Here is a 72,089-nt window from a genome sequence, read left to right as displayed (position 1 = left end):
TTTCAATAAGCTTATATCTTCCAACACAATCAAACTAAATAAATTTGTATATACTAAACCATTGAATTATGGGCTTGAGCACAACAGAAATTAGAAATCATGTGTATTGATAATACACTTACAACGCAGGTTAGTTGCAGGGTCTCAAAAGGGCTTTAAACTATTAGCTTTTCTTCAACACTGAACTTTTAATAGATGAATAAATATTTAAACTTGTACTGTTAAAACTGACTTTAAAAACTAAGATAATAAAAACTAAATGATTTAAATCGCCAAGGACAAGATTAAGAGCTACAGTTATATTGAAAAATGAAATATGATATGATCAGATGTCATTTCATTTTAATATTATAGTATCAAAGCATTATTGCCACACTGTTTTTTCTTGTCCTTTTAAGTATATTGAGTTACAGCAATATGGCCTTGAATCATTCAAGTTTATAGCTTTCTATAACCAGTATGTCTATAATGAATGTAAGAGTTGTCTGGTATCTTTTAAAGCAATTTATAGGGAAATATAATGGTTAAGAAAAAGAAATACATTAGACATGATGTTTACATATATATAATTATATAAAATAGATATGCGAGAGTTTAAGAAAAAAAAAATGCATTAGACATTATGTTTATATGTAAAATAGATATTTGAGAGTTTTGTTTTATAAAGCTTAACTGAAACTAATATTGTGAAAGTTTTGAAATTTTCATAACATACTTTCACCTGTTGAAGCATTTTGTCTTCATCATTTTACTCTTTTCTTTATCAAACTATAACCTGCTGAATTTCTTAAATGGACTTGTCCAGCCTTCATTTTTTGGAACAGTTCATTATTAATAAAGGGAATGTCAAGATGAAAATGCGAAGTTGGTGAACCGACATATTATAGAGACTGGTCAGACTACCAAATTTTCAAGCTCTAAAATGTTGCCTGAGTGATTTCACAATTTTCATCTTAATCTTTCCCTAAATTTATAGTGGACAGTTCCAGAAATAAATTCTTTTAATCATAATCATTCCCTAAATTAATAATTGACAGTTCCAAAAAATTTTTGGTTTGTTTGCTCTGTATCAAGTTTCTGATTTGAAAATATTGAATCGACTACCAGCTTTGGATAAGTACCTTTAACAAAGATATCAATACTCTTCTATTAACAAAATGATTATGAAATGAAAAATATGGATATACCATTTACATTACAATAGAGGAAAAATTGATTTTATTCAAATCCTTCATTCATTCACACAACATTATAATGATCATTGCATTAATCGTACAAGAGAATGGTTTATAAAAAACAGCCTAGTTTTATTTAACATTTCCATGATTAAAATTATTGCATGAATTGTTTGAGGAAGGGTTTTGAATAAATATAAAATAATAATAAAGAGAAGTGGTTGAAAAATGGAGAATAGTGATAAAGCAGGGAGTAAGGTGGATATAAGAGATAATGAAAAAGATCATAATGAACGTAAAGAAGATCAAGGAAGTAAAAGATTAGAAAATGATGGAGATAGGAAACACTTAGATAGGTAAATTGAGAGTTTTGTGAACTTAGTTTGGACTCTGAAAAAATTTCGTACACTTGGACAATTTTTCCTGAATACTAGTTTTAGGGAATGAACATTCTTTATATCTGACTTAAGAAGCTTTGGGCCATATTTTTGCTTAACATGTCCACTATTTTCTATTTAGATCTTTGAAGACTCTTGATATGAATTTAAATTTTTTATTTCAGACGTAAATTATTACAATCCTTACATCCAAACAAACGCCAACTAAGAATGTGGGATCCAGAGCTTATTGCCATGAAACAGAGGGCCCTTGTTTCACAAATCTATGGTAAGGACGTTTACGACTGTTTGCCCAATTCATATTTACGTAATTTATTTAATGTCTGAAGCAAAACTTACATACGACGTTTTTAACAATTTACATCATTTGTTTTTAAAGGTATTGATTTATTATTATAATCTTTTCATATTTCTTTAACTACACAATTTTAATATAAAGATTCATGGCATCCTAAGGGCCTGTGCAGAATCATTTGGCGATATCAATTAAAAATAAAAATGGTGCAACGAATACAATGTAGTGAATTTTGACTGAAAGAAATTTCATAAAGCTTAAAGAGAATTGGTCTAAATGTTATGGAAGGTCTGTAATACAATAAATCATTATCTTAAAAGTATTTAGTATCAGACATAACAACAAACCTTGAAAGAATTATATATATATATATATATATATGGATGTTTTTGGCAAGTGTGAGATAGTAATCAGATATGACATATTTATATAGCAGATAATAAAATGTTCCAGGACAAAATGTTATTATTCATCATCACATAAATATTAATATTCATACTTAATCTTTTATCAACATTTTATCAAGTTATATTTTATAAGAATATCAAAATGGTAACTTTTCTATTGTTTTAATCAATATTTAAAATACTTATGGAAAACATATGCCCATTGTACTGATCAATCCACTTTAAAACTGATGCAAATGAAGGATGCTGCCAAAATTCTTATATGTGCCTAAAATAACAACAAGGAGGTCAACGTTGTGTTACACATGTAAATCTGTTAAGCATCATTTTCTTTTCACATAAAACCCAAACTTAAATGAACTGAAAATGCAATTTAAGGCAGTAAATTGTTATCTAACATTCAATGTTTATTATTCATCAAAAGTTCAATATTTTATTATTATTATTATCATTATTATTATTATTATTACAGGGGAACATATAGAAGCCCCATTTTGGCATCCAAATATGCTGAGACCACAGCGGCCATATTGGGCAAAACTAGCACCATCTTCAGCAGGTAAGCCTAGGTATTATTTACCTATAAGGAAAGACAATATTCTTTGCTTCTCATAAAGAAAGCATAATATTATTGTCGAGAATGAGTTTTATGGTCAGAGTCCACTATATATAATTAGTTATAACCCACTTTTAACAATAGGCAAGTGCTGTGAAGCAAACATTTTTTTTTATATATACATAGAGGATATTCAAGTTTTTTCTATAAATACATGATTTATTTTCATCGAGTGGTATGAAAATAAATATTTCATGAGTGGCGGTAGCCACGAGTGAAATATGGTAATTTTCATGCCACAAGATGAAAATAAATCATGTATTTATATATAAAACTTGAATTTTCTGTTTATTATATGTATCTTTTTTGACATTAAAATTTGAAAGACTTTCCCTTAAATTTTGTGTACTGGCAGAATTTAAAAGAAAGTAGTCCGGCAAGACACCAGTGAAAATACGGAAAATATGTTTCACTGCAGTGAAAAATAAATTTTTACAGTGAAAATACGGAAAATGAAAATACACATTTTATTTCATCAATATTTCTCAATATTTCATTTATAAGTATATAATAAATGACCATATAACCTGTCAATGGTCTTCAGATTTATGATCAAACAAATAAGCTTTCCATTGTTGAAATAAAGATTAATTTAAATATTTGTGACAGCAGTGCATATATAGATGATAATAAAATGTCAGAATTTTTCAATGAAAGTCATCATGACAAACAATAGCAATATTTTTAATGATGAGTTAATGATACATAAGTGACGGTTATCTCTATGATAGTGTAAGTCTCTCTTGTAAAATTATAATGATGTTATTCTATTTTTATGTGTTTAAAAGAATTGAACACTAGGATGTTCAAACTTGCCATTGTTTATAATGAAGGGTGGGAGAGGGCCTCTGTGGCTGAAGAATGTAGGTCACTGACTTAGTATCACTTGCTTCCTACCATTGTGGGTTTGAATCCTTAAAGAGAATTAGGATTCTTACATTTGAAGGACCTTAGTCCAGCTAGGTAACAGGTCAGTGGTTCTGCTTTCGTGTCAACCTTTACCTGAAATAATGCACAGAGGGGCGCCTGCAGTCTTTCTCCAGGAGTTAGGATTGATAGTTGTTCAAATATGACCTAAACAACTGGGTGTGACCTAAAACTCAACTGAAAAAAAAACTACAAAAAAAAAACAATAAACAAATTGAAATTTTTAATTTTGTTAAGCACTATACTAGTCACTGATGTTAATTTTTGACATTATAACAGATTCAGGCCCTGGAAGTAGAGGTGATTATATGACTTGTTTGCATGCAATTTACTTGCTTTTCTTGTTATTTGTATAACATAATTGATGCCTGTATATAAAATTGTATAGAGTGTAAACATTTTTTATTTGTAGAATAGTAATGATATATTTCTAGACGTTTATTATTGAATGACTGACCTCCATGCTTTTTATATGGTGCTCATAGCAATGCTAAACTATTTAACACTTTATTTGCTGGGACTGAAATGATCAGCTTCTCAAACCAGTAAAGAGCCAAAACTTGCATGTCTGTCAGGGGTTTACTTCACTATCAATTTTCAGGGCAAGAGCTTGAGAATTGTGCATCCAAGTAGGTTTTTTAGGGGTATATTGATGCAGGATACTGCATCTGGTTAAACCCTGGTATGTTCAGTCTCACCAGGCTGTAACTGTGACATGTATACTGTTGATATCCCCAAAATCTTGATGTCCCCAAAATTGATAATGAAATGTTCCAAATATAAAAGCTGATCAAGTTAATTTGTAAAATTGAGGTGGTTAACTGGTTTAATATGAGGAAACTATTCAATATCGATAGTTTACCTGGGTATTAAATATTTGATTGTGCGGTAGGAAACTGTGGGTACGGTGGGAGAAGCTGTCCCTGCAGGGGAATAAACTAGCAATGTTGTGCAAATTTTACATCTGTTTATAAAGTCAAAAACCAAACTTTTAGAATATTTAATTCTTTTCCTTTGAAGAATCTGTTCAGATAAGATCCTACGGTTTGAAATATTTCAGATGAGGGGATTGAGGAAGTTGGTTCTTCATAATATTAATTTTAAGCAACAGTTAAATACTTCTCAAGCATCCTGATCAGATTCATTTGAACATTATATAAAAAATCTACAGACAATAATGGCAGGAGAATAAGCAAATTAAGATAGCATAAAAACTGATTTTTGTGTGATAAAAAACTTCAACTTCAATCAATTTCTGTTCTATTTTAACAGTTTTGACGAAGATGGTCTCAACTAATATTTGTATTTTGTATATGTAACATTAACCATGTTTTGTCCTTGTTTATGTTACTATAGCTTATGTACAAGAATTTAACCAGCTCAGGTTGTTAAACTGAATTGATTGCCGTCTGTTAGGCTATGCTTGTAGGTTATTTTAATAGTTGCAAAACTGTTGTGGTTTTATTTGGTAACTTCTTTTCAACGCTTTAAATTCTAGCTGAACTTTCATTATGTCCACCAATGTTTCAAATGATTTAAGTTGCCAATGATTCGGGGTTGGGGTGGGTCACTACTGGTTAAATTTGCTGGCACATGATAATATCAGTAATTTATAATGCCGGCCTTGTATGATTAAGGGTCTCTTCTGTCCTAAATGTTTGAAATTATGTATAAAACTGCAAAGATATTATAAAATCACCACAGTTTTGCTAGTAAGATTTGATATTTGTATAATAAGTGTGGCTATAATATTATGCTATAAACTGCTCAAAATTTGATAAGGAGTCAATCTCAATTTTAGTCAGAAACTTTGTTATGATTATACATACAGTTAACACATGATAAAAGATATATCATTTATCAGTTCACACCAGAGGTGTCCTGACTGGAGAAGGATTTAAAAATGACTAGAAAGATAAGTGGGAAATTAAGATTTCTTTTGAACCAATATAGGTAACAAAATGTCACCAGCTAGTCAAAGGTATCAAAACAGTAAGGGGCTTTTATTCAAGTTGGTTGCTTACTTGCAAGCAAACAAAATTTATTATGAAAGAACAGTGAGTCTTATCAAAGTTTGAGTGGTATAATTATATGTAATCAACATACTGTAAAATCAGGAATTTTTTAAAGGAATTAGCATTTGCAAATTGATGATTTTTCACAAAATTGAATTTTTCTTAACAGTTATTAAATAATGTTAACAGAACTGGAAGTAGAAATTTGTGAAAATTCAACCTTGCCAGTTATTCCTAATTGTTAATATTTGCAAAATTTTGGTTTCACAGAAATATCTGATTTTACAGTATCTATTTTGTTTTGAAGTGGGTTTTTTTATATAACTTACGCATGTATGCTTGCATTTATATTCCGCAGCTCTGTCGTATAACTTTGCTATAGACCAATACCATCCGCTTGTGGCTAAAAAAGGTTGTATGCCGTCCCCGTTCCTCGATGATAAAGGTCACCCGAAGGAATTTATTTGGCAAATGATTGACGAGGATGAATTACAAGGTTTCATATTTGAATATATCAAAAATGCACTTTTTCTTCCCCACTATTTTTGCACATATCCTTTTTTTGTTCCCAATATATTCTCCCTTTAATTTCTTTTCGCAAGTTACCGTTTCTTTTCCATTTTAATTATATGATTTACCTGCAGAAATACCTGTTGTGTACATCCCTGTTATGGGTAAGTTATTAATGAATGATATATAGATGAATTTACTACAATGTGGCAAAAGTCCGTTTTTAAGAACTGGATTTGAACATTTCCACCTATTAATAGTATTAATATGCTTTGTTTGCTGTATTAACTGAGTTTTAATTAAAGTAACATGTATATGATAGTACTTTGAAGTTAAAAGTTATTAGAAGTTTTATAGTGGTTGAAATCTTCAAGTGAATTTGGTCTATAATGGAAAGTCATACAATGAATATTTATGTTTACTTAACAGTATTTAGTATTAGACATAACATACAAAAACAATGAAATAATCATTGGCAAATGTGAGATACATGATCTGATATGACATATATATAGTTGATTATATATAGTAGATAATAAATTGTTCTAGAACAAATTATTGTTGATCACATAAATGTTCATTCTAAAACACTTAAAACTTTATCAATTTTTTTGCCCAAGCAATATTTTATAAAAAATACCAAATACTATATTTCTATATTGTTTTTATGAATATTAGATTTTGAAAAATTAATAGAAAATGTGCTCATCCACTTTAAGTTATGGATGTATTTTATTGATGATGAATTTTATTTAACCTGTTTTTATTTTACCTGTTTAATGTATTTAATTTATTCTTTGCTTTTATTTCATAGATTCTGAAGGTAAAAACCCACAAAAACATCATTATGTTTTGTGTTCTCATTCAATAGTATTTAATGGTTGTGGTAAAATATAAAGTTATTTTAAAAAGTAAAAAAGCTCATAATGTTAACTGCACAACATGTTAACATGGTTTTTATTTTGCACATTTAGTAAGGAAAAAGTATAGTGGTAATATTTTATTAATTATTTGCAAACATATGGTTAAAAACTTCACATTTATATTGCATTACAGTTTCCATGGGTTTTTATGGTTTTGGTAAATTTGTTTGAATCATCAATATAATATGATATATAAATCACCAATATTATATGATATATAAAATATCAATGTTGATCAGCACTTATTATATGATATAAAGTTCATCATTATTATATGGTATATAGTTCATCAATATTATATGATATATAAATCATCTATATTATATGATATATAGTTCATCAATATTATATGATATATAAATCATCAATATTATGGGGCATCCGTGGCCGAGTGGTTAAGGTCGTTGACTTCAAACCACTTGCCCCTCACCGCTGTGGGTTCGAATCCCGACGGGGAGTTTGGATTCTTTCATGTGAGGAAGCTATCCAGCTAGCTTACGGAACGTCGGTGGTTCTACTCGGGTGCCCTTTCGTGCCTGAAATAATGCACGGAAGGGCACCTGAGGTCTTCCTCCACCAGTAAAGCTGGAACGTCGCGATATGACCTATACTGTGTAGATGTGACTTAAAACCAAAACCAAACAAACATCAATATTATATGATATATGAATCATCAATATTATATGATATATAAATCATCAATGTTGTTTGATATATAAATCAGCACTATTATAATTATGATATATAATTCATCAATATTATATGATATATGAATCATCAATATTATATGATATATAAAATACCAATGTTGTTTGATATATAATTCATCAATATTATATGATATGTAAATCCTCAATATCATGTGATATATGAATCATCAATTATATGATATATAAGAGATCAATGTTGTTTGATAATTGAATTATCAATTATATGATGTATAAAACAACGATATCATATGACAAATAAATCATCAATATTATGTTATATATAAATCATTAATATTATATGATATATGAATCATCAATGTTATTTGATATATTATAGAATGCAGTAAATGAATATTTTAGTTTGTATCAGTTTTGAAATGATATATAAAATGTTACATATAAGACAGCTAATTGCAAAATCATTATGATAATTTGTATGGCACTAATTTTCACTACACAGATTTAAAATTCCTACACATTTTCATATTGTCTGCTGTAAGATTATTTTGCATCGCATTATTTTCATTTTACCTTTTGGAAAAATAAACAGTCCATGAATTTAAGAACTCATGAAATTGTTGTTTTTTATGCCGCGGTGGCATATAGCGATTCACCTGTGTGTGTGTTTGTTTGTGTGTGTGTTATAAAGATTATATAGTGAACTTAAAAAATCTTCTTGTGAAAAACCACTAGTCCAATTGCAACCAAACTTGGCAGGATTGATCCTTGGGTAAAGGGCTTCTAAAGATGTTCAAAGAATTTCATTCCATGCAGAAATCTGGTTGCCATGGCAACCAAAAGGAATTATAAGAATAAATTTAAAAATCTTCTTGTAAAGACCAAAAAGGCCTAGAGCTTAGTAATTTTGCATAAGGCATTGTCTGGTAGACCTCTACCAATGTTGTTCAAATTATAGCCCTGGGGTCCAAATCGGCCCCGCCCCGGGGGTCATTGATTTTCACTATATGTACATATAGTAAAAACTTAAAATACCTTCTTGTCTGAAGGTACCAGGCTTAGAGGTTTGATATTTGGTATGTGTTATTATATATAGGTACTCTACCAAAGTTGTTCAAATTTTGCCTCTAGTGTCAAAATCAGCCCCACCCGGGGGTCCTAGGTTTTTCTTATATGTATATAGTAAAAACTTAAAAACTCATCTTCTCTAAATTCACAAAGGCTAGAGGTTAGATATTTTGCATGAAACATTGTGAAGTGAACCTCTAGCAAGATTGTTCAAATTATAACACTTGGGTTAAATTGGCCCCGCCCCGGGGGTCATTGATTTTCACTTAATACATATAGTAGAAACTAAAAATACTTCTTGACTGAAGGTACCAGGCTTAGAGCTTTGACATTTGTTATATGATATCATCTATAGGTACTCTACCAAAATTGTTCAGATTGTCAAAATTGGCCCCGCCCCGGGGGTCATTGATTATCACTATATGTACATATAGTAAAAACTTAATTACTTTCTTGTCTGGAGGTACAAGGCTTAGAGGTTTGATATTTGGTATATGATATCATATATAGGTACGATACCAAAGTTGATCAAATTTTGCCTCTAGTATTAAAATAAGCCCCGCCCCTTGGGTCATAGGTTTTCCTTATATGTATATATAGTAAAAACTTCAAAATTGGCCCCGCCCCGGGGTCATTGATTTTCACTATATGTACGTATAGTAAATTTTTTTAAAAACTTCTTGTCTGAAGGAACAAGGCATAGAGCTTTGATGTTTGCTATATAATATCATCTATAGGTCCTCTACCAAAGTTTTTCAAACTTTTTCCCTGGTGTCAAAATTTGCCCTGCCCGGGGGCATTGATTTTCATTATGTACACAACTAAAACAAATGTTTTCTGAATTGGAGAAAGCTACAGCTTAGATATTTGACAAGAAACGTTGTTTGGTGGACCTGTATCTAGATAGTTTTGAATTATACCCTTGGGTCAAAATTTTGCCTTTCCCAAGGGGACAGTGACCTACTTTCTTGTTCTTTGATGTACAGCAATGAAATTTTGACCATGTGCACAGTTTTAGTTGTAAAATTGAACTTTGATATCAGGTGACCTAGATTTTGATGATGTGACCTACTTTCTTGTCCTTTGATGTGCAGCTATGAAATTTGAACCATGTGCACAGATTAAAATGTAAAGTGAACCTTGATATCAGCCGGCATAGATTTTGACGAAGTGTCTTACTGTGTTGTCCTTTGATGTACAGTCATGGAATTTGGGCCATGTGAAATATGACCTTCACCACCAAATTCAATAGACACAACTGCATTGATAGATTCCTACTCTGATCTTTTATTTGAATAACAATAGATTTAACCACTTATCTGATAATAAGAATTAGATAGGTCAGGGATCTATGCATTATGGCAATTTTTACTTGTATAGAAACAAAAAAAGCCTGTTCCTACACTATTATTTAGTGTTGTATTAATGCGGTGGCATAGCATTTTTCACAAATGCAATCTTGTTTTGTGACAAAACCACGAAATTTCATGCCCAATAGATTAAGGGCGTGAATTCGCAGTATCAGTAGTTTTTAGTTGCTAGTCCTGTTATTATTATGTCCCAACTTAAAAAAATTTTTTTTTTCAAGTATTAAAGGGTAAAATGATATTTCTTCATTTTAGTCCAATCTGCATTTGGTACTCGAAAAAGGGTAAGAAATGGCTAAATTTTATATGTATTGTTTTAATATTAAAGTGTTTGCTGAACTATATATCTGTATCAACCATGATTTTATAATGCTAGCTTATTTATATACTGCTGTATGTAAGAAATAAAAAAATATATATGACATTAACAGTGTTTAAAATGCAAGCTTAATTTTATATTTTGCGTTAACTATGTAAAAACATAACTTGTAAATTTGCTTTAACTATGTAAAACTAAAATTATGTATTTTTAATTTCCATTAACTATGAAAAATCAAAATTGTAAATTTTTTGCACTGATGTAAAAACATTAATTGTATATTTGATTCAATTATGTGAAAAATATAAATATGATATTTTGCATTAAGTATGTAAAGACATAAACTGTATATGTGCATTAGCTATAACAAAATATAAATTGTATATTTGCATTAACTATGTAAAAACATAACTTGTATATTTTGCATTAACTATGTAAAAACATAACTTGTATATTTTGCATTATCTATGTAAAAAAATAAAAAATATATATTTGCATTAACTGTAAAAAATGTAAGCTGAATTGTATATAATGACAGCTTTAAAACAAATTGCTTTAATGAAATTGTAAGCTAATTTGTATTACCAACATGAACAATGTTTTTAATATTCATCAGGTTTAAAACAGGCATTCATTTAAACATGAAAAAATACCTCACAAAACAGTCCTCATAGGTTAAGCTATATATATATAAAAAATTAATATCAGTGCTTTAATAATATTTTGCTTCAGACTGATATGTAAAAGACATTGACAATTAACCTAAATCATCATTATGTTTTCTTTGTTTAATTTTGTATTTTGTCAGTTACATATATTGAATAATGACACCCAAAATAGCTAGCACTTTTGTCAAGGGAGGTAAATCTTGTTGAAATCAGGAATTATTTATTGCAACTTAGTTGCAACTTATTTAGGTGACGACTAATGTGTTATTGTGAATTTTTTTCAGGTCAGTTAAGTTTGATCAAGCTGCAGGAAAGTCAGTCACAGTCTCGTAATTATTCCTACAACATGAGGAGATAACTCTATTATACTGTTTTGATATTACCATCATCATGAGAAGATAACTCTTTCTACCAACATGAGGAGATAACTCTCACATACAGCTTCAATTTTACCTTCATCATGAGAAGATAACTCTGCTGCAACAAAACACACTGCTGCTTATTTTACTCCATTTACAAGCAGTGATTTATTAAAATTCACACCAATGATATGATAACTCTAGCTACAATTAATTACTGCATGGATTGCTCTTTAAACGTGAAGATATAATTATTTTAGCTACCATAAATAACTACATGACCTGCTCTTTTAATTTTATATAGCGAGATAACTCTACTAGCTACAACAAATTACTGAAAAACGCTTTCAGTTTTAGAAGATAACTCTGTTAACTTTGATAAAAGAGTGGATTTGTATTTGTTATGTGAGGAGATATCTCCAGCTACAAGTTTTACTGCATGATTTGCTATGTCCTTTGGGGAGATAACTCTAGCTGAAATAAAATACTGCATAATTTGTTCTCATAATTATAGGAGTTAAGTCTAGCTACAATAAAATACTGCATAATTTGTTCTTGCAATGTAAGAGGATAACTCAACCTACAATTAATAATTGCATTATTTGCTATTTTGAAGTTTTAGCACAATTGATATTGCCATACTTTAAGTGGTGTTATTCTATCTTACAACAAATGTCCGCTTTATTTTTTTTGATTAAATACATGTATTACTGTGATAATCCATGAGGTGATGCTTCCATGAGTTAATGAGATTTAAGTTAACCATGGGGAGATATTTCCGTCCCTAACAAATGTGTTAATTAGTTTTAAATTAACCATGGGCTGGTACTTTCGTCCATATCAGATTTGTAAATTAGTTTTAAGTTAACCATGAGGTGATACTTTCATCCATAACAAATGTGTTAATGAGTTCAAGGTTAACCATGAGGTGATACTTCCGTCCATAACTAATGTGCAAATGAGTTCAAGGTTAACCATGAGGTGATACTTCTGTCCATTGAGTTTTATGTTAACCATGAGGTAATCTCAATCCATAACAAATGTGTCAATGAGTTTAACCATTGGGGAGATATTTCTGTCCTTAATTGTTCAATGTATTTTTACACCATGAGGAGATGTGTCTATCTCATCGACAGTGTCATGTTAAACCATGAGAAGACACACCATTTTATTTTGAATGTTTTAGTATGTTTAACCATGAGGACATACTAATGTCATTCGTTGCAATGGTTTAAAGCTTAATACAATGAGAACATATTTCCTTCATAAATAAGTATTTTAATGTCATAAAACATAATACATATCCGTCCATAACAAATTCTTATAAAACTGTGACCGTCCATGAAAAATATGTTGATGTGTTAGACCATGAGATATTTCAACCCATAACAAATGTCTTGTTCAACCTTTTGAAGACATTACCAGGGATAATAAAGTTTCATGTGTTTAACACTATAGAAATATTTCCATCCTTGGTGTATGTCTTAACTTTGTGCTTAACCATGAGAGAATATTTCTTTTCTTAAGCTGTATCTTTTCTTAAACCATGAGAAAATAATTTTTGTAATTGAAATAAAGTTTAAAGTACTTGTATATCTAGTTAGGACAAAATGTCAACTGGTATCTATATAACAAAAGTATAGTTGTATTAAGATGTCTTACAGCTTTTAACCATGAGATACTTACATTGTTCTATGTATTAAATGGTATATTTACACAATGACTTGATGTGTTTAAAAGCATGAACCGATATATCTGTCTAAGGATATTTACTGTAACAGCAGAATTTTATTCTCTATCAAAACATAAGTAAAACTTAGATTTAGAAAATTATCATGCATGCTTTTGATGGAATAAGAAGATACTGGATAACTACAGTCTCTTTTGTTATGTTTCATGAGGAGATAATTTCTGTCTATTTTATCAGTTATAGATATCTATTTATTTCTTGTATTTCATTTTAGTGTTATGAAGCAATGATATTGTCAAAAAAAAACAACCCAAAAAATACCAGTAAGTTTCAGAATTTTGTATAGGGTCTTGTTGCTTTATTTATGAGGCGAAGATTTTATTCATAAATTACCCTTTACACAGATAATTTCTCCACATTTTTGATACAATGCTATCTGTTGTAATAAAAGAAGAACTGTCAAGAAAAATAACTGTTTATATGCAAAAATAATGTGTACATTATTGTGTCTGATAAGTGTACATTATTTATTTCTTTGCTCAGTGAACACTCCCAGTTTTATGTGTACATTGTTGTTTCTGAACTAAGTGTACATTGTTGGCTCAGATTATAGTGTACATTTATTCTCTGATGGAAGTGTACATTGTTGGCTCAGATTATAGTGTACATTGTTGGCTCAGATTATAGTGTACATTTATTCTGTGATGGAAGTGTACATTGTTGTCTCAGATTAAAGTGTACATTGTTGGCTCAGATCAAAATGTACATTGTTAGCTCAGATCAAAATGTACATTGTTGTCTCAGATCAAAAATCATAGTGTACATTTATTTAACAGATCATAGTGTATATGTTTTTGTTAGAGCACAATGTACATAATTTGTCTCAGTGCTTTGTGTACACTTTTTGTCCCAGTTTTCTGTATACATTATTGACTCATAGCAATGTTCATTACATGTCTGATTGATGATGTGTACACTTTTGTCTGTGTACATTATTGTCTCAGGTCATAGTGTACATTATTGTCTGGATGCACATTGTGCATTATTTGTATCAGTACTCTATGTACACTTTTCTGTGAGTAATCTGTGGATATATTTGTTTCCAGTGCTGCATGTGTAACCTTGAAAATATCTCTGTCGGTGTTCCGTGTCAGGTTCGAGTAGTCATTGTTTATGTCTAGAAATGATAGAATTTATGCAAAGTCTGTGAATTTAGATACTTATTATTTATCTGTTACAGAAAAAATGATGATCTGTTGAAATTCCTGTGATAGTTGTTTATTTTATATATATATAATAGATTCATTGTTTCTTATATATGTAATAAATCATTCAATAAAATATGATTAATATTTGTTTTATTATCAATTCCAACAAAGTTTTGTCTATATTGGTGCAATACATGACCTTCGTATGGAAGGAAATCGTCGCCGGATTTTGCATGTGTGTAAGCTATCCAGCTAGCTTACTGAACGTCGGTGGTTCTACTTGGGTGCCCGTTTGTGCCTGAAATTAAGTACAGAAGGGCACCTGAGGTCTACCTCCACCATGAAAGCTGGAAAGTCGACATATGACCTATACTGTTTTTGTGCGACGTAACCCCACCACCACACACACAAAACTCTTTCTAACCATAACAAATGTCTTGATGTGCTTAGAATGTATTTGAAGCACTCCAAAACTGCAGCTAAAGCCGTGCTGGACCTAATCGGGCATTGTGCTACAGAAATATAGATGTGGCTCCTGTTGGGCTCAAACCCACAGTAAGAGGCAGAACTGTTAACCACTAAACTCATTAAGCAGTCGTTCTCATCGAAGTAAATATAATAACTTAAGAGAAAATGATATAAACCCCTTTAAATGCTATATTGATTCATAGCCTTGAATCTGCACAGACTGCCGCTAATGTTGAGATAAAGAATTCAAAGGAGGCTGCATATTTTACCATATTCTTCCAAGTTCAGGTTTGCAAAATGGTTCTTCTGCCAGTTGTTCATGCAAAAGAAAAAATCCTGGTATAACTTTAAGGCTCGAGTTGGGCTCGGAAGTCTTAGCTGTCTTGCACAACTAGTTAAGTTCGTAAGAGAGATAGCTTAGGAATATAGCTATACATTTAATTCAAGGTGAAGAATTGCATTTATACCGATATACTCGTATAGTGGCACTGCTGTTTTATTAAGTCTAAAACAATTAATGACTAGCAGAAATAATTATTACTATTATTAATATTGAGGTATAACATATTTGATTTTACTTGATTATCATGAAACCTTGAATCATAATTACGTACTCCCGAATGTGCCCTTTCTGGAACCAGGCTTTCATTGCAATTCTAAGCTGTGCTGCAAGTTACCATTGTTAATTTTACTCGAGGAAATATGACAGTGGCTTCAGTGAGGCTCAAACTCGTAAAATCTTTACCACTGAAATCACTAGGCAGCCTTTTCTCAACAAAGTGAAATGACATGGACGTGTCAGTACATGTATATGATTTAATAGTTTGGATGAAGGTACAAACAACTTCTCGACCGTATGTTTTGATAGCACTGTCCTACCAAACAAACGAAATATGAGCAAGGATATTGATAGTCAGTGCCGACCATGCCTAGTTCAGACAATGGAATGTTATATCCTCAATTCCTTATCACCTCTTTATTGCCCAATTGTAATTTTTCATTGCCCCAATGCAATTTCTTCTATAGCCCCATTGCATTCTCTTTATAACCTCTTTACAATCTGTTCAAATAACCAACTACATCAATTGCAATCTCTATAACCCCCTGGGCAATCTGTTCAATAAACAAATTGCAATCTGTTCATTATCCCCGTCGCAATATTCTAATTTTCCCCATTGCAAGCTCTTTATTTCCACCAATATCTTTATTGCCCCATTGCAAAGTCTTTAATATCCCAATACAATCTCTTCAACACCTCCAATGCATTTTTACTGTACTTCAAGCTCTTCGTTGTCCCCATTGCAATCTTAACATTGCTTGCCTCAACTGTAATTCCTTTACTTCTGTTCATTTCCACAATTGTAATTTATTTATTGCCCCAGTTCAATATTCTCATTGTCTTCACTGCAATCTCGTCATTGCCCCCATGCAAGTCCTTTTTTTGTCCCCTTCACAATCCCTTTATTATATACTCCAAAATAATTTCTTTCGTGCCCCTATTGCATTTTTTTTTGTAGTACTCTAGACCTAATCTGGTTCCCAGCGTACTCTGCATAATGAAATGGTAAGGGCAGGTAACCCAGGCTACTCTAGACCATGCCGGTGACAAGGGCTATGTTCAATGTCTTACATAAGGGAGATAACTAATTCTCACTAAATAAAATAAGATTAATTTCCCTTGATTTTAAAAAGATTTTTTTTCTCACTAGGCCGGATTAATAAAACGCATTTGTTTCCTGTCTCCTAATCAATGTGCAAACACTTGTGGGCCCGGGAAAATTCTAAATGACATTTTTCACGTATATATTTTTAATGTCTGTATTAATTTACTAAAGTCTGACCTCTGAAGCAATAAAATAAGCTGTATATGCTTAATTTCGTTACAAAATCTATTATTGGCCAATTTGCTTTCATGACTTGATCAAGGACTGAATACTGATCTATTTGTCCAGGAAATACTTTGTGTTATATAATCCTAATCACAATATACTTGCAGAGAGTCAAAAACATGTTTCATGTTCAGAAAACTGTATCAATGTTGATAGGCGCACAATAAGCAAACCGACTTTTTTATCGGGCCTTATAAGAAACAGAAATTCATTTCAAAAAGAGGGAGAGTAATCTTACTACATAGTTTGATAGTCAGTTAATTCCCTTTAATAATGGAAACATTCGATTTGCTTCTGACTTTTCTGATAACTGGCTCGTGGTATGCTACCTTAGGATGTAAGAGGTCCCGAGTTCGTATCCCGGTCCTGGTTTGAAAATCTGTTAGTTCTTTTTTTCATTAGAAGATCAATTTTACTGATGTGCAAAGAAAAGGTATTCGATATTGTTAAACTTTAAAAAAGATGAAAATGAAAACTTATCAAATTCTACTAAGTTCAGGTTTGCAAAATCGTTGTTCTTATTTAAAACAGGAAACCTATTGTTCATGCAAGAGAAAAAGAAAGTATTACTTTTAAGCTCGAATCGCGCTTTGAATTTTAACTGTCTTTCACAACTAATACTTTTATAAGGAAGATAGCTAGCTAAATACAGAGCTTCACATTTAAAGCAACTCACGGAATTGCATTCAAACTGATTTACAATTATACTAACGTGCCACTCGTGAAATATTTATTTTCATACCACTCGATGAAATGATAGTTGATAGAAAAAACCTGAATATCCTCTATGTATCAAACAGTTATAACACAAAAGTTAGTCGGCTTGAATCCCTCCCGAATAACTACGCCTTTCATTGCAGGTGAAAGCTGTGCTTGAACTAATCAGTGCTGATTTTACTCGAGGAAATATGACAGTGGCTGCAGTGGGGCTCAAACTCGTAACATCTTTATAAAAATGCAGTCATCTTTACCACTGAAATCATTACGCAGCCTTTTTTTATCGAAATGAAATCACATGGACATTTAAGTTAACACATGTGTAAACAACTTTACTGTATGTTTCGATAGCACTGTCCTGCCAACAAAATGAAATATTTCCCCTATTGAAATCTGATACAAGTAATAATAATTTCTTTTACAGCCACTATGAAATGATAGAATATGGTAACATTTTATAACCACTATCTGCAAATGACACAGTGTTACTCCCGGAGACATCATTTTGATAAATCCAATGCAAAGTAATATATAAAGATCTCAGAGAGTAAAAAGAAACTCAATGTTCACGTGCTAAATTTGTGTAATGGATTTTGCCCTCTCTTTACTTTGGAACTATTCTCATTAAAACATATGGATATCAAATATAAAGTACCAATAATATAGCGGCTGTTCAGATTACACGGATGCACTGGCTGCAATACGTCTACAAAGGCCACGTTCAATGTCGATATATAAGGGAGATAACTGATTCTTCACTTAATAAAATAAGATTAATTTCCCTTGATTTTAAAAAAGATTTTTTTCTCACTAGGCCGGTTTAATAAAACGCATTTGTTTCCTGTCCCCTAATCAATGTGCAAACACTTTTGAGCTCAGGAAATTTATAAATGACATATTTTCACGCATATATTTTTACTGTCGGTATTAATTTACTTAAAACTGACCTCTGAAGCAATAAAATAAGCTGTATATTTTTAACTTCGTTACAAAATCAATTATTGGCCAATTTGCTTTCATGACCTGATCAAGGAATGAATACTCATCTATATGTCCAAGAAATACTTTGTGTGACATAATCCTAATTATAATATACTTGCAAAGAGTCAAAAACTAGTTTCATTTTCAGAAAACTATATCAATGTTGATAGGCGCACAATAAGCAAACCGACTTTTTTATCGGGCCTTATAAGAAACAGAAATTCATTTCAAAAAGAGGGAGAGTAATCTTACTTACATAGTTTGATAGTCAGTTAATTCCCTTTAATAATGGAAACATTCGGTTTGCTTCTGACTTTGCTAACTGGCTCGTGGTATGCTACCTTAGGATGTAAGAGGTCCCGAGTTCGTATCCCGGTCCTGGTTTGAAAATCTTTTAGTGCTTTTTTCATTAGAAGATCAATTTTACTGATGTGCAAAGAAAGGGTATTCGATATTGTTAAACTTTAAAAAAGATGAAAATGAAAACTTATCAAATTCTACTAAGTTCAGGTTTGCAAAATCGTTGTTCTTATTTAAAACAGGAAACCTGTTGTTCATGCAAGAGAAAAAGAAAGAATTACTTTTAGGCTCGAATCGGGATTTGAATTTTAACTGTCTTTCACAACTCATACTTTTATAAGGAAGATAGCTAGCTAAATACAGAGCTTCACATTTAAATCAACTTACGGAATTGCATTTAAACTGATTTACAATTACACTAACGTTCCTTCTTATGAAGTCTGAAATGATAATGCTTGGAGTTCCAGACTAGTGAAATTAATAACTATAAGGTATAACATATTTAATTTTACGGAATTATCATGAAAGCTTGAATCCCCCCGAGTAACTATGCCTTTCATTGCAGGTGAAAGCTGTGCTTGAATTAATCAGTGCTGATTTTACTCGAGGAAATATGACAGTGGCTGCAGTGGGGCTCAAACTCGTAACATCTTTATAAAAATGCAGTCATCTTTACCACTGAAATCATTACGCAGCCTTTTTTTATCGAAATGAAATCACATGGACATTTAAGTTAACACATGTGTAAACAACTTTACTGTATGTTTCGATAGCACTGTCCTGCCAACAAAATGAAATATTTCCCCTATTGAAATCTGATACAAGTAATAATAATTTCTTTCACACCCACTATGAAATGATAGAATATGGTAACATTTTATAACCACTATCTGCAAATGACACAGTGTTACTCCCGGAGACATCATTTTGATAAATCCAATGCAAAGTAATATATAAAGATCTCAGAGAGTAAAAAGAAACTCAATGTTCACGTGCTAAATTTGTGTAATGGATTTTGCCCTCTCTTTACTTTGGAACTATTCTCATTAAAACATATGGATATCAAATATAAAGTACCAATAATATAGCGGCTGTTCAGATTACACGGATGCACTGGCTGCAATACGTCTACAAAGGCCACGTTCAATGTCGATATATAAGGGAGATAACTGATTCTTCACTTAATAAAATAAGATTAATTTCCCTTGATTTTAAAAAAGATTTTTTTCTCACTAGGCCGGTTTAATAAAACGCATTTGTTTCCTGTCCCCTAATCAATGTGCAAACACTTTTGAGCTCAGGAGATTTCTAAATGACATATTTCACGTATATATTTTTTATTGTCTGTATGAATTCACCTAAAACTGGTCTCTGAAGCAATGAAATAAGCTGTATGTGCTTAATTTCGTTACAAAATCAATTATTCGCCAATTTTGCTTTCATGACTTGATCAAGGAATGCATTCTTATTTGTCTGTCCAGGAAATACTTTGAGTGACATAATCCTAATCACAATATATTTGCAGAGAGTCAAAAACAAGTTTATGTTCAGAAAACTGTATCAATGTTGATAGGCGCACAATAAGCAAACCGACTTTTTAATCGGGCCTTATAAGAAACAGAAATTCATTTCAAAAAGAGGGAGAGTAATCTTACTTACATAGTTTGATAGTCAGTTAACTCCCTTTGATAAAAAATGTTTTTCCTTGGAATCATTCGGTTTACTTTTGACTTATGTATGATTGTGTTCAAAAAGAAAAAGAAAACATGTCCATAAAATATATGCTCATGACAGTAAGGAACTCCGGCCAAGAAAAATATTAATATATATCAAACTTTTATAACAAAACATTTAGCCGGCAAAAAGTTATATATATTTTGATTTTTAAGTCATTTTTCATGCCCCTACAAAAGGAAATATATTTTTCGCGTAACATTTTAATTAATGTAAAAAGCATATCTTGTTAAGTCACTTTGTTGATTGAATATATCAAAAATAAAAACAACATGAAAATAAGAGTCCTATTGATCTGAAATTCTTAAGAACTAATTCAGTAGATCAAACTTCTTTTCCTTTTTTCTTTAATTGTTTCCATATCAGTGTTACACTTATCCTGTTTCATAGTTTCATGGACTCACTTAACTTTCTATTTAATTAATATATGTATTAGGAATTTAATATCAACGCCTTAACTGAATGGGGCTATCATATTAAGCCTAGTGCTGGAACCTATAAAAGATTTCCGCCATACTTTTAGTTATTTAAGGTGTTTAGATTAGAAAATCAGTTTTTTCTTTTTCTTTCACTGTAAACTGTGATGCACGATGAAAACGTGATGAGACGATGATGAAAATGTGGTGGTACGATGATGAAAACGTGATTTGACGATGATGAAAAAGTGATTTGACAATGATGAAAATGTGGTGGGACGATGATGAAAACGTGATGATAATACGATAATAAAAACTTGATGGGACGATGATTAAAACGTAGTGGGACGATGATGAAATCCCGATGATAATATTGGACGATAGTGCTCCGAGATAGTGGTATGGGACGATGGTGAAATAGCGATATATATGCCATTGCTGTTTTCACAATCGAGCCGTCTGCCACAACGATTCCACCATCGTGGTATTCCGATTTTACCCTTGTATTATTGTGCTAATAACATAAAGCTATCGGGTTTATACCGTACTCATGCCATATTGTTTATACCATCGAACTATCGCCATTTCACCATCGTACCAACATCGCCATTTCACCATCGTACAATCATCGCCTTTTCACCATCGTATCATCGCCAGGCATAAAGTTTATAACTTATTTACTGTCATATTTTAGGAGTCCATGACCGAATGGTTCAGATCGTTGACTTGCCTCATACTGCTGTGGGACCGATTTCTGCCAGCGACTTGTTTTTTTTTTTCATGTGAAGAAGCTATCCAGCTAGTTTAACGAACATCGGTGGTCCTACTCATGTCCCCGTTCGTGCCTGAAAAATATGCACGGAGGGGAACCTTTGATCCTCGAGCTCCTCCATTAGTACAGTTGGAAAATTGCCACATGACTGAGTTGGTGCGACGTAAAACGCAATAAAGTTCCCAAACATTCTTGATTAAAAAGGATCGCAAAAATTCAATGACCACTATGATTGCAATCAGAACATTTTACATTTATTAACAAACAAATGGGGTTTGATAATTTAGAAACTCCGGTCAAAAATATTATTCACCTTTAACTTGATGTAATTTATCATTTAAAATCTTTGTGTTAACTAAGCATATATACAAACATAACGTAAATACGCGCTGAATGTTACCGTTAAACTATATGGACGACAATGTAAAAGTGATTCGTTTTACAGATATGATAAATAAAATATAATATTAGTGTAGATTCAACACCAAATTAAATGAAACAATATTATGCTCGCCAAATCCTCTATATTGTAGAAAATATGCTAACGATTAAGATGACTGCCCCCCCCTCCTCCCTCCTAAGGAACGGACAATAGGACAAGTCTTTAAAAAATAAAATTTAAACATCTTTTTTATAAAAATGTCCTTTCTTCCTTTTAGCCTCGCTGTGGGTGATGGCCTCAGAATCACACTTGTGGTTAAAAGCATATGAAGCCTAAGAAATTAATATGTTTTTAACTTTGTCTTTTGACGTTTTATCTGTGATATGCAAGCTTTATAACCTCTGATCCCTTTTTAAATTCCATTTTGTTTAGTTCCGCTGTTTGTTTCCTCAACACTTGACTCAAGTCTGTGCTAGGGGGCGTGGACGGTAGATTGCACTTGACAGTATCGTCCATGAACGGGCTCTTTCAAAATCGAGCTTGAATATTTTTCAATTTTGTTGTTTTGGGATTCATATCATATTTATTTAACTCTCTGTATAAGTAGCAAACCTGTTTTTTTTATAAGAATTGAATGCATGCTAATTATATGTATGGGAGAAGCTTAAAACTTACCATCTAAAAGACAAATATAACATTGTATGAATGAATTAAAACAGAGGCTATGAACTGATGATACATCTATCCTTAGTATTACGACTTCATCAAATGATGTTATATTGACATGGATTTCAAAAAATGAAATACATTTAACGTGAGATCAAAACAAATCATATGACCTGACCAAAACAATTTAGAAATGATTCTGATGAAAATTAATCAAAAAAACTTCTTCACAGAAGAAATATGAAAATTAAAACAATATCTTTAATCATGAGTTTCGTTATGAAACGAAAAATAAATCAAAGATATACGTTTTCTTCTCGAAATAGTAAAAAGCTTTGCAGGTATATATAGAGGATATTTGTTTGTTTGTGTGTAAGATGAAATTTTATTTCATCGAGTGGGCTTTAAAAACAGTATTCTCACGAGTGGCGTAGCCACGAGTGAGAATACTGTTTTTAAAGTTCACGAGATGAAATAAAATTACATCTTACACAACAAACAAACAAATTTTCTTTTTATTTTATGCTAAAAAACAAGTTTAAACGAAATTTGCATAATATTAACATAAATATTAAAATATGTTTCCCCATTGAGAGCCCCATTTCGTGCGAATTTCTCATTAAAAACAAGAAGTCTTGAGCTGAAAAATAAGTCCGACAATCAACATTAAATGACAGTGATATTAATTATTTTGTTTAAAAAATATGAATGATCGCTTGTTTTAATAATAAAAACAAACAATTCGTGTAGGAGAAAATTCCAACCATCCATCCATATTTCTGTTACTTACTGCGAATTTATATTAGACCTGGCTTTGTTGAATGTAAGCGGCAGCCATTTTTTAAAGTTGTGTATTTCACGGGAGGAAAATAATTGTGTTTGATTCAGAGGGATATCATTTGGAATTGTTAGTCATACACCTTTTTAAAAGAAAGAAAACATATTTGAGGATTGAAACAGACAAAAAATAAGTGTTGACAGATGTGAAAACATGAAAAAAGCAGCTATGAAAATGGAAGACTTGGAACTTGCTCGGAACGCTGGGCGGTTTAATTGTTCTACGAGCTGTAGCTGTCATTGCTTTTCAATTTTTCATAAAGCATACGGCAGTTATTACTCGTAGGATACTTTAATATGCCCAAATGTCATCAAGAGCAGTTTGCATGTGGAAGGAATGTATTTTTCAGACTGTAAAAATGAAACATAAAATTTAGAGACGAAATTTGGTGATAGGAATTTGAATGAATAAAAGTAAGTTTTCTTCTTTTTATTACTTTTGACGTTTAAGGTATTTATCAATTTCAGCTTTGCTTTTTCTTTAAACAGCCTGACATTGTCAGAAATGTCAACAAAAATAAAATTGAGGTACCACATGGGGAAAATCTTTAAAAAGTAGTTTCGTCATTGAAAAAAGTGAAATTATATTTTGATAATTTTCACTGTGAAATTACCAAATATAATTTTCACGGTAAATCAGTAATCCGCTGAAAAGCATAAAATAAAAGCTTGTAACTCTTATAGACATAATCTATGTTGTTAAAATCTTCTAGACTTCACCAGGATATAATTGCTTAAAATTATTCGCCAGGCGGTTTGTATATCACGAACCTGCATAATTTGCCTTGTTTAAAACATAAATGATTAAAAACTGCTTAACTCAAGCAACAAATCATTAAAATCTGCCTAACTTAAGACAAATGCCATGCCACTAAATAATCACATCATAATCATAAATCAAATTTAGATAATTCATTTCTGTTCAAATAGGAAATTATGACAATGAGAATTCAACCGTCTTAATAGAACATGTTCCTGTATAATAAATGACTTCAAATTGTCCAAATTCACAGACTAATTAAATTATATATATAAGGAAATGTACGTACAGTCGACTCTCGTTATCTCGAAGTCATCGGGACCATCCAAAAAATATCGAGATAACGAATTGTCAAGGTAAACATATGTATTTTTGTTGGTTTAAAAACCTGCAGTTTACGGTAACTAAACATTTATCAAATCACGATCCTTCAGATCTTGTCTCGATATAGCTACAGGTTAACTACAGTTGTAGTGATCGACCTTCACTTGGCATTCAATTCGTCGACAATGTTTCTTATTCCATCCCAGTTTACTGTTACCTCTGGTAGCTTCTGAAGCTCTGTTATTAACACTTGTAGAGACACATCATCATCATTCATGTCACGCCACTCAAGCAACATCTTAAATATTTGCTTGACATTACTTCCATTTTCATCTCTAATGTGTTCCAACTTTACCCTTGGTATTTTAAGTGCATGTCCAAGCAACTCCCAATCTGTCCCAATATTTTGAGAAAACTTCTGAAAGGTTGAAGGAGATGGACATCCAGGTGGCACGTTCGGGAACGATCCTTTACCTTGGAACCATTCTTCTAATGCTGAAGTTGTTTCAATCTCGTGGGATTCTAAATCCGGGCACGTAGAACATTCAATACTTATATCTCTACCTATGTTCTTGATGACCGTGCCTCCATTTGGTCTATGGCTTTCGTGATTGCACGAGTATCCACGATTAAAAGGCAACACATTTTGCTCCAAGACTCCTTCGTGTTTCCTAAATTCATACATTACTACTGACTCCGCATAGCGTCTGAATTCATCAACGATGAATTTGTTGATACTGCGACGCCGTGTCAGACGCATTAAAGAAAGGTGTATGTGTCTGTCATTTAACCTAATGACTCCTGCATGATACGCATCCATTTGGACGATGGAAAGATTCTCGAAAAGGAGCTTTGTTCCTCTGAATTCTAAAATTGACCATTTTCCAAGAGCAGCTGCAACAAGTCGGTAAAATATAGTTGGTACAATGGCCGAGTTGTCGAACGAAATGACATATTGAATTTTTGTTTGCCGCTTGTTTTCTTGGAATTTTAGAATTTCTTCAGCTCGACTATGATCGGGAAGCAAGCTTGGTACGACATACCAGCCGAGACCAACTGCAACTTGCTTTGTTTCGTCGAATTCCATTGCCTGTGAAATGATTCGATGTTTCTGAAGAAACCAGAGTATTGTTTCCCTGTGTTTCATAAAACCTTTCTTCCTTTTACGAGTCCATAATTTGTCAATCAAAGAATTTTCCAGTTTTCCCTCCGTTGCTAGGGCTACCCATGCTTCATTAACATCGAGCTCATTTGTAACGAAACGTTTGGCTGTTATCAGGCATTTGAATGCGTCCACAAGATATTGTGGATCCAGTACAACAAATTGGGGTTCCTCATCGAAATACACTAACGTTCCCTGGTCATGCTTGTGTTTTAAGAACAGTCTAATCTGGTCTTTGTCTTTCAGGGGATATTCAGTGTCTGCATCAATTTCAACAATTGTTTCAAATGTGACAATCTTTTCGTGTCTACGCTCGAACAAACATTTTTCAAGCTGAATCCACTTTGCTGGAACTGTTCTAGACAGCGAAATGTCGTGCCCAAGATTTATCAAAGTATCTCGTAGATTTTTTAAGGTTTCACATTGAGTGTCATAAGTGTCCAAAGCGAAGTCTTTGTGGTAAATGTGATTGAGCGCTTGTTTGCCTTTGAACAGCAGTCGAATGTTGTCAAAATACTTGTCTGCCTGTCGCTTTTTCTCTGAATCATTTCCTTTTAGTTTGTCAAGGTGAGTTCCCACAAGTATGATTATTGGCTCTGTACTATCTCTGTTACCAACAAAAGAATGAATTGAGTTCACCCAGAACTTTATATAGTATTCCATGTTTCTTTTCCCATGGCTAACACGACATTCCTCGTCATCATTGAGCACAACATCAGATAAGTCCAAAGATAAATTGAACACAAGCAGGTAAACCGCTTTCCTACTATGAAACAAAGTATGCGTGGCATAGTACACAATTTGTCCTGCAAAGTCCCAAACATCCATTATTTGTATAATATCATCTTTACCGGGGCTTTGTTCTCTTTCTTGTTTCACCTCTTGAATTAACATGTTTCTTTCTTCTTCTGTCATGTCTTTTGGCGAATGGACAGGATTGTTTGTGCCCCATAACCTTTTATACACGTATGAAGAAGTGAAAAACTGTTTGAGCTTTTCTTTAAATGTATTTCTTCGTCCATGTTTTGTTGCATTGATTCGTTTAGCAATGTCTGCTGGATCCTGACCGTGGGTTACTTCGTAGATTATTTTCCCAGAAGCATCTCTTCGGCATTTGTAACGTGCGATATCGATTCCATTTGTGCTATAGATACTTTTCTCACAGTTGCCAACAAGGGCAGCAACCAGTGATGATTTCCCTTGCTTATAGTTACCGACCACGTTAAATCTAGATGACGTATCATGTTCCACACCGTCTTCGTATGCTTTCTTGATTAAATCATCGGCAAGAGGACCATATTTTCTTTCATCTGAAACATAAAAACCTCTTTCATCAATTTCTTGATTTTTTAAAACCCATTAGCGAACATAATATGACCTAATATATGTACAATGTACAAAAAAGCCCCACTCAATGATAAAGAAAATGTATTTATGCGCAAATTTTAGAATAAAGTAAAAGAAAGTATCGACACAAAATCTTATAAACTATTAAGAGCGATATACAAGTTAAAGATATAGTGTTGATGATTTTGAAATTCAATACCCTTATACCCTTATACCAAATTCATGTATATTCACAGAAAGAAACACAATCCTACTAATGTAACCCATTTTCATTTTAATTAAAAGCTGCCAACAGCCTTGTAACAAGTTAGTTAAAGTTGACGATTAGTTAAAATATTTTAAGAAAATCAAACTTGAGAAAAAAGTAATAAAATCTTAAGAAAAGTAAAATAGATTCTAGGTTCAAGTAATAATTTACATGTTATATGCTATAAATGACTGATTTTGCAGTATTAATAATCACATTTCTACTTCGTAAGTAACGAGGTAACGGCTATTTTTGCATATTTTGACCTCTTTTATGCAGACTGTAATGGTCGTTTGCAATGTATTACTTCTTTGTTCTTTGTTCACATCACAACATTAAACTTTTAAATACATTTTAAAAAATTTCATGAAAATAAGCATGAACCTGGAGGCATGCAACTTAAAATTGAATATTCAAAACGTGACCACTCGTTTTCAATTCCTTCATTTCAACGCTTTTTACTCAAATCCGGCTAAAAAGTCGATTTTCAATCTTAAATCGAAGTATCCTTATCCTTTATAGATTTAACCATTTTAAGTGCTTGATTTGATTTTTGTATGGTTTTCAAATATCATAATTTAAGCCATTTGAGTCTCAGTGAAGTTCCTTTACATGTGCGATTTTTGAAGATCAACAAGTGTAATAGCGTCCTTTTAGAGCTTATCGCAGCATCAAACGGTTCTTAGAACAATTTTTAGTTGTTTAATTCTATATACATTGCTAAGAATTACCTTCTCTTCTTTGGCGTTGCTCTGAAAAAAAAAAAACAACAATTGTCTAGTACATTTATATAGTGAAATTTTAAAACACAATAAGTAAAACAGATCATAACATTTCTTATCACACAAACCGCGGCGCAGGAGTGTAATAATGCCATTTAATTAAAAACATATTTAATTTACACTAGTGTAATAACACTGACGTGACGTCATTTGCGCTATACATAAAAATAGCGTTAAAGCGCGCTAATGTTAGCGTTACACAATGAAAATTTTTTTTTTTTGAATATGTAATAAATAGAATATTATATTCGTGTAGATTCAATACTTAATTTATTGAACTCGTTCAATAAAACAATATTATATTATACAATTCGTTTAATAAATTAGTATATAACCTACACTCATTCAATATCCTTTATTTATATAACTTATTATATGAAAATTCAAACAAATGATAATACCAGGCCAGAAGAAAGAGCTTAGTACAAGAATGCAAGGCTACCTCGAAAACCCCAAATTCACTAGTTTTACATAATAATGTAAAATTCCTTTAAATTAGTTTTGTTCTGTGAAGCTCAATTCCAATTTCTGCTCAAACGCCTTCTTAAACTCGTTGCCGTTTTTCTGTGAAAGTATTGTCTTTTGACTTTAGAACAGGTCAGTTGCAGTATAAAAGTACTGAAAATGGACGTAAAGAATTATCATTATAGGGGGGTATAGTCAGATTTTGCTGGCAGTACAGGCTAGCATTGCCGTGCCGCAGCCTGATGGTACCGGCTGCCTGGTTATTCCTGCTGCTATTTTTAGTAGTATTGGTCTGTAATTAGAGACAAAGGATGACAAACAATTAAATTGATATTGTGTTAGCAATTATGAGACAGATATACATGTTCATTCTCTTGATGAACGACATGTTTAGGTCGACATTTGCCACTCACTAGACCTAACAATGACAAAAAATGATATTAAATTATTAACCTACCTTTCCGCCTAAGTAATTCCCTTTTTTCATCTGAAACAGAAGAAGTAGAAATAATGAATTGCCTTTATAAAAATTTTGCATGGTATACAAGAAATACGTGTTCTCAGGTAAGCATGGGACATAGATTTACATGGTATTATACATTTATGACTTGAGTTTGTTTACATTTTGTATGACATAATATTTGTATGAATCAAAAATTGTATCTTGCAGTTTTGATGTGGTAAAACAATTAATTGCAAAGCGTAATATTGTTGATCAAGTGTGTAAGTCACAAGAGGCGATAAGAGATCAATTCTGCGTACATCATAATGTTATTATAACCTGTTGTTGTTGGCAACAGATTTTACCCATGCAAACAGTGCTGAACAAAAAAAAAGTCGGCACGGCCCCGCCGTCTTATCATTGTCTGCGCTATTTGCTATTCATTCAGTATATATTTAAAGTAATAAAACAGAGAGATATTTACCTTCTTGTCTGCGAAGTTTTCTTCTTTCCTCTGCAGAAAAAGAAAAAAATTCCAACTGATATTTAAAGTTAGATAAAAGACAAAGTCTACAAATGAGTACAAAAGGATATGCAATTTTCAGCACGTTTAAAAATGTACAGGACAATGACTTTAAGTACTTAGTGTGAAATCTAATTTGTAACATTTGTGAGCCAAATAAATAAAAAAAATTTTTACAAATACATTTGAGGTAACTTCAAAACAATCGGCGATCTTTCGGAAACAGAGAAGTTGGGGTTTCCTATTTTAACTTTCCTGATAGAGAGGCAGACAACTTTAACTCTTGCGTGGTCTCCCCTTCCCTCCTTCCCTTAAACAGGAAGATTTTTTTCTCTTTTTTTTTGTAAACAAATACGACATATTTACCTTTTCGACTGAGCCTCTTTTCTGAAACAGATATACAAAATATACAAAACATTTATAAGTTATGAGCATTTTCACAGATACCACAATTTCTTAATATTTTCTCAAAGTTAATGTCAGCAGCATAAAAATTGTCTTTAAGTTTATTTCATAGGTAAATACACCGTGCTTGCAATTTCAGAGTATACATTAATTCCGCTACATAAATCAAAAGTGTTGGTAAAGAAATTTAAATTTTTCAGTACCATTCTTTTAAGTCAACAAAAAACGTGTTGTTTTTTAGATATATCTATAAGTAGATCTATGGTAATGATCAAATGTAATATCAACAAACACATATCGTACCTTTCTTTCTCTGACTTTCTTCTGAAAAAATAGAATGAAAAAAGAGATTATAATATAATTATTAATTCCTTTTTTGTAAAAATTTATTGCGTATTCTTATTCACATTCGAATTTTTTTTGACCATAAAGGCTTTTTTAAAAACAGATGATGAAGATTTAATAATTGAAATATCAAACTGACATTGGACAGACAACAATATGACTTCTGATATAAAAAGGTCTTATTTATTATAGTGTCACCCCTACTGAAAGGGCCAGCCATTTCTGACTTATGAGCATACCATGTACCTCCTACCACTATGCCAGGCGCCAGGTGGATAGAAATCGGTAACCATTCATCTTAAATACCTCGCTGCTCGGGAAGCGGCCATTTCGGAACGAGTCCCACGAGAACATTAACAAATATGAAAATTAATGGGAAGACATTAAGATAAGGTTTCTTACCAAATTCGCGCTCCAATTGCTCTTGAACTTCTAAAAAAGTAATAAAAACACATATTGAAAGCCAGATAAACAATACAAATAAAGCATTTATATTTCTAATTAATTCTGGCCATTAATTTATAAAAAAGGATCATTTACTAGCATAAATAATAAAACATTTACTTCAAGTATAAAATACGGCTTTTAATATTTTCAAATTCAACGAACGGTCTGGGTAGCATTAGGTAGATATATTAGTTAAAACACCGGTGTCAATGTAGCAAATTAGGAATTTACGTGCGGTTCTCTGACTTAAAAAAATTAATACTAAAACACAATTCCCTTAAATATATCCGGACATTAACAAATACGTAGTACTCACTTAAGTCATTCTCATCTAGTCTTAACGAACCTGAAAAAAAGTCATTTAAAAAGCAAGTAGTAAAATCTTGCCAATAAACGTACAATTATTATGCAACAGTCTGAAGTAATCATGTTGTTTGTAAAAAATATGCTAGCGTAAAAAGAACAGAACAGAAACTTTATTTTATTAGATATGTACCATAACATATTTACAAAATTGATACATTTACATGTAATTTAATACTCACACGATAAACCAGTTCATAATTATCGAATCGCATTATACATACATAACATTAACACATTTACATTTAATACAATAACACTATATTTTAAGCATACAATATTTATCATTTTCTATTTTGAGAGGATGGACTTAAATATGTGTAGCAGATGCTATTCAAGTCATGGCACGTTTAATATAAATAGCTCAATTTGTGAGAATTGTTCTGTTATCATTTTTAATAATTCTATAAATTTAAACATGCTTGGTTTAACATAATAATACGTTTTAGGTATAGTTTCCTTAAATCATTATAACATGGTCAAATCAAAATGAAATGATATTCGTCGCAAATGTCGTGCTTATATATAACGTTGATTTCTCTCGATTCTTTGGGCCTGTAAAGCATTGAAACATAGCTAGTGTACATGTATTTAGTTTTCTTGGGTCTAACTTTAATATAAACCTTTATAGTTTGCTGATTCAACCTTTGGAACCAATGAATATTCCCAGAATTTATATGATAATGAACGTCATAATGTGGTACGTCGATCGTGTTCCGTTAAACATGCTTAAAGATAAACTATGCTCAATTTTAATGTTTAAAAATATTGATAATTGCTACACAGTCTCTTTGTAAATATAAAATGAACATGTTTGACTTCACAAAATGTAGATATGTTATTAAACTCTACACGCTGTAGGTCCACACAATGAATATATAATGTCATTAAAAAAATGGCATTTTTAAAAGAAAGAACCAACTTTTCTTGATCCGTAATAGGGAATGCAGCTTCCCATACATAGTGTGTACATTCTTTTAATCAAATTAGACGTATTGAGTAAGAACTTTCGGCGATAAAAATATGAAAATATCTTTCTGAAAAGATTATCATAGTATATATTCAAACAAAACGAACATGTAGCATTTTCAAATTTACCGTCAAGGACTAGGTTAAGCATATCCATTTCACTTGGATTACCTCTTCCAGAAAGCCCAGCCTTATTCGTGTTCCTTGTTTACTAATTTTTGACGTAAGAACCACGTGATCTGCCCACCATATTTATTAATCAAGTTTTTTTTATCAAACATAATAAAACATACTCATGTAACGGGATTTTTAAGTTATTTCGATTTTAAGTTATTTTGATCATCGTTTTCAATTGGAATACCTTCATTTATATAAGCGATTTAAGCTTAAAGCTAATATGTCAACATGAGAGAATTGGTCGTGCAGTGACCTATGGTTCATAAGTTTATGGTTCATAAGTTTAAATTTATCGGCACTGGTTAACTGTTAGAAAGCAATATTTTAGCTGAAATTAGTTTTTTTTCAGTGTTTTTTTTTTTTTTTTTTTTTTTTTTTAATCATCGATTCTAATACTTTTGAGAGTGGGATTTCAGAGTGGGATAATTCGATACAAGGTTGCACTTTCCCTCGTGAAATGATTTAATAAAATCTGATATTTTTGTTCAATTTTAAACAAAGACAACAACACTGAAAGCGTTTTCCACTGGTTAAATAGCAATAATTTGGGTCCAAATGATATGTGTGTAACACACAATCTTCTATAAAGATCTTAATTTCTTTAGACATATTTTCATCTGATATTTCATATGATTAAATCATTATTTTAACTACCTCTCTACTTGACCCATGAAAAGAAAATAGGAATGAGAAAAAAATAAAATATTACAAAAGAATCATCGATTAGGCCTTCTTAATATGAGTAATATAATTATCTTAAATAAGTATTTTGAAATAAACGTATGTGAAGTATTGTAATTGCATACCATTTCATGTCTGTGAAGCAGATAATACAAGTAACGGATTTATTCCCATATCAAATATAAATATTCTATCTTACCTAAGCCTAGATCTGCATCGCCCCTGTGTGTCAATCTTCTGGTCATAATCAATGCACGTCACATGCTGAAAATACAAACAAACTTTTATAATATTTATAATGTTGAAATGAGTTAAAGGCAAAGACAAAATAGATTCAACCTTTCTCATCTCTTAGTGCCTCTTTACCGTTTTGTAACATCTTGTTCCCTTCTCTATTGGATATCGAAATAACATTAAAATTTGAATAATGACCAAAACATTTCTTTAAAAAAAATACTCAAGTCTAAAAAAGAAAGAAAAAAACGCTACAAGAAGCTTCTTGCGTTTTTATCAAAGACATTGTTATTATCTGATAATGAAATGATTGCAATTTTAAAATAAATTATGTGAATCAGCATAATATGACATATTGGAATGTTGAACGTTTTTTTTGTTGTTGGGCAAAACGGTACAGTCATATGTCGACTTTCCAACTTTTTTGGTGCAGGAAGACCTCAGGTATTCTTCCGAACAATATTTCAGTCACAAACTGGCAACGGAGTAGAACCACCGACGTACGTTGCGAAAGCTAGTAGGATTAAATTACAAGGATATATTAAACTGCTAATCTTTTGTAAAGGTTACATACATGTTTATACAGACAAAAGATAGTTTTACAGATCTAATATGAAAATGTCTAACATCTTCTTGAAGATAAACCAATGTCTGATATATTACAAAAAAAAAAATAAAGATTAAATTTATTTATAATTTAAACATACCTCATTTAATATTCTTGACAATTAGTCACCATGATTAGTGAAAAAGGGTAGCTGTTGCCCCTTACATTGTTATATAATTCTGGTCCCTGGGAATTTATTGATTTTACAAAATTTTATTGAATTCGCAATACCCGGGGCTAGGGGGCTCTGAAATGTGACTTTCCCTCTCACTCACGAACAGAATTAATAAAACAGATTTTAAAAAAAAATTTTTAAACTTTTTTTTCTTGCCTTTAGGGTTTTCCCCTTTAGAGTTTTTAACAAATTTTCCAGATTGATATCATAATTTCGTAATGAGATTATGCCATTATTATGGTTACTACATTCTCTATATGCAGACGAAGGTTACACATGACGTAGCTATCTATTCTTATCGGTATTGGAAAACCAAAATTTAAGTTTTAACTGATTTAACCTTCAATATTGTCCTTGGTTATAAAGAAATAAAATATGTATACATACGTTGGAATGTTACACTGATTCATCAAAACATCATATAGTAGAGACTGAAATGGATGCTGATCATCATTGCAATGTTGTTTTTTTAAAGTCAATAAAGAATTCGATCGCCTGGGACAACAATGGGCGCCATTTTAGCCACATTGATTGATGGTCAAATATTCAAAGTTTTGATTTTTTTATAAATCCGACTTTTATTGTCATTAACAATGTGTTATAAGGCAGTTGATAACATATAATTATAATGTTATTATGTTATTAAAAGTTCAGTTTATTCTGTTTTAATATCTGACACAATTTAATCGTATCTAGGTCAATAACGTTGTAAACGTATCCACCAATTAAATATATATTTATTATTATATATGTCAAAATGTTAATACAAACACATATTTTTACCAGTATGTTAAAAGCATTACAAGTATATTCAAAAATTGAAAATAAACTTTGATTAAATTTTACCTGTATTTGTTTACCTTTCGTTTAATTCCTAGTTTGATATGATAAACTTACACCGTCCATTTAAGTTCAATAAACCAGTTCCGTCTAAATATAAACACAGCGCATTTACAGTTTAGTTTAAAGGAATTCAAGCGTATATCCCAGTTTTAACGTATCTAAATATTATGTTTAATGCGGACGCCAATAATTATTGATCTCTCTGTATCTATATCTTAAATAAAGCTTCATCGTACTTGCTATTATATTAATATTCAAAAAATATTTATACGTATAGTTGTTTTAAATCCTTCAGCAACGTTGAGTATATAATTTACGAACATACCGGTAAATATTGGCAAATTGAAATTTCGTAAATCACAAGAGCTATGAGAGAACACTAATGGTATGCCTTTCGGAATGTGTCAAGAAAATATGGAGGACATGGTGAATAAAAAATGTAGCTTTTAAATACCGCCAACTCAACAATGTGACTTAAACTTTCCATTTTGACCACCTATAACGCATTGGGTATTCTAATCTGTATCGGTATCATGGCTGGGTATACTCGTTATGACCGTGTAAGTTCTATATTACGTACTATAGCCGCAGAACGTATGTCTCAACTTTATGTTGCATATTAACTAGTATGCGGATCAATGATGCTTATACCACGTGATCTGTGATTGGTCGTGTGATTTTAGGCGGGAAATCAGTTCTTCGCCTGGGACAATTTTAATCAAATTTGAATATTGTATTTTAGTCAATTGTTGCATGTGGCTTTGAGATAAATATTTGTGATCAATCGAAAATATAAAACAGATGTAATATAAAGATGGTTTAAGTTACAGTCATGCAATTTTATGATTGTTAAATAATTGAAACATGCTATAGATTTTAACCATGGTATGATGGCAACAGTTTTTCAGAGTCGTTTAACATTTCATACAATGGGCTGACTTTTTAACCTGACGTATCATAATTCATGATATAATAAAATACAAGTAAACTTGTTTTTTATTTTTATATGTGTATTAAGTTTTGTCATAATTATGATAATGTTGTGTATTTGAAAATGAACATTAACATTGCTCAAATAATAAAACAATCCCATTACAAAACTGCGTTTGTGTTTTGTGTTTAATAAGGTTGAGACTAAATGACTATCACCCAAACCGTCACATTATCAGAACATTAACTGGTTTAACTAAACAAGTGCCTTTGACATGTTTTAAAATCTCGTAACAAAGTTAAATCATCGACCAATAACCAAAGAAAGGTTAATCTATCAAGTCTAAACTACGAAATGGCGTTACAAGTAACATTATGCTCATAATTTGCATTGTTAAGCTGAGATTAATTAGTCCTGTATTTCAAAAGGTTGACTATTTTAATAACGATTGGACAATAATTGATAATCACAAATGTTAATGATAAAGTATAAAAATTCCCTAAAATATAAAACCTGCCTCACTCTTTTATAAATTGAACATTACGGATATTTTTCGAAGATTATTTATATATATTAATGTGGGTCACGTGGGTTATTGATTATTCAGGTGACGTTTGTTATGAAATTGGAAACAAACATAACAGGGTCTGTTCCTTATGTCCGTATCAAGCTATTGGTGATGAATTTCACTACTTATTTGAATGTTCGTACTTTAATGACATAAGACGTAAATCTCTTCTGCCCAGGTTGTACATTCATCCCAATATTTTTAAACTTGACACATTAATGAATCGTTGTGATAAAAAGATTCTACTAAAATTATCTTTATTTTGTAAAAACATTATGTTAAAATTAAGATAATTAATACTTCTCATTCTCCGTTCCCATTTGTTACAATTTAAAATACATGTTGTATTGAATTCAGTACTTGAAATTGAACAATATGATCTCCATTTTTGTTTATTTAGCTAGTCATAATTGTATTCTTATATTGTGATATTAGTGATTTTTGACTGTTATTTTTCTGTTTGTTTGTTGTTATAACCAGTTGCATATTATATGCCTTGGTTTAATAAAAACTGAAACTGAAACTGGAAACAAACATGACACATTGTAAAGCTATTTTCTTTTAAACGAATACTCACCGTTTACTCTTTGATGAGCAAAATGTCAGTTTAATGAAGTGATGTAAATCTATTAAGTCTACGGACTACTAAATTCAGTCATTTAAATTTGGGTTATGAAAAAAAAGTAGTCTGTCACATTTTGCATAAAGGTTTGTGAATATTTTACTTTTCGTAAACTGTTTTTCCCTAGTAATAAATGCACCATAAAGTGTGTTTCATAACGCGTGGGTCCTTAAAGATCCAATAGTATATATTGAGTGAAACAGGTGAAAATTAAAATAAGTTTATATTTTGCCATAATTCCTTTCATTTGTATCAATTTCTTCATTTGAAACTCACATGGCCAAAGGAATATGCATTGGAATATAACTTTAACGATCTATTTATAAAAAGAGTAGGACAGTCCGTTTATATTTTAGGCAATTACAAAAAAAATCAACTGTTGATCATACACCATTGTAACAGTCATTCTTTTGAAATATAAGGTCAATTCAGCTCAACTTTACAATGGAAAATGAGCATGTCACTTTATGAAAATATTAAATGATTGGAGAATATACAATATTAATATTTCATAAAGAAATTTAAATTGATGTGAAAACCACCTTAAACTGCATGTTTTTTTGCAAGAATTACAACTTATTTTACTGTAAAATATACATTAATTTTCATATTTTTGTTACAATTTAAGAACAAAATGAAGGGAAAACTGAATTTTTTGATAATTTAATATTAAAATTGCAAAAAAGTAAATGGCAAAGAGGGTAAAAATTTCTTTGAATAAATTTTTTTGGACGTAAAGCAGAAAAACTTTTGGGAATAATAAATTTTAATTTTTTTTTAGTTAGAAGGTTTTGGAATTTTTAAATTTTTGAAACACTTTCGAATCCGTTTTGGAATCAACCAATGCTAACATGAGGTAAATTTTTTTGCACAGGGGAAACAACGGTTTTTCCCCATGACGGGATTCGAACCAAAAACGGTCAGAAACCTTACATCCTATCCGAGGTTTTTCACTCGCCCAAAAGATGTTTAAAAATTTTCAATTTTTTTGTTCAAAAAAAAGATACATCTATTACTTTTGAGAACGGGAGCATCAATTGAGACGACCACTGTGTAATTAATCATCATGTAGATCATCTTGTGAGATGTTTTGACAAGGAAAACAGATCAAGAATACCCCATGTGGACTTCACTGATTAGTTTTGTTTGGTTTTGACGGTGCAGCAAGTATATCTGTTCGATATTTATTGTAACAAAAGGATAATAACGAACTTGTGGCGAACATAAAAAAGGTTTACCATCTCAGTAAAGACAGGTGATAAAGATGCAACATTTAAGAAATAAAGTTTATTACATGAATTTATCTTAGTACAGAAGATCAATTTGAGTCAGTGTAAAATTATACGAACAACAGAAGAAACAATGTTACTTGAAATGATTCGCTTATCGATACAAATGCATCTCATTACTGAATCATTCCAAAAAACAATGAAAAAAACAACATATTAAATGTTGTTAAATAAGGTAAAAGAGTTATAACGCCATGTAAGTGTTTCTTTGTAATAAGGCATACCAGACGTCTATTCATAATTAAATCATCAACAATGTCAGTATGCTTAACAGGAGGAAAGCAATACTGACGCCATTGATAGCTGCGTTGTTTTTATTACATTCGGCTGAGACTGTGACGGCTACGGTCGTTGATCCTGTCTTTTTAGGGTTTTCATTGTCAACCGCATTGATGACCAATGTGTAGCTTGCAGTTCTTGACATTGAAAGAGCATTTGCAACCTGTATAACTCCAGTAGCTGTACCAATTTTGAAATCATTGTTTGTGTTTCCAGCAGCTACAATTAAAGCAACAGAAGTCTTTATGTCAAAAGAAAAAGTTGTGAAAAGATGTACTTAGTATAAACTTAAGCGTATTTATTTCAAAGAACTGAATCAGCAATATATATTGAAACAGATACAGTGATTATTATTCATATTTTGTGAGGATATTCTTTGTCAAAATCTTCATAATCTTACGGAAACACCACTGTGAATCAACTTCAAAATAATAAATTCTTTGAATTGTAAAATTGCTTAAAACTGACAACGTAAATTGATTGCTGTTTTGCATTCAATAAATCTATTCCATCATGTGTTTATGTTAATTACATATCATTTAGCAATACTTGGTCACAAAACTCCTCAGTTAGGAAATTGGTTTATATTATAAGATAATATGTTAGAGTATTGATTCCTCAAAAACTTCAGACGTAGTACTTACACGCTATGCTATGCGTGACAGTCTGACTCTTAACTGAATCTGTTGCCAGGACAGTTATCAGGGTTGTGTCTGAAAATCGATACAAAAACATAGTTTAGTTTCATATTTATACATTATGAATTTCTTTATTCATAGCACATTGAAATTAAAATAAATAAAGGTATCATTTCTACTTTTTAGACATAGACTCTTATTAAATGTTAGTGCTGCTGTTATATTTGATATGCATAGTCTCGTCTCATGAAATGATAATTGTATGCATGATTTGTCTCCTAATTCTCTGCAAAAATTCCTTTATATTTGAACTTGTATTGTTAAACAGCTTAACATTATGTCTTTTGGTTTTACCTATAACTGAACCATCTGCAATACACTGCTCATACTTTTGCGATCCGAAAGATGGTTTTGTTCCCACCTTTGTCACTGTGACAGTAATAGTGGCAGTTCCTGAAGCAGGAGTGGTTACAGTGTTGTCCGTTGCTCTGTAATTGATAATTTCAATGTGCATATCACATAATAATAACTCAAAATGCTATTTTATGGTAAATTACCATGGGCTCTCTTTTAACAATGCCTTATGTATGGTGGCCGATAGCATGCATTTTCTTATGTATGGTGGCCGGTAGCGTGAATTTTCTTATGTATGGTGGCCGGTAGCGTTCATTTTTAAGCCGCGAGAGATTTTACCGTCAGTTTATAATTGTCGTGGGCAACTTTTAAATCCGCGAAATGTTATGTCGAAACTGTATAAAATGTCGCGGCTTATAGTTTACCACATTTATCACATTTATGTCGTAAAAGTTTTACGAAGAAAACCGCGACATTTTCTGTCTACATAAGAGACTAAGCCGAGCAAACATATGCATACTTTAGGTAGCCGATTGCGGCAATTATAATCAGCGACATTTTGTTTTGATGTATACCAGTTTGGGCATTAAGTCTCGACTTTTTATGCCGGAAAATGTCTCTTATAAAAAGTCGCGGCTTCTGTTTAAAATTTCGTGCGGCTTTTTTTATGAAAATCTAACTGGTCAGCGTGATTCACTCGGGTTAAATTAATCCATCTGCGCAAAAGTCACGGCTGAAAAATTGCAATTACTCGCCGCGATATTTTATGAGACATTTGTTCAGGAACTAAACGTCGCGGCTTATAGTTTTCCCCTCGCTTTTTTCAAGAATTTCTACAACACTTGCAAAAAATGGCGCGGAACTAATTCATTCTATTCCTCGACTTTTTATAGACAAACGAGGGATAAAATGTCGAGTCAAAGCATTGACGATATTGGCTACTGTAGTCGAAATGTTCCTGTTACAAACGACTGTTATAAAATATCGAGGTTTATACGTTACCCTCGACATTTTGTACAATTTCGGCAGAAAATATTGCGGGTTTGTAAGTACCCCGCGACATTTTATGATAAAACGATAAAATTTCTCGCGGCCATCCTACTTATGTGTTCAAATATACTACAACATAAACATCACTTTGCATATACATGTATTTGTTAGTATAAAGAAGTGCTGGGTCAGTTAAATGAACATTGTTATGTTGTAATTTAAAAGAAATTTGGTCATACTGCCGCAAGCAACTATTCATCTGATGTACAACAGACAACCGCCTTTAATTAAGTGAAACTTTTTTCAAAAGGACAAAACAATTGTGAAGAATCTAAACAAAGCACAACATTGATGCTTAATATACCATTTGTATTATAATAAACAAACTTGTATATTTGCATGAATTTGAAGTACAAGAAAACCACTGCAAGTCTAGATAGTTTGAAAGCAAAACATTGCATCATTTAAAAGTGAATACCATATATACTATTTAAATCATTCACTATGATTTAACAACCCCAAAATATAATTTTGTTAAAAATGTGAGATAGATTGGCTTTTGAAAAGACAACGTATGCTCTTAAATGTAATTATAGCTTCTAAAATGTATTTATATAAATAGATACTCAACTTACACGATATTAAGTTTGTACGTAGGTGTTTTATCGGCATCAAGGTTAGCTGTTATCGTTAATACACCAGCTGCAGATAATGCAAATGGAGCAACTGCTGGGGATAAAGCATATGTGACCTGGGTAGCATCGGTTACAGCAACGTACGTTGTTATTGTGGTTGTTAAAGCTTGAGATTCAGGGATAGAGAGTGTCCCAGTTCCACTAGCAGCTGATGTAATGACAGGTTCAGTCCAGGATTTAATAGCCGACTCTGGAATAGATTGTAAACATTTTGTGTATACATACATTTTTATGAAATATGCACATCATAGTAATAATCTTTGATTCAACGGGACCAGTCCTGATATAAAAAAGAATTCCATTTAGATGGTCTATTTTAAGTATAACTATATAGGTTTCTGATGGTGGGGTATCTGCGTTTTTACCAAGGCAATTGGAAAAATAACGTAAAAACAGTTAATAAATGTAATGGGTGAATTTCATCTTTAATTGTTTAAAAGTTTACGGTCGTTTTGTAAGAGCAAGTGTAAAAATGACCAATATACTTTCGACATAAATAGTTATTTTCGTACTTTTCATTTCTATTTAAAAATTGGGAAATGAATAAAATGATACAATTTCATACTGCTTTTCCTTTATTTCTTACATAGCGTGTTTGTAGTGTAGTTTATATGTTATGTTTCTATCTATTCATTTTTTCGGATTTTCAATCTCTGTAAATTAATTTAAACTGCCACATGATTCTAGACCTAAACGTAATAGTCAATGCCATATGGACATCAAGACAATAAGTGTGCCATGTATCATACTCCATAATTCTTATTTATATAAAGACAGTGCTGCCACACTCGTATTGATTTATCATAATGCCTTAGACATTAATTAAGTATATCACAATTAAACGATAAATAAATGTTTAATAACAAAACTATCAACAATATAGCCCTACGTTTGAGCTTTAAAATAAATCTTAAATTTTCAGACATTTCTGAAAGTTTAGCTCTCCGTCGCTCGTAAACAACGTCGTCACAAAATTGACCTTAATTTAGTTGCCAATAGGCGCAGGTGGTTGAGAATTACACCATATGATTTTAATCTGGTATTTATCTAAAATTAATGATTTCTTTAAAAACAATAACATTAGTGAGTTTATTTTGTTTTCTTCTCTATTTTTTTATCTAAAAAGAAGAAGCGCGATTATAGACACAACAGTTAACATGTTGAATCTAGCAAAGGTTTATAAGTGTTGTGGCAGTGTATTGCTGCATTGCAGCGGAAAAAGGCAAAGTAGTCAGCTATATTGTTATTTCAATACTTTCAATATACTGTATGTTATAATGTTATATTTTCTTTTATCCATTAATACACATGATTCATTCATTGGTGTAGTGAAGCGACGTCAAACGTGTGCTTTTCAAATTTGGATAGATTTGGTTACGAATTTGATGCCCTAAATGCCTTACCAATAAAACGTAAAAAGGCAGCTATTATCGTTTTGGATGCCAGAACTACGTCCGCACAACACTATTTCAATCATCTCAAAAGAAAAATACAAAACTAAAGGTAAATAAATGGATAAATAGATAAATAGATGGATAAATAAAAAACAAGCTATTTCACGACAATGCAATGAAAGAATCAATGCGTTTTGTTCATTGTAAAACAGTGCTCTTTCAGACGGAGACAACGTGTTTTACGCAGGATTTATTTTCAACAACTGCACACAACTGTCACTCTTGGTAAACTACACTAAATAAATCAGAAATTAGACAGTTGTATAGTCCATTATTTGTATACGAAAATCAGAAAATTAGTCTTTCTATTTGATGAAAATGTAAATAAGTTAGTTTGCAACAAAGCAAAACATTTAAAATAGGTCCCGAAGTGTTAAGCTTATGTATGTGAATGATTTATTTTCTTACATTTTTATTGACGACTCTCAAAATAAATCGTGTCATTCATGTGTCTAATTCAAAATGATATAAGACTCATCTGCAATGCAGACGAATAAATATTGTTAATGTTACAATTATATATTTGAAATAAGCATATTTTAATGATAGCTTTCAGAAAAAAAAACAAAAAAAAAAAACAATATGAAGCTGGGAATCATACTAAAGTTGTGACGCTGTATAGTATCACGTAATCTTAAACATAAAGTGTTTAGAAATATCAATTAAAGAAAACGGTAAACAGGATAATGAAAATGTTATACATGTATTTGGCGCATTTTTAAAAACTCCTTTATACATGGCAATAGATAAAGGCTAATTATTTATCGTCGTTCGTACAAAAAAATTGTGTTAAGATGCATAGATATTATATTCGCAATACTGGCTTTGGACGCTGTTCATTTTGCACAATCTAAATGGTTATACTGGTTAAACGGGGTAAGGGAATGATGTGAAAAGTTTCAAACAAGTTATTGTTTCAGATCTATATCAAATGATACTTAAATATCGGGAAAAAAATTCTTGTCCCGTAATGTCTGAAGACTATAATGAATTCCCTGAAAGAACCTAATGTAATTTTATAGGCACGCATTTTTTAAATGTTTTCTTTGTCAAACATCGTCCAAAATAATTCTTTATGAAATTAAGATACGATTTTGCATTTGATTTTTTCTTTCTTTGTTCAATATCTTTAATACATTATGTAGTATATAATCATTGAATACTACTGCATCTTTGTTTAAAGGATTCTTTTATATTTCTTAATTCATAACATCAATTTTTTTTTATCTTTTCTATGTAAAACTGGCATCTTTCAGTGCACAAGAAGACGTCATCAAATACCTAATAAAGTATCTTTACATCATTTAATATTTAAAATGTTCTGTCTTAGTTTTAAAAAAAAATCAACTCTCTGGTAAAGAATATGTTAAAAGTCTGGTAACTATATTCATACAAAGCGAAATTTAAGCATATGAATTTCCAAATATAAAACAACATACCCGCCAATGGTGACTGCAAAACAAAAATCAAACAACACAGAGCGAATAAATGGATCTTCATGTTAATATCTTTGTAGTAAATGGAATTTATATAAGCCGGTCACAGCGATTTTATTAATTTAAGCCTTTAAACAACATGTTCGTTGTTTTTATACCTCACTCAAGATTAGATAGAAGATTAATTATCTGCGCAAACAAAATTTAAAAGCAATATTCTAATTTAATCACCTGAATTATACCTGAGGAGAGTTAAGAAAAACATATTTACTAACAAATTTACAGAAGAAAAATCATCTCGCACATTTTTATGCTATTCCAGTTTATGCAGAAACTGTACGGGGGAAAAGATCCAATAGAATCCTGCATTTTCATTAAAGCGTACAAAAAAAAGGAAAAACAAATAAAATAACAAAATACAGAAAATAAAAGAAATTTGATAAATTGAAAATTTTTAAAATGATTACTGATTACTGAGTATTGAATATGCAAAAGCTCTGTTCTTTGGATAAATGTAGAATATCTTTAATTTGGTACAATGCCCGATTTTAGAGTTAAAATCTTAAGTAAAACTTAAAATGCATGCTATTGGATCTTTCAAAATATAAAGAAAATTAGTCGGGCTTGTAAAACATTTTATGTCTTCGATTGTAAACTTTCTTAATATCTCAAGTGCTTATTTGAATATCGATAGGATGCAGTTAATTTTTTTAACATTTTGCCTATTTAGCTTCGTTTTTCATTACTTCAGAAACAATAAGACGTAATTTATATGTCTTTGTTAGCTGGGCATACAAATAGTAACACGCGATTATGTTTTTACAGTGATTTAATTAGACCACCTGGAACAAAAAATAAATTTAAAAGGTACACATAGATTTTCATACAACATGTGTAATGGGTAATATTCTTGTACGGTTTCCATTAACTGCATTCTTCAAGGTATGGATATATACCAGCAGATCAAGGTCAAAAGGATTTTGTATGGAAAACTGAATTCATATGCTAGTCAACTGTAATGGTACTAATATCTTTATGAATTTTAGAAACATTTTTAGATGATTTTTTCGTTTCTTTTGTTCAGAGTAGCTTTAAAAGTATCCATATGCTCATAAAATATTTTGTTTACTTATACTTTAAAACTCCTATTTCATAATATCAAATATTTTTAATCTTCTCTATTCCAACTGGCATCCTTCCCTCAGCGCACAAGAAATCTTCATCAAATACCTAAAGTGTTTCTTTACATCGTTCATTTAAAATATATCTCTTAGATTAAAAAACCAAATAATCAACTCTCCGGTAAAGAATATGTAAAGATATGGTTACAATATTAATATAAAGCGAATGAAGCATATTAATTCTAAACGCAAATACAAAACAACATACCCGCCAATGAAGACTGCAAAACTAAAACCAAACAACACAGAGCGAAACTTTGGATCCTCATGTTGAATACTTTTGTGGTAAACGGAATTTTATCAGCCGGCATCAGCGATTTTATTAATTTAATCACTTAAACAATATGTTCGTTGTTTTTATACACTTACATAGTGCAACTCAAGATAAGAAAGAAGATTTATTATCTGCGCAGACAAAATTTGAGTGCAAAATTGTATTTTAATCACGTGCATTTTACCTGAGGAACGTTAAAAAGAACATATCTGAAAAAAAAATACAAAAAGGCCTACAGTTTCACAATCATAAAGATTTACAAAAGAAACAAGATCTCGCACATTTTTATGCTATTGCAGTTGATGCTGCAACTGTACAGAGGGAAAGATGCCATTAGAATCCTATATTTTCTTTTAATCTTACAAAAAAATTAATAATAATAATAATAGATAAAATATAATACAGAAATAGAAAGAAATTTGATAAATTGAGAATAATGAAAATGAATATTGAATTGGGAAAAGCTCAGATTATTTCTTCAAAATCTTTATTTGCACCTTCTTGGACAAGAGAATAATACCATCGTCATATAGAATGCCCGATTTGAGAGTGAAAATAAAAAGTAAAACCACTAATCTATGCTAATGGATATTTCAATACATAGAAAATATACGTCGGGCATTTTAAAATATGTTATGTCTTGGATTTTAAACTATTTTTCATATCTCAAGGGTTTATTTGATCATTGCAAGGATTCAGTTTATTTATTCAGCATTTTGTCCATCAGATTTATAGCTTCGTTTTTCATTACTTTAGAAGCAATAAGGCGTAATTTATATGTCTTTGTTAACTTGGGCATACAAATAGAAACAAGCAATTATGTTTCTTCCCATCGCAAAAGTTTTAAAATGTTCCCGGCAACCGTGATTTAATAAGACCAACTGAAACATGAAATAAATCTACACGATATAATTTGCTTTTAATACAATAGATGTTATTTGTATTTATAAAGATTATGTTCGTATACTGTTTAACTTTACTGCTTTGAGACACTTTAAAAGACCCTTTAAGGGATGGATATATATACCAGCAGATCAAAATCAAAGGATTTAGCTTGCAAAAGTGAATTTACATGCACCTCTATTTTAATGGTTCTAATATATCAAACTTTACTGACTGACATTCATGGAGATTCTTTTTTTCTTTTTTTTTCCTTTTTCTTTTTTGGCTATCAAAAGAGTATTATATCTTACTAACTTGAATACTTGACGAACGGTGAAATCGCTTCAGTTATAATTCTATTTTGTTCCACAAAAATAATGATATTGTTCCATAGAATGTAAACAGATTGCAATATAAAGTGACATTATGTCCATCTTACTGTATATGATGAGTGTACATGGAAAAGTCATAATAACTTTACATTTCGTAATGATTGTTTATAGTTTTAAATTTTACTTAACATATATTATCAATAGTCCACATGAAAAACGGAAAATTCTATTATTAGGAATGTACAGGTAAACTTCAATTGAAAAGAGAGTGGGGTATACTTTTTATATTATAGGCATTTTTTATATTTTATCCAAAGCAATGTTAGTTCTCAATTATTGATCAACGCCATTCCTTTGAAATATATAGCTTATCCAGCTATACTTGAACACGAAAAAATGAGCACAATGTCACTTTAATAAAAACTGGAACGGTCGTTATCCGGGTGCAAAGCAGCCGAGTCTTTTAGAACTTTGAAAAAGTCGCATGATGACACGATTAACTTTGTGAGTCGTCAATAAAAACAAAAGTATATTAAAACATTCACATCACATTAATCAGCTTTACACTTCAGAACCAATTTAAGATTTCTTGCTTTATTTTAAAACTTGTTTTATTTACATTTTCCTCAAATGGAAATACAAGGCTCTCTTATCTCCGTATACAAATAATGGACTGTGCAACTTTTTGTAGTTTACCGAGATTTGATATCGTAGAACCAGGCTAAATCATGTGTAAACACGTTTCATCTATAAATAGCAAAGGTAACTCTAATGGGGAACTCCAAATCAGTCCCGAGGCGTGCACGTCGCGGAGAAGGCACACGGAAGGTAATAATAATAATAATAATAATAAAAATAATATCTTTATTTAAAGAAGGTTACACATTAAGAACATACAATAACAATCATATATATCTTATTTCCAAAGTGGCCTTCTGAAAAAGAAAACAACAACAACAACAACAACAGGACATGCATAGGTAGAAAAATGAATGTATAATATGTAATTTTTAGAATAGTACAACTCATATACTTTCGACAGGCACTCAACAATTTTTGTTTAAACATATATGTATATTGCATCATTTGTTCGTTCGTTCATTCGTTCGTTCATATATTTATTCATTCATTCATTCATTCACTCACTCATTCATTCATATGAACATCAAGATATGCTTTGTATTTTTCTTTAAAACATTTAAGGTTAACATTACGAATATTTAAAGGTATATTGTTCCATATGTTCATGCCATAATAAGAAAATGTGTCTTTGATATAATTTGTTTTAGGTCTTGTCCATAATACAATATCTTTCCGTGACCTAGATCTTAAGTTATATATTTTGTTGTCGGATAAAGTCATCAGTTCTGTCATATACGTCGGTGCCATGTTATTTAAAGTTTTAAAAACAAGCACCGCCGTGTGGTATTTACATCTGTCAAGGAACGGTAACCAATTAAGAGTTTCGAATAGATTTGTTGACGGAGATCTTTGAGGTTGCTGTAAAATGATTTTAGCAATTCGTTTTTGTAACTTACAAACATTATTTATGTAGTTTGTGTTTCCTTTACCCCATATAATACAACAATAGTCCATAATGGGCAATATATATGCATTGTAAAACAAAAATTTCATATCAAAGTGCAAAAAATACGATATTTTTTCAAATAAGGCAATTTTTCCGTTAAGTTTTTTTACAAAACATTGTCAATTTGCAAGTGCCATTTTAAGTTGTTATCTATGCAAATACCCAAGACTTTTTGATCAGTTACATTTTTAAGAGCTATTTCATTTATCTTAAGAATTAATTTTCTCATAATATTTACTTTTTGTCTTGTTCCTATTACCATACATTTTGATTTATCTGGATTTAAGGCCATATTATTTATTTTGCACCATTTGTCAATGTTATTTAAATGATCTTGAAGTTTTATTTCTACTTTTGATTTATTTTCTCCGGACTAATAAAGAGTGGAATCGTCTGCGTATAATAATTTATATCATCACCAATGAAAGCCATGTTATTTATGTATATTAGAAACAATAGAGACGAAATATTGAACCTTGTGAACACCGGAAATTATTTTCATTGTCTGAGATTGAAAATTACTTTTCGTTACCAGTTGTATTCTATTAGAAAGATATGACATAAAAAAACTTAACGGCATTTCAGAAAAATGATAAAGTTTAAGTTTATGCAAAAGTATTTCATGGTCAACCAAATCAAAGGCTTTCTTTAAGTCTAAAAATACAGTCCCTATAATTTTTCCACTGTCAACATCTTTTAACCAAGTATCTATTAAACTTATGAGTGCAGTATTACATGAATGATTTTTACGAAATCCTGATTGTTTATTATGAATAATGTTCGTTTTTTCAAAGAATGAGTGTATTTGTTTGGCAATATGGCGCTCAAATATTTTGGATATAGTTGACAAAATTGATATCGGTCGATAGTTAAGGTCTAGTCATCTAGAAAAAAAATATGGTAAAAATGCGAAAATATATCTATACTTAAAAATAAAAAGAAATGTACGAAAGGAAACATACAACTTTGGTTTTAATTTTAATATCGTTAAAAGCGTTTTCTTGTCAAGTCATAAGCTAGTATTAAGGTTACTAATATAATAGTAAATGCTACTACTAGGAAAGACAACAGCCAGAATTAGATCTGGTATTTTAGTATTTAGTCGTAGCAAATTCTTTACCAGATGTTTATTATGATTATTAAGATGATTTCTAGCTTAATTTTTGAATTTAGGTCATCTTGGGTCAAAAACTTTGTATCACAGACGAAATATAGAAACACCTTGTTGACACTCTAGAGTTAACATTTTCAGCTTAAATATCCTAAAAATTTGTCAAAAAAGTTAATTTGATAATTTCTAGCTCAAGTTAAAAAACGGATGATCCGGGGTCAAAAACTTGGCCACGGAACCCAAATATTAAAAAAAACTTGTAAATGCCATAAATGTAATATTATCAGCCAAAATATGCTGGAAATTTGTCTGCTTTTCATTCATAGCTAACAATATTTATTAAGAGCCTTAATAATCAGGTGAGATATGAAGAACATGGACCTAAAACACAAAAATTAAAATTCACAAATGTGTGACATCGCTTTTCTATATAAAGGCGGCTATTAAAGTTTTTGAAGCCACACAGCACTAGTATCCAAATCATTTTCAAAAGAAAAAATACAAAACTTATATACATTTAAATTTCTTCAAAATAAACTTATTTCCTAGTTTCAAAAAGTAAAGGAACGGATAGATTTAAAAAAATCAGATGATTTATTACAATCCAATGCAACATTAATGCGTTTTGTTCCGCGTGAAACAGTTCCCCTTGTGTGTGTATTTGAGTTTGTTTGTTTGGCGCCGGAATAACCATGTGTCCGAGATAATAGCCTTTTTGCCGGTCCACTGTTGTAGTCGCATCGGGGACGTCTTTTCATGCCTAATCTTCCTGAAGCCTATTCTTCTACGATGGTTGTGCAGGAGTCGACAATACTGCCAAGGGATCAGCTCTCCGAAAAACGATAACAAAAACGGCACCCTCCAGAGTTAGTCACGACAGCTCAACCGATCATCTCTGGTGGTACTTGAGATGACTAGACCTTAACTATCAATTTATGTATACCTTGTTTATTTAATCACTAAGAAAGCCATCACTAACAAAACTTAATACATATTCTGTTATAATGAGTACAAAAATACAAGTATTTCTTGTACATAAAAATAGTTCTCTGCTTTTGATCAGAAAGAACACAAGTTTAGGTATCAGCTTTTAAGATTTAAGAGCTGTAATTGATTTAGTAAAATGCGTAAAAGGGGCTTCGCTGAAGACCTTTAGCCTACGCCAGCTTACATATTCTTTTATAATAAAAGGCTAAATCACATCCTATGAATCAAAATATATCCCATTGATGGTACAAAGAGATGTGTGTTACACGAGTACGAATAATTTCTGCTGAGAAGTTAGCTCACCGGCCAGCGTGGTTTGTGTCCTTATATATGGGAAACATTCCCTTATGTTTATTCACCAACTTTAGTTTTTACATTTTATTATGCTCATTATCAGTATTATGACGTTCTATCACTTTTGTTACATTTTATTATATATTAATAAAATTTGCATTACTAGAATATCCTGTGCTAGAATGCGTTTTAACAAAATCAGAGGATATTAAAAGTCAACTGTAATGCAGTTGATGTATGTGACATATATAAGAGTTTTATTTAATGTGAAATATTTTTGTACTCATTATAACTGTACAGTACAGTAAGAGTTGCCTCTCTTTATATTCTGCTCTTGTGAAAATTGGCTCCGCCTTTTAGTCTTCGTCTATTTCCGTGATAATGCCATATATGGAAGTTGCGAAATCGTTTACAAATGTTAATTGCGTTAGAATGTAAAATGATGTAGAATGATGTCAACCTGAGAGTGTTAACTGATGCATTTACATTCTCAACGTCATAATGTACGGCATAAACCGTGTTTTGTACGTTGTATCGTGTACATTTATACGAAGTCATGTCAAAAATTTGAAGTTATACATTCCTAAATACAGTTTGCAATTTATGTAAAATAGAGAAAATAAGAATCCCTAAAGAAAGTCCAACACAACAGAATTGAAAATGTTGCAGGCTCGGTTTGATTGAGCCTGTTCATGGACGGTACTGGAAAGTGCAAGTTACCGTCCACGCCCCCTAGCACCGGCTTAAGCAGAATTCAACATTTAAACATGAGATGGTGAAATTTTGAATTTAGAAACATCCGCAGATGTGTTCATACGGCGGTTATCATGGAACCTTCAACGTGACACTCCCGTGCCATTCCATGAAAAGCGGCGTATGGTCCCCAAGTAATAGAAAGCGTGTGCCTTTAAGTTGCATGTAAACAGCTTCCATTTTATCAAATCGAGATAATCAAAACGCTAAATACCGGTGCAGTATGTAACTTTTGGATCAACAATTAGATTTTTACTAATCTGTTTAGTAGAACCGGAGTATGCATTGGCAAGTTTCAAAGGCTGGATTTTTGGCAACGAATAGCCTCCATGGTATTTTGCACTGTTAATTTGGAATTAATTAGTTCTGTATTTCAAAAGGTTGACTATTTTAGTAACGATTGGACAAGAATTTTACTCTTTTATAAATTGAACATTACGGATATTTTTTGAAGAATATATTAATGTGGATCACGTGGGTTATTGATTATTCAGGTGACGTTTGTTATGAAATTGGAAACAAACATGACAAATTGTAAAGCTATTTAATTTTAAATGAATACTCACCATTTACTCTTTGATGAGCAAAATGTCACTTTAATGAAATGGTGTTTATCTATTAAGTCTACGAACTACTAAATTCAGTCATTTTAATTCGGGTTATGATAAAAAGTAGTCTGTCACACTTTGCATAAAACATAAATTCCCTGGTTTGTGAATATTTTACTTTTCGTAAACTGTTTTTTCCCTAGTATTAAATGCACCATAAAGTGTGTTTCATAGCGCGTGGGTCCTTAAAGAGGCACTATGTCCATCCAAGGGTATACATTGAGTGAGAGAGTCAACTTTACATTTTGCCATAATTCCTTTTATTTATATAATTTTCTTCGTATGAAACTCACGTGGCCATTGAAATAAACCTTTAACGATATATTAATAAAAAGAGTGGGACAGTCAGTTTATATTAAAGGCATTCTTTTGAATATTAACTATTAGTCATTCACCATTGTAACAGTCATTCTTTTGAAATATATAGTCAATTCAGCTTAACTTCACAATGAAAAAATGAGCATAATGTCACTTTAAGAAAATATTAAATGATTGGAGAATATAGAATAATGTTTTATATAGAAATTGATGTGAAAACCACATTTAACTGCATGTTTTTTGCAAGTTTTACAACTTATTTTGCTGTAAAATATACATTAATTTTCATATTTTTGTTACAATTGAAGAACAAAATGAATGGAAATACATGTAACTTTTTGATAATTTGATATCATGACCTGCAAAATAAGGTAATATGGCAACAGAGGGTAATAAATCTAGTTGAATCAGATTTTTGTGACGTAAAGCATGATAACACTATTAGGATATTATCATACTAATTTATTTTAGTTAGAGTGGTTTGGAAGCTTTAAACTTTTTGAAACACTTTCGAATCCGTTTCCGGAACCAACCAATGCTAAGCAATGAGTGTAAAGTTTTTGCACACGGAAACAACGGCTTGTCCACGACGGGGTTCGAACCCTAAACGGTCAGAAATCCTTACATTACTATTCCGATGCGTTATTCACTCGACCACGCCGATGATTAAAATATTCTAATTGTTTTGTTTCAAAGAGAAGATACATCTATTACTCTTCGAGATACGGGAGCATCAATTGAGACGACCACTGTGTAATTAATCATCATGTAGATCATCTTGCGAGATGTTTTGACAAGGAAAACAGATTTAGAATACCACATGTGGACTTTACTGATTAGTATTGTTTGGTATTGACGGTGCGGCCAGTATATTTTATCGACATTTATTGTAACAATTGGATAATAAACAGCTTGTGTCGAACATAAAATTTTTTACCATCTAAGTAAAGGCAGATGATATAGATGTAAAATAAAGAAATTAAGTTTATTAAAAAGATTCACAAGAGTACAGAAAAGCAAGTTGAGACAGTGTATAGTTATATATAACAACCAGGAGCAACAATCCTACTTGAAATGATTCGCTTATCGATACAAATGCATCTCATTACTGAATCATTCCAAAAACAATGAAAATAACAACATATTTAATGTTGTTAAATAAGTTAAAAGAGTTCGAATCACGCACTGTAATTGTTTCTTTGTAATAACGCAGACGTCTAAATTAAATCATCAACAGTGTCAGTATGCTTAACAGTAGGGAAGCAATACTGGCGCCGTTGATGGCTGAGTTGTTTTTATTACATTCGGCAGATACTGTAACGGCTACGGTCGTTGATCCTGTCTTTGCAGTTTGTCCATTGACAACTGCATTGATGACCAATGTGTAGCTTGCAGTCCTTGTCATTGAAAGAGCCTTTGCAACCTGTATAACTCCAGTAGTTGCACCAATTTTGAAATCAGTGTTTATGTTTCCAGCTACAATTAAAGCAACAGAAGTCTTTATGTCAAAAGAAAAAGTTGTGAAAAGATATACCTGTACTAAGTATAAACTGAAGCGTATTTATTTCAAAGAATTGCCTCAGCAATATATATTGGAACATTTAAAGTGATTATTATTCATATTTTGTGAGCATATTCTGCGTCAAAATCTTCATAATCTTACTGAAACACCAATGTGAATCAACTTCAAAATAATAAATTCTTTGAATTGTAAAATTGCTTAAAATTGACAATGTAAATTGTTAGCTGTTTCGCTTTTAATAAATCTATTTTATTATGTGTTTATGTTAATTAAATATCATTTAGTAATATTTGCTCTTTTTATGGTCACAAAACTTATCAGTTAGGAAATTGTTTTATATTATAAGACAAAATGTTAGAGTATTGATTCCTCAAACACTTCAGACGTGGTACTTACATGCTATGCTATGCGTGACAGTCTGACTCTTGTCTGAATCTGTTGCCAGGACAGTTACCAGAGTTGTGTCTGTAAACCGATACAAAAACATAGTTTAGTTTCATATTTATACATAATGGATTACTATATTCATAGCACATTGAAATTGAAATTAATGAAGGTATAACCTCTAAAATGTTTTAGACATAGGCTCTTGTAAAATGTTACTGCTGTTGTTAGTTTTGATATGTCTAGTATCACGAAAGGATAATGCATGCATGATTGGTCTGCAATATATATTTTTATAGTTGTACATGTAAATATTAAAAACTTGAAACTATTTTTTCCGTTTTTACCTATAACTGAACCATCTGCAATACACTGCTCATACTTTTGCGATCCGAAAGATGGTTTTGTTCCCTTAGTCACTGTGACAGTGATAGTGGCAGTTCCTGAAGCAGGAGTGTTTGCAGTGTTGTCCGTTGCTCTGTAATTGATAATTCAATGTGCATATCACATATTAAAAACTCAAAATCTATCTTCTGACAAATTACCATGGGCTATATATTTACAAAATATGACTTATGTATGGTGGCCGGTAGCGTGCATTTTCTGATGTATGGTGGCCGGTAGCGTGCATTTTCTTATGTATGGTGGCCGGTAGCGTGCATTTTCTTATGTATGGTGGCCGGTAGCGTGCATTTTTAAGCCGCGAGAAACTGTTTTTCAAAAGGAAATAAATTCGTGAAGAATCTAAACGAAGCAAAAAATAAGAGCTTAATATACCATTTGTATTATAATAAACTTTTGGAATATAAAACCTTGTATATTTGCATGAATTTGAAGTACAAGAAAATCAATGCAAGTCTAGATAGTTTGAATGCAAACCATTGCATCATTCAAAAATGAATACCATATTGGTTTCAACTATTTGAATAATTCACTTTGATTTAACTTCCCAAAAATATAATTTTGTTAAAAATTTGATAAAGATTTGCTTTTGAAAAGACAAAGTTTGCTCTTAAATGTAATTAAAGCTTCTAAAGTGTACTTATATATAAAGATACTCAACTTACACGATATTAAGTGTGTATGTAGGTGTTTTATCGGCATCAAGATTAGCAGTTATCGTTAATACACCAGTCGTAGATAATGCAAATGGAGCAACTGCTGGGTTTAAAGCATACGTGACCGTGGTCGCATCGGTTAAAGCAACGTACGTTTCTATTGTTGTTGTTAAAGTTTGAGATTCTGGGATAGAAAGTGTCCCAGGTCCACTGTCACCTGATATATTAGGTGTTGTCCAGGACGTAATAGCAGACTCTGGAATATAGAAATAAATATAAAGATTTTACGTATACATTAATGTTTCATAAAAAATGCGCATCATAGGAATGATCTTTGATTTAGATTTTTCTACAGGAACAGTCCTGATATTAAAAGGAATTTCATTAAGATGACTTATTTTCAGTATAACAACATTATGCTTTTTCTATTAGGGTTTCTTGCTCATTCTGCATTTCGACGAAGACAATATGAACAAACTGTAAAACACTTAATAGATGTAAGACGTGAATTAAGTCTATAAAATTTTAAAGTTTACAGTGGTTTTATAAAAAGCAATGAGTAAAAATTGACCATTATACTTTTCAAAATAAATTAATAATTCGTATTTTTAATGTCTTCAAAACAACTTATTTTTTTATATTTCATGAAAATCGTAGTTGCGGCATAATTTATATATAATTCTATAAATTTAATTTATACGGATTTCTATCTCTGTATATCATAAGGATATTACACCGTTTCTGCGACAGACCGGACTCTCTGTCGCTATCGCTTCCGCCGAAGTATATTTTTTCATAAGAACAGCACGGATGCACATTAACATATGCATAGTATTGTATTTTTTTTACAACTTTATAACGGCAAAATGTCATTTTAAGAACAGAATTCATTCATTCATTCAAGGCGCACGAAAACTTTTACTTATTCAAATTCTAACATAATAACTTGAATTTCTCCTCTCAATTTAAAGCGATCTAAAAAAAAAATATAACATTTCTTTTTGTACCGGATACACTGCAGGTAAAAGTCATAAAATAAGTGAAAATGATGTCAACAGGTGCCAAACCCAGCGGTTACAATGATTCAGTGCCAAGCCGACGGATCAAAACAAAATAAACATATTAACATATTCGCGTTCTTTGGGACAACGGTTGAGAATTACACCATGTGTTTTTTTTATCCGAAAGTAATCTTAAATAAATCATAATTTCTTTAAAAACTATCATATGAGTAAGTTTATTTATTTTATTTTCTATCTTCATTCACGATTATAGAACCAAACAGATAACATGTTAAATCACACAATGTTTCGAAGTGTTGTGGCGTTGTACTGCTGTATTGCAGAGAGAAAGGCAAAGATGTTAGGTATATTATTTTTCAAACTTTTCAATGCTATGTAACAATGTTTTTCCCTCTATCCATTAATACACATGATTTATTTATTGGTGCAGTAAAGCGAGGTTATACGAGTTCTTGTGGATAGATTTGGTAATGGGTTTGATGTCTTTAATTCTTTTTCAACAAACGTAAAAAGCGGCTATTAAAGACAACGTCCGTAGAACACTATCTCAATAATCTCAAAAGAATTTTTTAAAACCGAACTTGTTGTCTAGTTAAATGGATAAGAAGGGGAAAAAAACAAGCTATTTTATGAAAATGCAATATTTGTTTTGTCTATTGCAAAACACTGTCCCTTGTGACAGAGATAACGTGTTTTACGCTGGATTTAATTGTAACCATGATACAAAGTCTCGATAAACTACCCTCAAAACACGAAATTATACAGTTGTACAATCTATATTGTATACAAATTAGAAGACATTGTCTATCTATTTGGCGAAAATGTAAAATTTAAAAAATAGTTTGCAACAAAGCAAGAAATTTTAACTTATGTATATGTGAATGATTTATATACTTGCATTTTTATTGAGGACTCACAAAATAAATCGTGTCATTTGGAGTAAATCATGTGTTTAATTCAAAATGATTTAAGAAACAACACCCCCCCCACTCCCTCCTGACCCCCTAAGATAAAACGGGATCAGGGAATGATGTGGAAAGTTGCACACAAGTTATTGTTTCAGAACTAAATCAAATGTAACACAAATATCAGAGAAAAAAATCCAGCTCCGTAATGTCAAAAGACCTAAGTCGAGTTCCTTAAAGAACGTAATGCAATTTTACAGGCACAAATTCCTAAATGTTTCCTCAGCCATTCATCGTCCATAATAATATTTTATGAATCTAAGAGAAGTCTTCTTTTCTTTTGTTTACAAAATCTTTAAAAGTATTCAGAAACTCATTGGATACTACTGAGTCTTTGTTTAAAGTATTCTTTTATATTCCTAATTTCATAACATCAATTATATTTATTTATTATATCTACAACCGGCATCATTCAGCGCACAACAAGACATCATCAAATAATAAAGTAGTTGTTAAAATCATTCATTTAAAATATTATCTCTTAGATTTAAAAAAAACACCTTTCCGGTAAAGAACATGTTAAGATCTGGTAAATATATTAATGTAAAGCGAGTTTAGCATATTAATTCTAAACGCAAATTTAAAACAACATACCCGCCAATGGAGACTGTAAAGCTAAAACCAAACAACACAGAGCGAAATATTGGATCCTCATGTTGAATGTTTTTGTGTTAAATGAAATTTTATCAGCCGGAAACAGCGATTTCATGAATTTAAGCACTGAAACAATATCTTTATGCTTTTTATACTTTACGTAATACTGTCACTCATGATAAGATAGAAGATTAATTATTGGTGCAAACATAATTTGAGGGCAAAATTGGTTTTTTATCCGTGAATTTTACTTACGGCGAGTTAAGAAGATCATATACTAAAACATAGACCTTTGTGTTACAAAACTGCATTTTCACAGAAAGAAAAATCTCGTATATACGCTATTCCAGTTGATGCTGTGACAGTTCGGAGGGAAAAATATCATTAGAATCTTGCATTTTCTTTAAATCTTACATAATAATAATAATAATAATAATTATAATAATAAATGATAATAATACTAATAATAATAAAATACATATATAAAAATAAACTTGGTAAAGAATGAATATTGAAATGGGATTCTACAAAACATATATTTGCACCTGCTTTAACAAGAGAAGAATATCATCGTCATAAAGAATGGCCCATTTTAGAGTGCAAAAATAAAAAAGTAAAACCATCAATCCATGCTAAAGGACCTTTCAATACATAGTAAATATACGTCGGGTATTTTTAAATATGTTATGTCTTGGATTTTAAACTATTCTTTATATCTCAAGTGTTTATTTGATCATTGTAGAAATGCAGTTAATTTATCCAACAATTTATACATCAGATATATTGCTTCATTCTTCATTCCTTCAGAAGCAATAAGATGTAATTTATATGCCTTTGTTATATATGATTTATCTATGTACTTTTTAGTTGGACATACAAAAAGAAACACGCGATTATATTTTTACAAATCGCAGAAGTTTTAAAGTGTTCCAAGCAACCGTGATTTAATAAGACCATCTGGAACAAATAATAAATTTAAAAGATGCACTTAGCTTTTTTATACGATAGATGTAATGGATAATATTCTTGTACTGTTTCATTTAACTACATTCTTCAAGGGATGGATGTATACCAGAAGATCAAAGTCAAAAGGATTTAGTATGAAACACTGAATTTACATGCTACTCTACTGTAATGGTACTAATATACCGGTAAATTTCAATAAAAAAATGGGACAGTCATACATTTTTGTAATTGAGGCAGTTTTTATATTTTATCTCAAACATTGTTTGCTTTCAATAATTGATTAATGATCATTATAATCTTTTAAAATATATAGTTCATCTCATAATTCTTCACGACGAAAAAATGTGCATAATGTTATCTTAATGAAAACTGGCCCGGTTGTTATCTGTAGTATCAATCAGGTTTTAATGAGATTTATGGATAAATTCTAACACTAAAATTAATCACCAAAATCAAGCGCAGTATTAACGAGTGGTTTGAATCAACAGATAGATGAAATGCTGTCTCTATAAGCAACCATTAATATCAACAGGAAATGCGCATATCGTCGCATTGCTTGGGCCAGACCCTTCAAGACAGAGTTAAGGCCCTTGATAGGTTTTGCAGTATGAATAAAGAGCAATAATAGTTTCCGCGCTATTTCTCTGTAACTACTGGCTGGAATTTAATGAAGCTTTATGTAAACCATCAATAGCATTAAGAAATGCGCATATCGTCGCCTTGCTTGGGGTCAGATCCTTCAAGACAGAGTTATGGTCATTGACTAGTTATGCAGTATGCTTTAAATGCAATAATTTTTTCTTCGCTATTTCTATGCAAGTACTGGATTTAATTCAATGAAACCTTTATGGGAACCATCAATACAAAAAAAGAGATGCGCATATCGTCGGCTAAATCGTCAGACACTTCAAGACAGTGCTATTGCCCATGATTAGTTATGAAGTATGCATATAATACAATAATCGTTTCCGCGCTTTTTATATTCAACTATTGGCTGGAATTCAACTTAACCTTATCGAAACCATCAATGCCAATTGGAAATGCGGTTTTTGTCGCCTTGTTCTTGTCAGATCCTTCAAGACAGAGTTAAGTTTCATGATTAGTTGTGCAGTATGCATATAGAGCAATGATCGTTTCCCTTTTATTTCTCTGCAACTACTTTGATGAATCCAAAGAATCTTTAGGGAAACCGTCAATACCAATTAGAGATGCGCATTCCGTCGTATTGTTCCGGTCCAATTCTTCAAGACAGGGTTATTCTTGAATGGTTTTGCAGTATTCATATAAAGCAATATTGCTATTTCTTTGCAACTGCTGGATTGATTTCAACTAATGTTTATGGGAATCATCGATACGCAAAGGAAATGTGCATGCCATGATAAATTTCTAAATTAAGCCTTATGTCTCCAGCTGTCGTGTTAGTAATAGCCAGTACTCGGCGGGGGATATAAATCCATCGGATTTGATTGAATATATAAAGACAGTGCTGTCACACTTGCATTGATTTATCATAATGCGTTTGACATTAGTTACGTATATCCCGATTAAACGATCTATAGATATTCAAAAAAAAAAATCAACCAAAAAGACCTAAGTTTGAGGATAAAGTTAATCCTTAAGGTTTCAGACATTTCTGAATGTTAAGCACGCAGCCGCCATCTTGACAAAATGATTTACTACGTCTTCACGAGATTGATCGATCTTTAATTATTTGTCAATAAGCGCAGGCAGTTGAGAATTACACCATATGATTTTGTATCCAGTATTTATTTCAAATAAAAGATTATTTAGAAAAACTGAATTTTAAGTGAGTTCATTGTTCAATTTCATAAAGAAGAAACACGAGTATAAAACCAAACAGATTATATGTTGAATCACGAAAGGTTTCAAAGTGTTGTGTCGGTGTACTGCTGTTTCGCAGAGAAAAGGCAAAGTAGTCAGCTATATTTCAATACTTGTAAAAGTATGTATTAATGTGTTTTCCCTTTATCCGTTATTACATATGATTTTTATTGGTGTTGTGTAGCGAGGTCACACATATGACTTTATTTTGGATTGATTTGGAAAAGGGTTTGATGCCTTTAATGCCTTACCAAGAAAACTTAAGAAAGCGATCATTAAACTTTTGGAAGCCAGAACTATATCCACACAGTCAAATGACAAATCATCTCAAACTTTAAAATATATTTGAATTTCTTCAAAACAAACTTGTTTTCTAGTTTCTAAATGTATATAGATGGATATTAGAAAAAAAAAACTATTTTATGACATTGCAATAAAACAGCAGTACACCCAACCGTTTTGTCTATGCAAAACAGTGTCACTTAAGACGGAAATAACGTGTTTTACGAAGTCATGATACAAAGTCTCGATAAACTACATTCAATACATGAAATCAGACAGTTCATTATTGTATAGACCTTTTTACAACGCGGTCCGTTGCTATGAAAAATCGGCCGGATTTAGAATTTTCTCACATATGCGCAATGTACGAAAGGCAAAATTGCTTCGCCCTACATAGAAATATAGTAGAAGTTCATAGACAATTCCGAGTTAGTTCAAGGTAAACGGTAAAAAATATATAAAATAGCTTTCAACAAATATAGAAAAGATGAATTTATAGCTTTGTGGCAAAGAATGCCATAAAAGGAATGGAAAAGATCTTTTTTTACGATCACGGACCTGACACTGAAATCATTTTTTAAAGAAGATGTGGAAATATATTTATAAGTTATTTGCTGTTAAAATAGTTCATTTAAAAACAAAAGAAATTATATAACATGAAATCGAGATTAATTTTCATTCAGAAAAAATATCATAACAGATGATAATGCATTTTTAGTGTTCAATATACCTGATTATATCCTTTATCCGATTTGCCTGAGGTGTAGCAGAAAAATTTAGTCACATAAATAGATTTTAGATAATTATTTTTTCCCCTCAAAATATTGAGAAGTTAAGATGGGTTGTTTGGAAAAGATATAACACGCATTTTATCCGCTTCTTCGTAATACATGTTATTTTCAATAATGTACGTCACACAATTTTTCTCTTCTCAAAAACCATAAACATTGATCGGTATATTTAAAAGTTACATAAATTACCATTTTAATAAGCGTAACTGATTAACTATATCATGATATTTAAATGTCCCGGTTGAATGAACAAACGTTTGCGTGCCAATCTGTTTGACACTTGCCGCCTGACCATTCCAGTTATTCAAAGGCAGTGTACAATACAAATTATGTTATATTATGTAATACAGGGGTAATAAAATTTTATCTTTAACACCCTGCTGTCTCAAAAGTAGTCTAATGATACCTTAAACAAAGACTTGTGTGTGCCCATTTTCTCCATTGAATTATTACTCCCGCACATTTTCGTAGATCCTTTAAAAAAGATAAATTCACGTTTTCAGTGCTTACCGCCTTAAGTCATCCCAAAAAAATATTTTTGGTGACATAACATGAAATAGCATCTATGAAAGCCTTAAAGTATGATAAACTGTAAACATTGTTATAGCTTTTTGCCCTTCGCAGAATGCACATGTGCGAAATGCAACATTCGTTGCTATGGAAAATCGTTTTTGTAAAAAGGTCTATACAGAGATTAGAAAACTTTGTCTTTCTATTTGACGAAAATGTAAATAAATATGGTTTGAGACAAAGCAAGAAATTTAAAATTGGTCCCGATGTGTTAAGCTTAATCTTGCATCTATTTCAAACACAGCTGCATTGCAAATGAATAAATATCATTAATGATATAACTATATATTATAAAGTAGCATATTTAATGATAGCTTTCATGTTGCATTTTATATAGTATTTGGCGGATGCTTTGAATGAAAAACAGACACACACACACACACGCACGCACGCACGCACGCACGCACCAACGCACACACACACACCATCGCACACACACACACACAGAGATAAAAAACAGATTTTAAAAATTCTTTTATTCAATGCAAGAGATAACGGCTAATTATTAATTGTTGTTCGTACGAAAGAAGTTGTGTTAAGATGCAAAGATATTATATCTTGAATACTTGTTTTAGTCGTTGTTCATTTGGACGCTATTCATTTTCCAAACGCTAAATTGTTATATCGGAAAAAATAGGTAAGGGAAATACTTTTAAAGTTGCACACAAGTAGTTACACAAATATCGGAAAAAAATTCTGTCTCGTATTGTCAAAAACCTTAGTCGAGTCCCTTAAAGGACCTATTTTACAGGCACTCACTTAGCCTATTTTCGTCTAGAATTAATCTTTATGAATTTAAGAACGATTTTTTGATGATTTCTTCGTTTCTTTTGTTCAGAGTAGCCTTAAAAGTATCCATATGCTCATAAAATATTTTGTTTACTGTATTCTTTAAAACTCCTATTTCATAATATCAAATATATTTAATCTTTTCTATTCCAACTGGCATCCCTTCTTCAGCGCACAAGAATTCGTCATCAAATACTCAAAGTGTTTCTTTACATCGTTCATTTAAAATAATATCTCTTAGATTAAAAAAAAACACCAAAACATTCAACTCTCCGTTAAAGAATATGTAAAGATATGGTTTTTATATTAATATAAAGCAAATGCAGCATATTATTACTAAACACAAATGTAAAACAACATACCTGCCAATGGATACTGCAAAGCAAAAACCAAACAACCAAATAAATGGATCCTCATCTTGAACGTCTTGGTGGTAAACGGAATTTTATCAGCCGGCAACAGCGGTTTTATAAATTTAAGCCCTTAAACAACATGTTCGTTGTTTTATACCCTTACAAAGTGCCTTCAGTCATGATAAGAGAGAAGATTTATTACTTGCGCAGACAAAATTTAAGGGCAAAATTCTATTTTAATCATGTGCATTTAACCTAAGGAGGGTTAAAAAGAACATATCTTAAAAACACACACACGCACGCACGCACGCACGCACGCACGCACACACACACACACACATACACACACACACACACACACAAAACACACACAAATAAATAAATAAAATAAAAATAAAAAATAAACAAACATGCAGTTTCACAAAAAGATTTACAAACAAAATGATCTCGCACATTTTTATGCTGTTGCAGTTGATGCCATTAGAATCTTAGATTTTTTAAAAATCTTACAAAAATGTATTAACAATGATAAATAAATATAATATAGAAATAGAAAGAATTTGATAAATTGAGAATAATGTAAATGAAAATTGAGTAGGAAAAGCTCCGATTATTTCTTTTAAATCTTTATTCTTGGACAAGGGAAGAATACCTACGTCATATAAAATGCCCGATTATAGAGTAAAAATAAAAAAGTCAAACCACAAATCTATGCTAATGGATATTTCAATACACAGAAAATATACGTCGGGTATTTTAAAATATGCTCTGTCTTGGATTTTAAACTATTTTTCATATCTCAAGTGTTTATTTGATCATTGTAAGAATGCAGTTGATTTATTCAGCATTTGTCCATCAGATTTATAGCATCGTTTTTTATTACTTTATAAGCAAAAAGACGTAATTTATATGTCTTTGTTAACTTAGGCATACAAATAGAAACGCGCAATTATGTGTCTACCCATCACGGAAGTTTTAAAATCTTCCCGGCAACCGTGATTTAATAAGACAAACTGAAACATGAAATAAATCTAAAAGAAATAATTTGCTTATAATACAATAGATGTAATTAATTATAAAGATTATATTCGTATACTGTTTAACTTAACTGCTTTGAGACACTTAAAAAGACCCTTAAAGGGATGGATATATATACCAGCAGATCAAAATCAAAGGATTTAGCTTGACAAAGTGTATTTTTATGCAACTCTACTTTAATGGTTCTAATATATCAAACTTAAATGACTGACATTCATGGATTTTCTTTTTTTTGCTATCAAAAGAGTATTGTACCTTGCTAACTTGTTATCATGCAAAAGGTGAAATCGCTGCAGTAATGATTCTATTTTGTTCCACAAAAATAATGATATTGTTGCATAGAATGTAAACAGATTGCAATATAACGTGCCATTATGTCCATCTAAGTGTATTTGATGAGTGTACAGTGAAAAGTCAAATTAACTTTACATTTCGTAATAATTGTTTACAGTTTTAAATTTTACTTTACATATATTATCAATAGCCCGCATGAAAAACGGAAAACTCTATCATTAGGAATGTACCGGTAAACTTCAATTAAAAAGAGAATGGGCATACTTTTATATTATAGGCATTCTTATATTTTATCCAAAATTATGTTAGTTATCAATTATTGATCAACGCCATTCTTTTGAAATATATAGCTTTACTTGACAACGAAAAAATGAGCACAATGTCACTTTAATAAAAACCGGAACGGTCGTTATTCGGCTGCAAAGCAGCCGAGTCTTTTAGAACTTTGAAAAAGTCGCATGATTTACTGTGGAATGACAGGAAGATCAACTTTACGAGTCGTCCATAAAATAAAAGTTTATTAAAACATTCAAATTAAGGACCAATTAAAGATTTCTTGCTTCATCTAAAAATATTTTTATTTTACATTTTCCTCAAATGGAAAGACAATGTTCTCTTATCTTCGTATACAAATAATGGACTGTGCAACTGTTTGTAGTTTACCGAGATTTAATATCGTGTAACCAGGCGTATATCATGCGTAAACACGTTTCATCTATTAATAGCAAATGCAAATCTAAAGGGGAACTCTAAATCACTCTAAAGGCGTGCACGTCGTGGAGAAGGCACACATTGCTTTACCTTAAGAAACTTGTTGGTCATTTGTTTATTAAAATTTTAAAAATTGTTAATTTGGGATAAAATTAAAGATGTCCGATGCTTAAGGATAAACCATTACAAGCGTTTCAGCTCTGTGTATATATAAATAACATACATATTGTCGGATTCCTGGCACAATACGACATTGACTAAAGGGTACCCGTCATGTCACAGCATAAAAGTGTACTACCAGTACGACGTGATGAAATTTTCTTGTCGTTATGCTTCCTCTTTAATTTCAACTAAACAGACATTCGTCTTTATGTATAAATAGCAATTTTTCGGTTATTCTAAAGATATGCAGCGCACAGCTGACCATTCCTTCGCAGCCATTTTACGCGTGCGTAAAAGCTTGCTCATAAGTATCTGTAATATCAATCAGGTTTTAATCACATCTACGAATACAAATGTATGCAACCAATACATTAATCCCCAAATCAAGTGTGGTATAAACACATAGTTTAAAACCGATCGATAAAATACTGTTTTTATGAGCAGTTGGGACCAGTTAACTTTAAGTTTAGATAAAAAATATTTACAGAATTTATACAAATATTCAAGGACATCTATAATTTGTTATTTTATTGATGTGAATTTAAAGCGTCTACCCAATACAGCACACGTGTATGTGTGAATCAATTATCATGAACGCGCCCGTCGGCGTTTGCCTTGGCGTTAATTAATCTTTCTGTTTAGGTTCATGTTCTCAGAAACATAAATTGTTACTTACTTCAAACTTAGTATACAAGTGTATTGCCTTAAAAGGCAACCATTTCTAGTCCAGTTTGAATGGATTGCATTTCAAAAGGGCTTGTTATTTTTTCTTAGTTACGCTCACGTTTTGATCTACTTGACGACATGACGCTTGATACAAAGAAAGGTCTTGAAAAAAAATTTCTCAACATCAATGACACTTATAGTCAAAGGTGAAGCAAAAGGGTCATGATGGCCCTTATATCGCTCACCTGATTATAAAGGCTCTTGATAAATATTGTTAACAATGAATGAAAAGCGGTCAAATTTCCAGCATATTTTGGCTGATAATATTACATTGATGTCGTTTACAAATTTTTCTTATTATGGTTCTGTGGCCTAGTTTTTGATTCCAGATAATCCATTTTTTAACTTAAGCTAGAAATTATCAAATTAACATTTCTGACATTTTTAGGATATTTTAGCTGTTAAATGTTAACTCTAGAGTGTTAATAAGGTGTTACTATATTTCGTCTGTGAGACCAAGTTTTTAACCCAAGATGACCCAAATTCAAACTTGAGCTAGAAATCATCGAAATCAATCTTTCCAAACAATTTTCAAGACATTTGGACCAACACAATGGTCCTTGAATGTTAACAAGGTTTTTTCCATAGTCAGGCTGTGTGACCTAGTTTTAGACCCTAGGTAAACCATATTAGAAATGATCGTTTCAAACATTTTCCCAGGATATTTAGACTGAAATGTTTTCACTAGATTTTTCAATATTTCGTCTATGAAACTTATTTTAGACCCAAGTTGACCCATGTTCAAACTTGACCTAGAAGTCATGTAAACAACCCTTCTGACCCATTTCCAGCATATTTAGGCTAGTAATGTAACTAATGTTTCCTTTATATAGTGGTAAATATCTTATTTGTGTCTACAAATATGACAAAGGCGAAGTACAAGTTTATAAACAAGAGCTGTCGGTAGGACATCAACTCTCGACTATTCTTAGTACTTGATAGTAAAAGAGCCTTGATAATGTAAAACTTTTTAAGTTAACAAAAGGGCAAACTTTTTTCTTTAAATCCATGTAAGAGTTATAGGCCTTGGAGAGAGTCCTATTATGAGTATAAAATTTCAACTTGTTTCAAAGTCATATGTCAAAGGACTTGGAAAATATTCGAGGAATTACAAAAAATTTAACGTAAATTCTAACTCAAAAAAGGGGCATGATTCTGTCACCAATGTTACCTCCTCCCCCTGTTTACCTGTTGGGGTCATGATGGTGAACAGATGTGCAAAGTTTCCAAGCCACATGTCAATGGACTTTGAAAATATTTGAGATGTTACAAAAACTTAAAAGAAAAGTCTTAGTCGAAAAGGGGCATAATTCTGTCAAAATGCTTGATACAGTTACCTCCTCCTGTCTACTGGGTGGGTAATGATGGTAAACAAATGTGCAAAGTTTCAAAGCCACATGTCAATGGACTTTGAAAATATTTGAGGTATCAAAAAAAACTTTAAAGTAAATTCAAGTCGAAAAAGGGGCATAATTCTGTCAAAATGTTTGATACAGTTACCACCTCCTGTCCACTGATTGGGGTCACAATGGTGAACAAGTGTGCAAAGTTTCAAAGCCATATGTCAATGGACTTTGAGGTATTACAAAAAATTTAACATAAGAGGTTACGCCGACGCTCGGGTGACTACAATTATAGATCAAATAGTCGAGCTAAAAACTAAAAGATTAATAAAAAAGGTAAAATCTAAAAAATAATGATGATGATAATAATTATAATTCATGAATATATTGTGTAGACATATCTACATAAAAATACATGTGTGCACTGAAATACTTTTAACCAGAACCTTTAACGTTTAAGCGGAGATAAAAAAGGATATGGCAGTCAATTTGTAAAGTAACTTGATTTGATAGCCTATGTTATCGCGACGTAAAATTAGCAGACGTTTTGACATAAAAAGGAACGCGCTTACCGATACTGCCACACACACTGCTACAGTCGAGTTGAATAACACTGAAACCAGATTTAAAACGCTATGAGGACTTTCTTAAGTTTAGTTTTCAGTTTTGCCTGCCTATGGCTGTTGGATAATACAGGTATTCTTTACTCGTTATAAAATCTAAAGTAATATATCAATAATACAACGAATAAGTTACTGTGTGATTCTCTTGGAGCTCGTTTTCTATTATTACTCAGATTTATCATACGCATAAACATATGTTTCTATTTAAACTGCGTCATTGATATCATGTCAATAGAATGAAAATTATTTTCTAGGATCATATTGAAAAGATTCTGTGCCAAGCAGAAAATACTGTTCATGTCTTAATCAAAAATACTTAATAAAAATTATAACAAAACACACTTTCCTTTAACAAGACAATTGTTATGTCCAGATTTAAAGATGGACAAGTCCATTTTAAATATTTTGTGCCGTTTGAGTATAACAACAACAACAACAACATAAATGTTTTCAAAAAGTTGACATCTCCTAAGGCTTAAAATCAGAGTCAAATACAATTCGACATATTAATATATTTTAAAGAAGGAATTGATGATAAAAATAACTGTTTTAAAATAAGTTATCTGTCTTCATGGAAATTAAGTTGAAAATGACTTCTTTGTTTTAGATTCTATTTAGCCTTTACCCAGTTATATTCGAACGATAATAACTTATTTGCATTCCGTCTAAATTCTGTTTGCTAGCAAGCTTCAAATTTTCATTATCATATTTAAAATGTATAATGTACATTTCCAAAATATAAGCTGTACACGTTCATCTGAGAGATTAATATTTAAAATATTAATATATTTTTTAAAAATAACGTTACTATAAAAGTTAGTCTAAATCGGGAAAAGCACATTTAATAATTTAATAATAAGGAATAGTGAAAAGACATTTATAAGGGTTTTAATAGTGAACACACACACATATACATACATACATGCATGCATGCATGCATGCATACATTCATACATACATGCATGCATGCATGCATGCATGCATACATACATGCATGCATGCATGCATGCATGCATGCATACATTCATACATACATGCATGCATGCATGCATACATACATACATACATACATACATACATATAAAAATTTTTTATCAGTAAATGCTAGGGATAAATAAGTTAAACCAGTTTAGTCTTTGAGACAAGGTTTTCAATATAATTATGTAGCTACAAGTTTTAACCACTGATATATTGAATGTCGTGGTTTTATCTTTTTGTCTTTTCAAAACTGTGTTTAGAGAAATGGTAATAGTGGAAGCTATTTCATTATTTTTGTAGATGCAGCAATTACTGCTTGGACAAACCCAACTATAAATAGTGCAAACGGCAATGGAGCTTTTAGTGTTGCAGAGGACCAAGTATTGGCTACAACAATACAAAAGCTCGTTGCAACTGGAACCGGTACGATAACATACAGTGTTCCAAAAGCAGTCAGCCCTTTCACAGTGGACACTGCTTCGGGAGACTTAAAAATAACTGCAGCTCTTGATTACGAAACAAAAACTTCCTACGTACTTGTGGTAGAGTAAGTATGTTCATATTCAGAATAACATTAATGTTTTGTTGTGACTATCAAAAGCATCTGTTACTAAATTGTCAAATTTAAACTGAAGATACCTGTAATATTAGTCGTAATATTCATAAGTCTAAGACTTCTTGTCTTTTAAAGCTTTGAAATTAATTTTACAAACAAAAATAATTTTTGTTCAACAGTCTTACATTAAATTTACGGGAGTAAGATCCTTAACAAAAGTGCAATCAATATTTTATTAGAGCGGCCGACAGCGGTTCATCTACGGGCACAGCAACGATAACTATTACAGTAACTGATGTCAATGAACCGACATTTAGCGCCTCTTCATACGATCAATGTATCGTAGACAAATCTGCGATTGGTAAGTACAATCAACATGTATGTATATAGTTTTAACCCTTAATCTGACGAATATACATTGCTTTGAATTATTCACAGTCTATCATTCATAAACATGAATCTAGGTGTTGGGTCGTTTTTTGATTTACATGACAATGATAAGTTTCACTATCAAAATGCAGAAAAAGATGTGCAATTAGCAAAGAGTCTATAAAGACTGCATGGATACAAGTCGTCCTTTCACCAAACTGATAGCAAAGGCTTGTAACGTTTGGTTGCAACATGTTGAGGGTTTAAGTGTAAGTAAAAAATAATTCAAGCTGCAAAGTAATTATTTTACAAATTATGGATCAATATAATTTTACAAGTTTAAACACAGCAAAACGTATTCAATTTCAATCTGGAACCACCTTAGAATATTTCAAATTCTATAATGATATAACTGGCATTTTATCTGTTATTTTCATTGCTGTGTAGAATGTCATTTTATCATTTTATTTCGATGAAAACATTTTATTTATTAGAAAGATATATATGTTTAAATAGAAACTTAAATCTGTAGTAAAACTTAAAGATAAACTATGCTCAAATTTAATATTTGAATATATTTATAATTGCTACATAGTCTCTTTGTGAATTCAAAATAAACATGTTTTAACTTCACACAAAGTAGATATGTTTTGATTAAAATTCTACACACTATAGGTGGTTACAATATGAATATATAGTGTCATTAAAGAAAACCTAGCAGTTTTTTTTAAAGAAAAGACCAATTTTACTTGACCTGTAGTAGGGAACGCAGCTTCCAATACATAATTAAGTCATTCTTTTATTCAAATTGGACATATTTGGTAAAAATTTCATAGATTTCAATAAATTTCTATGATAAAATATTTTATCCAAAGATGAACATAGTATATCTTTAATAACGTTCCTATCATTTTAAAAACTACACTTGGTACCTATTTCAGTCGACAAAGAAAATGTACATATTTTGAATAAATAAAAGGAAAATACTCCATGTTTGTCTAGGCAAAACAAAATTATAATAAATTTTCTGTTTCTGATCTATGGCGAACCTTAAAACACCCAACACACCAAATTTGGAAACATTGACGGATAAAAGTGGTAAACAAAACATTAACGATTCGTATTAAAGTTTTGAATGAACTATCAGAAGTGAAATATAAAATGTGTGAAGACTGAATTTAAACTCGCATAAAACCGTAGCATATTTTCTCTATGTTTATATTTTGAGCGGACTGATACTATTTTTTTATTTTAGGTTATCTCAGAATACGCACTTATAAGGAATTTAACGTTACATGATCATATAATATCATCCTCTTACAAAACATGCTTTACCAGATGCTATTCATTTAATTTAATAACCGATTTAAATATGTCTTATATTGACATAGGCACTGAATTGATTACAGTAAAGGCAACCGACGCCGACACAACAGAAACAGTGACACATGTGATAGAAAGTAAGTAAACGCACTGAACACTTTATCTTATCAT

General features: G+C 31.2%; 4 protein-coding genes across 8 annotated transcripts in view; 2 read left to right on the top strand and 2 right to left on the bottom strand.

Annotated features, from left to right (window-relative positions):
* Positions 1 to 14,751, top strand: part of LOC132750860 (inversin-like) — a 61,111-nt gene extending 46,360 nt beyond the window's left edge. The window contains 5 exon segments of the mRNA XM_060740920.1: positions 1,738 to 1,841; positions 2,748 to 2,834; positions 4,098 to 4,118; positions 6,192 to 6,329; positions 11,641 to 14,751. Of these exon segments, the coding sequence (XP_060596903.1) occupies positions 1,738 to 1,841; positions 2,748 to 2,834; positions 4,098 to 4,118; positions 6,192 to 6,329; positions 11,641 to 11,714 (424 nt within the window). The 3' untranslated portion in view covers positions 11,715 to 14,751.
* Positions 14,752 to 24,928: 10,177 nt separating this feature from the next.
* LOC132750859 (uncharacterized) lies at positions 24,929 to 31,444 on the bottom strand. The gene is made up of 8 exons (XM_060740919.1): positions 31,341 to 31,444; positions 30,980 to 31,009; positions 30,536 to 30,556; positions 30,194 to 30,214; positions 29,789 to 29,818; positions 29,320 to 29,349; positions 28,347 to 28,367; positions 24,929 to 27,331 (listed from the first exon to the last, which is right to left on the bottom strand). Exon 8 carries the CDS (start codon positions 26,934 to 26,936, stop codon positions 25,020 to 25,022), a length of 1,917 nt encoding a protein of 638 aa, XP_060596902.1. The 5' UTR covers positions 26,937 to 27,331; positions 28,347 to 28,367; positions 29,320 to 29,349; positions 29,789 to 29,818; positions 30,194 to 30,214; positions 30,536 to 30,556; positions 30,980 to 31,009; positions 31,341 to 31,444; the 3' UTR covers positions 24,929 to 25,019.
* Positions 31,445 to 38,466: 7,022 nt separating this feature from the next.
* Positions 38,467 to 58,538, bottom strand: LOC132750857 (cadherin-23-like). 5 transcript variants are annotated; one of them, XM_060740916.1, is made up of 5 exons: positions 58,203 to 58,380; positions 55,631 to 55,877; positions 54,911 to 55,041; positions 54,576 to 54,644; positions 38,467 to 38,978 (listed from the first exon to the last, which is right to left on the bottom strand). In XM_060740916.1, exons 1-5 carry the CDS (start codon positions 58,315 to 58,317, stop codon positions 38,725 to 38,727), a joined length of 816 nt encoding a protein of 271 aa, XP_060596899.1. In that variant the 5' UTR covers positions 58,318 to 58,380; the 3' UTR covers positions 38,467 to 38,724. The 5 variants fall into 5 exon arrangements, with proteins under 5 accessions (XP_060596899.1, XP_060596897.1, XP_060596900.1 ...); XM_060740914.1 differs by lacking the exons at positions 54,576 to 54,644; positions 54,911 to 55,041; positions 55,631 to 55,877 and adding exons at positions 39,407 to 39,475; positions 39,755 to 39,888; positions 41,380 to 41,629 and having other exon boundaries at positions 38,467 to 38,981; positions 58,203 to 58,363; XM_060740917.1 differs by lacking the exons at positions 54,576 to 54,644; positions 54,911 to 55,041; positions 55,631 to 55,877; positions 58,203 to 58,380 and adding exons at positions 39,407 to 39,475; positions 39,755 to 39,888; positions 41,380 to 41,629; positions 45,719 to 45,879 and having other exon boundaries at positions 38,467 to 38,981.
* Positions 58,539 to 68,613: 10,075 nt separating this feature from the next.
* The window catches only part of LOC132750856 (protocadherin Fat 4-like), a 5,833-nt gene continuing 2,357 nt past the window's right edge, over positions 68,614 to 72,089 (top strand). The window contains exons 1-4 of the mRNA XM_060740913.1: positions 68,614 to 68,765; positions 69,971 to 70,217; positions 70,466 to 70,587; positions 71,987 to 72,055. Of these exons, the coding sequence (XP_060596896.1) occupies positions 68,705 to 68,765; positions 69,971 to 70,217; positions 70,466 to 70,587; positions 71,987 to 72,055 (499 nt within the window). The 5' untranslated portion in view covers positions 68,614 to 68,704. The remainder of the gene's footprint in view (positions 68,766 to 69,970; positions 70,218 to 70,465; positions 70,588 to 71,986; positions 72,056 to 72,089) is intronic.

Source organism: Ruditapes philippinarum, unplaced genomic scaffold (assembly GCF_026571515.1).
Source record: "Ruditapes philippinarum isolate M1 unplaced genomic scaffold, ASM2657151v2 ctg1764_1_1_1_1, whole genome shotgun sequence".
Taxonomy (NCBI): domain Eukaryota; kingdom Metazoa; phylum Mollusca; class Bivalvia; order Venerida; family Veneridae; genus Ruditapes; species Ruditapes philippinarum.
Note: the sequence above shows the minus strand (reverse complement) of the source record. Positions and strands in the feature narration are given on the sequence as shown.

Bases quoted from the DNA above. Each gene is read 5' to 3' on its own strand.
- LOC132750859 (XM_060740919.1), bottom strand. From the start codon at position 26,936: ATGACAGAAGAAGAAAGAAACATGTTAATTCAAGAGGTGAAACAAGAA.
- LOC132750857 (XM_060740914.1), bottom strand. From the start codon at position 58,317: ATGAAATCGCTGTTTCCGGCTGATAAAATTTCATTTAACACAAAAACA. The intron at 39,889-41,379 runs GTAAGTTGAGTA...TATCAATTACAG, and splicing joins ACGTACAAACTTAATATCGT to AGCAACGGACAACACTGTAA. The intron at 39,476-39,754 runs GTAAAACCAAAA...ATCGATTTTCAG, and splicing joins TGCAGATGGTTCAGTTATAG to ACACAACCCTGATAACTGTC.